Below are 70,432 nucleotides of genomic sequence, written 5' to 3'. Positions count from 1 at the left end.
GTTAAGGTTTTGAACCACAGTGGAAAATAATGTGAGGACGAGGAAGCAGAGGACTCCCAGGAGAGGCAAGGTGAGAGGACGAGAAGTAGCGTTTCTCGCAGGAGAGGGGTTTAGACAGCGCGGGGGGACGACCTTGAACCCAGCCTGCCGCTGCCTCCACAGCTCTCCAGCAAGGAACTTCAGGGTCAGCCTCCGGAGTGGGACTGGGACGGCCGCGGGCACTCTGGCTCCACTGTGTTTCTGAGACCGGAAGTCTGAAGGTGTCTCCGCTCGTGAAGGGATGGGGCAGGAAAAGGAAGAGTTTGCGAGCCCCAGGATAAGGGTGGAGCCAAAGGCATCCCGGAAATGAATTCCACCGCAGGGGAAGTGAAGGAGTAACCTCTGCTGAGTCAGCCCGTCTGGTGCTTCCTGCTGCAGTTGAGAAACGACCCACCATCCTGCCTGTCGTGAGCCGCTCCGACGCCTTTGAGAAAGATGGGAAAATACTCCTCATCTCCAGGGACTGGGGATTGATGCAGCAATGGATCGGTACAAATAAACCTACTAAAGCAATGTGTGTGTGTCGGGGACAGGAGGCAGAAGCTGGCCAAGATGCCTGGAGCCCTTGGTGGAGTGCCTGGGCGCCACCCCCTCCTCTGACTCCTGTGGCTCCAGCTTCCCATCAACGCAGAACTGGAAGGCAGCACAGAAGGCTCAAGTGGCGGTGTTCCTGCCACCCGTGTGAGAGGCCTGAATTGAATTCCTGGCTCCCAGCTTCAGCCCCAGACTAGCCGCAGCCATTGTCAGCATCTGAGAAGTGAATCAGCAGATGGGTGGTATCTGTCCATCTATCCATCATCTACCAATCTATCCATCTATCTACCTATCCATCTATCTACCTATCCATCCATCTATCTACCTATCATCTATCCAAGGCCCCTTTTGTCGGAGACCACACATTGCCTCCAGTTTTGAAGAGCGTTGTGCCGGTTGAGGGAGAAGCATCTTTGAAATCACTGCTTCCCAAATGCGTCCTGTGCCCATCTCCCTTGACCCCAAAGTGTGTCAGGAATGGGAACAAATCTGTCCCAAGCATGAGGACTTTCAGTGACCTGGGGAGCCGTGAGAGGCCAGGGAAGCTTGGGTGACTTCCCAGAGCCGTCAGAGAAAGCGCGGATGGGTGGGTGAGGGAAGCGGCTGGGGCTTCGCAGGTTAGTCCTTTGCCCGAGTGTTAATACCTAAACTGGAAATGAAATCCCCGCCCTGTAGACTGAAAGACAGGGAAGCATAACCAAGAAAAGCTATGTTGGGTATTGCGGGGTTTGAGATGCATGAAAAGGGTTTTGAAAGGATGAATTGTATGGTGAATGACCTAACCCCCCATGGTGATCGTTTGTGTACCCCGTAGAATATAGTGGGTAGCGGGAGGTGAATCCCGGAGTTGGGGAAGCAGGCACAGGTCCCTCAGGGGAAGTCATTGGTGCTCCTGTAGTTATTGTTTTTAATTCCTTCCAAGCCAGACACATGAGACCAGACATCATCCCACTCCCTGGGATGCCCACATGCCGTGTCATAATGCCTGGTTCAAGTGCTGGCTACTCCACTTCTGATTTAGCTCCCTACTGATGCACCTGGATGCAGCAGATCATGTGGGAGACCTGGCTGGAGTCCCAAGATCCTAGCTTCAGACTGGCCCAGACCCAGCTGTTGTGGGCCTTTAGGGAGGGAACCAGTGGATAGAAGATCTCTCTCTCCCTTTCAAATAAAATAAATCATTTTTTTTAAAGTGGACATTCTTTGGGGATGATGCTGTGGAAGATGGCTCAAGTCCTTGGGCCCCTGCACCCAGGTGGGAGACCAGGAAGAAGCTCCTGGCTCCTGGCTTTGGACTGGCCCAGCCCCAGCCTTCACGGCCATTTGAGGATTGAACCAGTAGATGAAGACCTCTCTCTCTCTGTTTCTCTGTCTCTCTCTCTCTCCCTATTTCTGTAACTCCGCCTTTCAAATAATTACGTAAATCTTAAACTAACTAAACAGATGTTGTCACCTTCAGAGCCGTCACTGTTAAAGCTGTCTGTTCCATTCTGGCTCATGCCTCAATTTTTGGTTTCAAGGTGAGGGGACACAGCTCAGTCCCAGTTGCCATCCATAGATCGGATTATTTTTGCACATCCATGGCACAGCTGGTCAGTCACTATCTAGCCGAAACCAGCTCAGGCCAGCTTGGTGGTGAAACCTCTGAAAACAACTTAAACAGTGGTTTACAGGTGGGCATTTTGCATAGCAATCAAGACACCCAGCTCCACTTCTGATTCCAGCCAATTCCAACTTCCTGCTAATGAACTCTGTGAGACAGCAGGGCCTGGTGAGCAGCTGGGTCTGCTCCACCCCCTTGAACGACCCAGGTCAGTTTCAGGCTCCTGGCTTGGCCCAGCCCTTGCTGTTGCCGGCATCTGGGGGGTAAGCCAGCCAACACATGGAAGATTTCGCTTTCTGTCTATCCCGGTCTCTCTGTCTTTCAAAATAAAATGAAAATAAATTAAAAAAAATTAATGTGAGATTTTATTTAAAAAGACAATTGCAGGGGCTGGTGCTGTGGCACAGCAGGTAAACCGCTGCCTGCAGTGCTGGCATTCCATATGGGTGCTGGTTCATGGCCCCGGCTGCTCCTCTTCCGATCTAGCTCTCTGCTGTGGCCTGAGAAAACGGTAGAAAATGACCCAAGTCCTTGGGCCCCTGCACCCACGTGGAGACCTGGAAGGAGCTCCTGGATCCTGGCTTTCAACCAGCCCAGCTCTGGCCATTGTGGCTAGTTAGGGAGTGAACCAGTGGATGGAAGACTTCTCTCTTTCTGCCTCTGCCTCTCTGTAACTCTGCCTTTCAAATAAATAAATAAATAATTTTTAAAAGATTTTATTTATTTATTTATTTGAGAGGTAGAGTTACAGACAGTGAGAGGGAGAGACAGAGAGAAAGGTCTTCCTTCTGTTGGTTCACTCCCCAAATGGCTGTTATGGCCAGCACTGGGCTGGTTGAAAGCCAGGAGCCAGGAGCTTCTTCCAGGTCTCCACGTGGGTGCAGGGGCCCAAGCACTTGGGCCATCTTCTACTGCTTTCCCAGGCCACAGCAGAGAGCTGGATTGGAAGAGGAGCGGCCGAGACTAGAACTGGTGCCCATATGGGATGCCGGTGCCATAGGCAGAGGATTAACCCACTGTGCCACGGTGCCGGCCCCTAAATAAATCTTAAAAAAAAAAAAGGCAATTTCAGTAGACAGGACATTCAAGTCATAAGATCTAGAAGCATCTGAAAAGGCTGGGGGTGGGGTGGAAGGCATTTCTCTTCCCGAGAGGAATAAATAAGGCCAGAAAGAACTGCTTTCGGGGTGGGGTGAGCAGGTGCGATCATCTGCACAGGAAGTGTTTTTCTTTGCAGTCCACTGCTCCTCAGAAGGGGACGTTGCCAAGGCTGTTCTGCATTCTGTATTGCTGAAGCTCAAGGATGCATTCAAGTTCAAGGGCCTGGAGGGAGGAGAGAAGCCTGAATAAACTTTGGTCAAATCATGTTAGCTCATTTTTTGGGTTATATTCTTTTCTGTTAATTTGTAGATTCATATCATTATTTGGATTTCATTTATGGGTGGTTTATTTTGTGAGACCTTTGATATATGGGGAAAATATTCATAATACTACTAAGCATTAATTTCTTAATTAATTGTAATTTCCCACCAAATGTTGAAACTGTTGATTGTTTTCCCCTCATTGTTGGGGATGAAAGGTTTGACGTTCGTTGTACCAACGTGCTTTTGTAACTGACACTCTCCCTTCTCTTACCCTGAAATCTCTCTCTCTCTCTTTTAAAGATTTGTTTTATTTATTTGAAAGACAGAGTTACAGAGAGAGGTAGAGAGAGAGAGAGAGAGAGGTCTTCCATCTGCTGGTTCACTCCCCAGATGGTCGCAATGGCCAGAGCTGTGCGGAACCGAAGCCAAGAGCCAGGAGCTTCCTCTGGGTCTCCCACGTGGGTACAGGGGTCCAAGGACCTGGCTCATCTTATACTGCTTTCCCAGACCACAGCAGAGAGCTGGATCGGAAGAGGAGCAGCCGGGAGTAGAACCGGTGCACATATGGGATGCCAGCGCCTCAGGCCAGGGCTTTAACCCGCTGTGCCGCAGCACTGGCCCCGAAATCTCCTAAGCACTGCCCTTTAGACTTGTCCAATCTACAATTTTACCGTCAGAGAGTTGAGTGGTTGACAGTTCAGTTATCATTATTATATTCAGCAGATTTTACAGTCTGAAACTTAGATCCTTGTTCACCATAGAATATATCTTCTGACAGTGTGGAAGACCTTTCTGTTTCTCTCTCTCACTGTCCACTCTGCCTGTCAAAAAAAAAAAGAGAAAATATCTTCTGAAAAATGTTCTCTTCTTTGGCTTTTCTTTCTTCTTGGATCTCTATAATTAGATAAATTCTCAGATCTTTTTTTACAAAAGTGACCCCTCTTTCCCACCAGAAAAGACAGGAATTGATGTTGTCCAGTTTATTCTTCTAATATGTGAAAAGTCTTATTTACTTTTGATTTTTAAAAATTTTTAAGGTTTATTTATTTATTTGAAAGACAGAGTTAGCGAGAGGCAGAGTTGGAGAGAGAAAGAGAGTGGTCTTCCATCCGCTGGTTCACTCTCCAAATGACCACAACGGCTGGAGCTGCACTGATCTGAAGCCAGGAGCCAGGAGCATCTTCCAGGTCTCCCACAGGGGTGCAGGGACCCAACGGCTTGGGCCATCGTCTGCTGTTTTCCCAGGCCATAGCAGAGAGCTGGATTGGAAGTGGAGCAGCCAGGACTAGAACTGGTGCCCATATGGGATGCCAGCACTGCAAGTGGTGGCTTTACACACCTACAGCGCCTGCCTCTTTTTAATTTTTTTAAGATTTATTTATTTATTTGAAACTTTGATTCTTAGCATGGCTCAGAATTTTACAAGGCCGGCGCCGCGGCTCACTAGGCTAATCCTCCGCCTGCGGCACCGGCACACCAGGTTCTAGTCCTGGTTGGGGTGCTGGATTCTGTCCCGGTTGCCCCTCTTCCAGGCCAGCTCTCTGCTGTGGCCAGGGAGTGCAGTGGAGCATGGCCCAAGTGCTTGGGCCCTGCACCCCATGGGAGACCAGATAAGTACCTGGCTCCTGGCTCCATGGCGGCCATTGGAGGGTGAACCAACGGCAAAAGGAAAACCTTTCTCTCTGTCTCTCTCTCTCTCTCTCACTGTCCACTCTGCCTGTCAAAAAAATAAAAAACAATAATAAAAAAAATTTTACAATATTTCTTAAATCCAATCTTTAAAAATGGGACACCATTTTTACCATGTTAAATTTCTATTATTTTATTATTCACCTATTAATATAAATGTCACTTTTTCATAATTCTTTCATTCCCATGGCTTTGTTTCTTTGAATTTCATATTCACATGCAACTCAATTTCACTTTTTCAATCATTATCACTTCATAATATATTATGCTAGGAAAGATAAGGGTTTTCTTCATGATTCATTCTTTTCAAAGTATTATGATCTCCATCTCAAATATTTAATTACTATTTCCATTAAATGTAGAAGTTCCCTTTCAAGTATCAAAACACAGCTCCCATGTGGATGTCTAGCCTAGGGTCAGCACACCCACGTCCCACATCGGAGTACCCGATTCCAGTCCCTGGCTCTGGATCCCGACGCTGGCTTCCTACCAACACAGATCCTGGAAGGTGCTTGTAATGGCTAAAGTAACTGGGCTCCTGACCCCACACCAGAGAGCTGGAACCAGCACCACTTTGGCCATGTTGAACATTTCTTTTGGGGCCGGCGCCGTGGCTCAATAGGCTAATCCTCCATCTGCGGCGCCGGCACACCGGGTTCTAGTCCCGGTCGGGTCGCTGGATTCTGTCCCGGTTGCCCCTCTTCCAGTCCAGCTCTTTGCTGTCGCCCAGGCTTTGGATCGTCATGGTGTGCTAGCCACAACGCGGTGGCCACTGTGGGATGAACCAACGGAAAAGGAAGACTTTCTCTCTGTGTCTCTCTCTCACTGCTCTCTCTTCATTTTCTTTCTCTTTTTGGTCTACCTCTATATTTTATAGAACCCAGACTAAAGTCCACGTGTGTTTGTGTCTTGTCTAGTTTTCAACACGTTTGCATGTCCCCTACGTTAACGCACCCAGGAGATGAAGACCTGTGTCTCCAGAGTCAGGCTCAAGTTCCACTTCTGGTTTAGCTGCCTACTCGCTTGTCTTGGACTCCAAACGCCTCATGACACACAGCCTTGCTGTGAGCTTTAATGAGAAAATAAGACAACCTAGTAACAAGTACCCAAGGTGTCTGTTTTATGGTGGGAGCTTTTCTTGTGCCGTTCCTTTTTTTACCACTGGACACAGGGCCATCCATGCCACGAAAGCTGGGCAGAGCAGAGAGCCAGTTCTAGACCTCTGGCTGTGAGGGTCTGGTTCCCTGAAACCACTCGTGGTACCAAGAACCGTCTCCCAGCTGCGGCTCAGTCAGGGACATGGAGCCACTGTGGTGTTCCAAGACAAGTGCTTTACTTAGGAGTTTGACTCCTAACTTTGGGAGTTTGACTGCAAAAAAAAAAAAAAAAATCTGAAGATTTGGGTTCTGCTTTCAGACTCATCATTCACTTGGCCCTCTAAGCTTTCGGCTCCTCCTACTCCAGACACAGATGGTTGCAGCTTCCCCCGGGGCTGCTGGGAGCATTCATTGGAATGTATATGCCAGAGAACAGCTTGTAAATTCTAAAGTGCTAGAGAAAGTTTACTATTACTGTTAGACCCTCGGAGTGAGGATGCTAACACATCGAGAGGCACACCCCAAAGACTCAGAGTCCAGATGCAAAAGCAAGAGGATTTATTCGGCGTCTGCGCTGACGGGCCTCCTGAACTCGGGAGTCCAGAGAGCGCACCCAGCACAGAGCCACACGGTTTATATACCCGCAGCGACCAATCCGTGAGCTGATCATGTGAAAGGCATGCGCCTTCTGTCCAATCAGTGAGCTGATCATGTGAAAGGCATGCGCCTTCTGTCCAATCAGTGAGCTGATCATGTGAAAGGCATGTGTCCTCTATCCAATCAGTGAGCTGATCATGTGAAAGGCATGAGTCCTCCATCCAATCAGTGAGCTGATCATGTGAAGGGCATGCGTCCTCTATCCAGTCAGCTACGGGATCACATGGGAGGCATGCCCCTCATCGCCATTTTGTTGTTTACTTCTTCAGCAGTTCCTTTCCCTGCCAGCGCCATCTTATTCACCCTGAGTGGGGACGACGTCTCGCTCCCTTTGTTCCCCTTGTGGGAGAGCAGGTCCCGCTTCCCACACCGTTATCTGAGTATTAGGAGGCATACAAAATAGGTTAGGTCTTAGCACAGCCAGGCGCAAGTGTCTCAGCTAGCTAAGCATAGGGTCCCTTATTTTTATAGCTGCACCTAATTTTAGCTTTGGGGAAAAAGTTTAGGGCTATAATTTTTAAACTTTAATTTTATTTGGGGCAAAGGTGACTTCTTATTTTTAATAGCGTTAGCTTAAGTCACTCCATCTTGGTTTGATTTTAAGGTTCTTCATTACCAGTTCCTATGAGACTCTCAGATTAAAAGGTCGATGTCCAGATATCCCCCAAACAAACAAGACGCTGCTTCAACTTCTGGGCAGACGCAGCAGGCTCATTAAAGATAACCAAGACCCAGAGGAAGTCGTGTCCTACTGGAGACGCAGCTGCGAGACAGCAGGCGGCTGGACAGTGCTAAGAGGAAAACAGACGGGTACCTGGGGACGAGGCAAGGGCTACTGGGCCAGGCGCGCGGCGCCGAGGCAAGACGCAGCTCGGGGTGCCTCCGTCTTCCATCAGAGGGCCCAGGTTTCAGTCCCAGCTCCACCTTCTAACGTGCACCCTGGGAGACAGGAGGGGACGGCTTGAGTGGATGGGATCCGGCACCCATGGGGGAGGCCCAGATCGGGTTCCTGGTCCCCAACTTCGCCGGTCCGGTCCTAGCTGGCCAGTGCAGGCATCTGGGGAGGATCAGCAATGGGAGTGTCTCCTCTCTCGTGCTCTGTCTTGACTTTTATTCCCTCCTGGTGAGCGAGCTCTTTCTCTGTGCACAGGGCTAATCAATCACCCTAAGCCAGGTTCCACCTGTCCCTCATTGTCAGGTTGGAGCCCACCCCACGCCCACGCCGGGAGGGGAATTGTTCCCCGTCAGACCTCAGTGTCAAACGCCTTTCAGCCACGTTTGAGGAGCGAAGAGGTTTTAGAACGCGCAGTCCTGGGGCTAATTTTGCCACTGTTAAACTTAGCCATCTCTGCTCCCTAGGCCGGAGTCACTATCCCAAAGAGTCAGACCGGCGTTGTCTTTTTGGGAATTGTACTTCTGTAGAATTCTGACAGGCAATGGGCACAAAGCTCAAAAAAGGGGGGGGAGAGATATATTTATATGTATATACACACACACACGCGTGTGTGTATGTGTGTATAATAAAAGTGATAAGAACATCCAAGGTAGCAAGCCGAAAAGCAATAAACAAAGTCATACTCTAAAGGCACGTGATGTGTAGTTTGTTGACTGATTATTTGTATTAAACATAATAATAAAATCTGCTTTTTTTAAGATTTATTTATTTGAAAGTCAGAGTTACACAGAGAGAGAAGGAGAGGCAGAGAGAGAGAGAGATCTTCCACCCACTGGTTCACTCCCCAATTGGCCACAATGCCCAGAGCTGGGCCGGTCCAAAGCCAGGAGCCAGGAGCTTCTTCCAGGTCTCCCACACAGGTGCAGGGGCTCGAGGCGTGGGCCATCTTCTACTGCTTTCACAGGCCATAGCAGAGAGTTGGATTGGAAGTGGAGCAGCCGGGACTTGAGCCAGCACCCATATGGGATGCCGGCACCGCAGGAGGTGGCTTTACCTGCTAGGCCACAGTACTGGCCCCAAGCTGCTTTACATATAATATCCTATTTAGAAAACTCTAACTTAAAAAGCCCATTGAAGGCAGAGGTAGATTTATTTTTAAAGATTTATGTCTTCATTTGAAAGGAAAAGTTACACAAACAGAGGGAGAGAGAGAGGTCTTCCATCCCCTGGTTCACTCCTCAAATGGCCACAGAAGCTGAGGCTGAGCCAGGCTGGAGCCAGGAGCCTGGGACTTCATCCAGATCTCCCACACGGGTGCAGGGGCCCAAGCACGTGGGCCAACTTCCGCTGCACACAAATGTATCGAGCCAATGTTCTGGAAGTTTCCTCTGTCTGGGACTCAGCAGCCCAGTCTTCCTTGCGCGATGTTTGGATTAAGTTGACACGGTTTGCAGTGAAAATGTCCTGGGTGGAGACAAAAAGAACAGAGGCGAATTGAAGACAGCCGTTGTGGGGGAGACCTGGATTGTCACAAAATGTGGAAGCAGCGGGAGTGGGGGCAGGGAAACCAGGCAGGGCGAGACACCTGGGCTCCTCCCGGCAAAGCTGGGCCAGACCTCTGCAGATTTCCAAAGTCAAGGAGCGTGACTGGCCCCCCGACAGGGGATGGGGCCGGAGCTGGCAGAAGCAGCGCAAACGAGAGAAAGTTCCTGGCCTGGAGGGAAACGGCTCTTCCTGCCCCGGGAAAAGCAGGTGCATCCTGAGGAAGTCACAGGTTTTTACAAAACCGGGGCTCAGCCTGGCGGGTGGGGGTGGGGGTGGGGGTGTGTGTGGCAGGGATCTGTGACACTGGGGGGTGGAGAGCGCGGTGCAGCTTTTCTGGATCCCGCTGGGACCTGTCTCGGGAGGTGGCAGGGTGGGTGCCCAGCCGGGTCCTGTCTGAATCTGGAAAAGCCGCGGGGAGCCCTTCTGTGTGGCTGCTTGTGTTTGCTCACAGCGTGTGGCCTGAGTTCCGGGATGAGCCTGGAGAGAGGGAGAGGGAGAGGGAGAGGGAGAGAGAGAGAGAGAGAGAGAGAGAATGAATGTCCTCCTTTTGGGGCCTGCGTTGTGGTGCAGCGGATTAAGCCTCCACCCGTGACGCCGGGCATCCTCTATGGGTGCTGGTTCAAGCCCCAGCTGATCCGCGTCCCATCCAGCTCCCTACCAGGAATCGTGGCATAGCAGGTGCCCTCCGTAGGAGTAGCTTTAAACACCGGTCCCTTGTGAGCTCAGGCTGCGGGTGAGGGGCCAGGCAGGCGGGCCTGGGCTCTGCTCAGGTCTGTACAAGGTGCCCACCAGCTGGGCTCCAGGGAGAAGACTGCAAACCTCTGGATATCACCCCAGGGTACTTTGGGAAGCTCATGGCAAATGGAATCCAAAGACATCCATGACAAAAGTTCATGTGAAATGCATGTCATGAAAAAACCAGGCCTGGATTTCAATTTTTTTTTTTTTTTTTTTTTTTTTTGCTGCTACAAAAACTCATTTCTTAATGCGGTGTTTTCCTCGAACTTTTTGAAGTCCTCGGGGTCTTGGTAGAGAGGGCTTCTGAGGTCAGCTCTTGTGCTCTGCTACGCACTGCTAGGAGGGTTCCGACCAGCAGAGGGCGCAAGGGCCACAGTCCGGGCGCAGAGCGGCCAAGGCCGTGTCCAGCCTTCCGTGCCCCAGCACCGCTGGGCGCCGGCCGCAGAGCAGCTCCCTCGCCGCCATCGACGGAGAGTCGGCCTTCGGCGCTGGGCTTGTAAAACGTAGACAAAGGAGAGGCAGACCTGCTGGAACGCAGGAGAGCTCTGGGGACTCCAGGCTTTGGGGGAGGCAGGGCAGCAGTTAAGCCGTCATCCCATACTGGAGCTCCAGTTCAAGCCCCAGCAGCTCTGCCTCTGACCAGCTCCCAGCGCACCCACCGGGGAAGGCGACGGAAGATGGCCCAAGTGCTTGGCCCCTGCCACCCACGTGGGAGACCCAGATGGAGTTCCTGGCTCCCGGCTTCTGCCTGACCCAACCGTTGTGGCCGTTTGGGGGAGTGAACCAGAGGAGGGAAGATCCCCTTTCTCTTTTCCTCGCTGACCCTCTGCCTTTCGAATAAATAAAATATAAACATTTGAAAACCAATAAAGAAACTGGATGGAAAGCAGAGGGGCTGAGATGTCGGGGGGACTTGCAGCGTCGGAACAAGAAGCCACTTCCCTGCACGGTGGCAATAGGCAGCGGGGACAGCTCTTCCCCCGGGTTGGGGTCTGTTTCTGCGGTCTCGTCTGTCTGCCGCCGGCTGTGGTCTCCAACCCACGCTGAGGTTTTGCATTGCAGGTCTGGGAGCCCGGTGCCTTCCCAGCAGAGGTCGGTTGCCTTACTTGATTTCTCATTTGTGAAAGCAGATTCGCTAGAAGTAAGCGCTCCGCCCGGGCCAGCAGCAGCAGTGCCCATCTCGGGCCTCGTGAGTTGCTGGAAGGCGCGGCAGCTCTGGCACTTCACGCAAACATCTGCGGAGTGAATGGAAGGATGACACGTGAAGAAAAGGGGTTTGCAAAGTTAGATCTGAGAGCGGAAGAACAGGCGGGCATGCGGGTGCTGTGATGGGCCGTGGCTCCCTCCTCTGACCCGAGAGCTGCACAGAAAGAGGCACCGTGAGCACCGGGAGAGAGCTGCTGTGGTCCTGTCAAACAACGGCCAGCCTGCCTGCACCCCAGCCCCCTTCCTGCTCCTCTCTAGGGTACAACCCTCCTCGGGTTGCTCCCAAGCAGATTCAACAAACTGAAGATGGAAAATATTTGCAAAAAAAAAAAAAAAAATTGTGTGAGTACTGAACATGTGCAGACTTTGTTCCTTGTCATCATTCCCTAAACAATCCAGTGTGACAACCGTTTAGACCCCATCGACATTAACTGAAAGTGATCTAGAGACAATTTAAAATACGCAGGAAGGGGGCCGGCACTGTGGTGTAGCGGGTAAAGCCGACGCCTGCAGTGCCAGCGTCCCAGATGGGCGCCGGCTCCAAATAGGATATTATATGTAAAGCAGCTTAGGGCCGGTGCTGTGGTGTGGCGGGTTAAAGCTGCCGCCTGCAGTGCCGGCGTCCCATATGGGTGCCGGTTCGCGTCCCGGCTGCTCCACTTCTGATCCAGCTCTCTGCTGTGGCCTGAGAAAGCACTGGAAGATGGCCCAAGTGCTTGGGCCCCTGCACCCACGTGGGAGACCCGGAAGAAGCTCCTGGCTCCTGGCTTCGGATCAGCACAGCTCCGGCCATTGCAGCCATCTGGGGAGTGAACCAGCAGATGGAAGACTCTCTCTCTCTCTCCCTCTCTCTCTCTCTCTCTCTCTCTCTCTGCCTCTGCCTCTCTGTAACTCTGTCTTTCAAACAAACAAATAAATCTTAACACTGGTTTCTCAAGCACCGTTTTTGTTTGTCTGCACCCTCCCCCGCCCCGCCTGTGAGTCATGTGGGACGATGCCATCTCCAGCGAGTCATGTGGAAGGATTCCGTCTCCAGACCCCTGCCCGGCTGCTCCCGTCGGCCTGGCTCTCTGAAGCCAGCAGGGCAGCTCCTAACGCAGGAGCTCCTTCAGCAGCCTGCGTGTGGGGTCCACTCCCTCCCTCCCCTTTTACCCCTGTGGGCGAAGAACTATCTTCCAGGGGCTTCCTGAGAGGCAGCGCTTGGGAGGCTTTTTTTTTTTTTTTTTTTTTTTTTGAGCCGTTGTTGGTCTGCAAATGTCTAATCCTGTTTCCACTTGATGATGGTTTGAGAGAATTCTGGGTTCCACAGTATTTTTGCCAGAGCATCCAATGCCCTTTCTTTCTTTCTTTTTTTTTTTTTTAAGATTTATTTATTTATTTGAGGCCGGCGCTGCGGCTCACTAGGCTAATCCTCCGCCTGCGGCGCCGGCACCCCGGGTTCTAGTCCTGGCTGGGGCGCTGGATTCTGTCCCGGTTGCCCCTCTTCCAGTCTAGCTCTCTGCTGCGGCCTGGGAGGGCAGTGGAGGATGGCCCAAGTGCTTGGACCCTGCACCCCATGGGAGACCAGGAGGAAGCACCTGGCTCCTGGCTTTGGATCAGCGCAGCACGCTGGCCGTAGCAGCCATTAGGGGAGTGAACCAACGGAAGGAAGACCTTTCTCTCTGTCTCTCTCTGTCTAATAAAAAATAAATAATAAAAAAGATTTATTTATTTGAAAGTCAGAGTTACCAGAGAGAGAAGAGGCAGAGGGAGAGAAAGAGAGAGAGGGAGAGAGAGAGAGAGATCTTCCATCTGATGGTTCACTCCCCAATTGGCCACAATGGCTGGAGCTGTGCCGATCTGAAGCCAGGAGCCAGGAGCTTCTTCCGGGTCTCCCACGCGGGTGTAGGGGCCTGAGGCGTGGGCCATCTGCTACTGCTTTCCCAAGCCACAGCAGAGAGCTCATCCAATGCCCTTTCACTCTGACCCTCTGACTGTGGCTTACGTCCTGATTTTTCTCTCAATCTGTTACAGACCTGGAATTCTGAAATCATCACTACCAGAGCCACCCTGGAGGCCTCTTCTAGCTTCCTTCCACTGTGGGGATTTTTCATGTAGTAGTTCCTTTTTCTTTAACATAGAGCTGTTTATGTATTTATATTATGTATTTATTTGAAAGACAGAAATCTTGTAGGTATGGTTTGATGGGGGTATGTGCAGGGGTAGAATTTTAATCAGGAACTCAAAATTACTCGATTCTCTTATTCTGTGACCTTTCTGCTTTATATTTCTTCTTGAGTCCATTTGGCAAATGGAAATGGTCCATTGCATCTAAGTCCTCAAATATATTCACAAAAACATCGCTGATAATATGTTCTGTCATCTTAATATTTGTAGCATAGTACCTTTGGCCTGTTCATTCATTTCTTTTTTTATTAATTTTTTAATAATTTTTTTGACAGGCAGAGTGGACAGTGAGAGAGAGAGACAGAGAGAAAGGTCTTCCCTTCGTTGGTTCACCCCCCAATGGCCACTATGGCCGGCGCACCGTGCTGATCCGAAGCCAGGAGCCAGGTGCTTCTCTTGGTCTCCCATGCAGGTGCAGGGCCCAAGGACTTGGGCCATCCTCCACTGCCTTCCCGGGCCACAGCAGAGAGCTGGCTTGGAAGAGGAGCAATCGGGACTAGAACCTGGGGTGCCGGTGCCGCAGGCGGAGGATTAGCCTACTGATCCATGGCGCTGGCCCCTGTTCATTCATTTCTTTAAATTTAAAAAAAAATTTTTGCTTTATTTGAAAGGCAGACAGAAAGAGAAGAGACAGAGACAGAGTGCCCATCCACCGGTTCACTCTTCAAATGCTCTGGACCAGGCCAAAGCCAGGAGACTGGAACTCAGCCCAAGATCCCCTGTGGGTGGCTGAGCCACCAGCTGCCATCTCCCAGGACGCGGATTAGCAGGAAGCTGGGATGGGAGCAGAGCTGGACCTCGAAGCCCGCACGCTGACATGGAGCGTCGTGTCCCAAGCACTGACCCCTCCACCTTCCCGTTGTCACGCCACCTGTTGGCCTTTTGATATGGGATAGGGCAGGGAGCTAAGCCAGGGCCACAGTGCCTCCCCTCGAGGTACTCCCCTAGCCTGGCTGTCAGTCAAACAACCCCTTTCCCACCCAGCGCATCGACCTGCCACTGTGAGGGGCTCGCTCTCGCCGCTCTGCCTGCAGGTGGCGCTGTCTCCTGGGCTTTCCCCTTCCTGGCCCACGGGCTGTGCACCATACACGTGCCTGTCCTTGGAATGCCTCTCTGGGTGACAGCTCACTCAGGGGGAAGGGAAATGGACAGGTAAAATCCTTAATCCAAGAGAAAGTGTGGTGGGCGAGGTGGGGCCCAATTCCTGTTCTGGGTCCTTTCCTGTCACCCAGAGAGTGACACGTGTAACGTCATGATTTCTTATATTTCTTATTCTTGAACAACGCAAAGATTTTTAGAGCCTTTAGGGTTCGAATCATTCTTCCTGACTTTCAGGGTTGTTATGATCCCGCATTGCAGCTCTTTTTAACCTGAAACCCAAAAACTGCTGCTTCGTACGATCGCTGTCCGTTTCGATTTTCCCATGCATTTCTCATTGTTACTGCTCGTTATTCTACTTGTACCTTTTAGTTTTTCCTCTCTTTGCTTTTCTTTCTGCTAAGGTCTCCAGGACTTCCTGTAGTCAAGGATAGTTTCAAAGCAAAACGTCTCCCTTTTTATTTAGCTGGAAGCGTGTTTAGTTCCCCTTCGTTCTAGCAAGAGGCTTGGGAAGGCAGCTCTGGGCAGGCACTTTCCGCTCGGCGCACCCAGCCACTTCCTTAGAGAGGCAGACACTAGCCACTCTGCCACCTTCTTCTACCCATGTGTGCTGTTGAGAAATCTGCGGAAAACCCAATTTTGCTTTCACGAAGGTACTCAGTCTTTTATTTCCAGTAGTTTTATTTTTTAAGTACTCACTTTATTTTTTTTCCATAGGAAAGACAGAGCAAACGAGAGAGAGAGAGAGAGAGAGAGAGAGAGTGTCTGAGAGAGGTCTTCCATCGGCTGGGTCACTCCCCAAATGCCCACAACATCCAGGGCTGGACCAGGTCTAAACCAGGAGCCCAGAACTCCACCTGGTCTCCCACAAGGCGGGCAGGGACCCAAACACTTGCACCATCACCACTGCCTCCCAGGGTGCGCGTGAGCAGGAAACTGGATGGGAACTGGAGTGGGAACTCAGGCCAGACGTTCTGATGTGGGATGCAGGAGCAAAGCACTCACCCCAGCCGTTTGGTTAAGCTTATCTCACTGTCGGGGCCAGTGCTGTGGCGCAGTGGGTTAAAGCCCCGGACTGCAGTGCCGGCATCCCATAAGGTCACTGGCTTGAGTCCCGGCTACTCCACTTCTGATCCAGCTCTCTGCTGATGCACCTGGGAAAGCAGCAGAAAACAACTGAAGTCCTTGGGTCCATGCACCTACATGGGAGACCCAGAAGAAGCTCCTGGCTCCTGGCTTCAGGTCGGCTCAGCTCCAGCCATTGCAGTCATTTGGGGAGTGAACCAGCGGAAGGAAGACTTCTCTCTCCCTCTCTCTACCTTTCTCTGTAACTCTGTCTTTCAAATAAATAAAAAATAAATCTTTAAAATTAAAAAAATAAAAGAGAGAGAGATCGCTTCATTGTCTTCAGTATTCCATGGTTCAGCTTCTGATCCAGTTTCCTGCTAATGTCCACCCTGGGAGGCAGCAAGTGCTTGGGCCCCTACCACTCCTGTGGGACACGGGGTTGTGTTCCGGGTTCCTGGCTTGGGCCAGAGAAACAGAAAGTGCGCGCTTTGCCCCCGCGGGCCGGGAGTGCAGCAGGGACCCCGCTGTCCCTGTGCCGGCTCAGCCTGGCCTCCTCCCAGCTGGTTCCGGGAAGGGTCCAGCCGCCAGACATGCCAGAACTGGACCGTGCTCTTCTGACGCTGCTCCTAAAACAAAATGTGGCCGGCGCCACGGCTCAATAGGCTAGTCCTCCGCCTGTGGCGCCGGCACACCAGGTTCTAGTCCCGGTCGGGGTGCCGGATTCTGTCCCAGTTGCCCCTCTTCCAGGCCAGCTCTCTGCTGTGGCCCGGGAAGGCAGTGGAGGATGGCCCAAGTGCTTGGGCCCTGCACCCCATGGGAGACCAGGAGAAGCACCTGGCTCCTGCCTTCGGATCAGCGCGGTGCGCCGGCCGTGGCGGCCATTGGAGGGTGAACCAACGGCAAAGGAAGACCTTTCTCTTTGTCTCTCTCTCTCACTGTCCACTCTGCCTGTCAGAAAAAATGTTAAAAAAAATGTGCAACTATTTCAGTGATAAAAACGTGCGACGTAAAACTTGAACGTCTGGGCGGACACCATGTGCAGCAGGTTAAGCCACCACGTGTGATGCCACATCCCATAGGAGTCCTGGCTGCCCCACTTCCACACAGCTCCCTGCTGATAATGATCCGTTGCAACTTGTCATTGAATTTGTATTTACCTTTATTTATTGAGATAACAGCATACATACAGAAAAGTGTGTGAACCTTAAGTGCACAGATTAAAATATAGAATGCTGGGGCCAGTGTTGGGGCTCACCGGGTTAAACTGCTGTTTGTAATGCCAGCATCTCATATCAGAGTTCTGGTTCGAGTCCCAGCTGCTCTGCTTCTGATCCAGCTCCCTTCTAATGTGTCTGGGAAGGCAGTGCATGATAGACCAGGTCTTTGGGCCTCTGCCACCCACATAGGACACCCAGAAAGTGTGGCTCCCAGCTTCTGTCTGGTCCAGTTCATCACAGAGTCAGTAGCAAGATCTTGTTCATTAGAAACACGGGAGGAGAGCACACGGAGAGACCTAAGTTGTGGCTGCACTTCTGGGACAGGCAGTGTCTCTGCCCAGGGAGAGAGAGAGAGAGAGAGAGAGAGAGAAGGGGGCCCAGCCCATCCTTCCCTCAGGGTCCCACTCCAGAGAGAACTAACCCCCTCCCATGATGCTGGCATCAATCCACCTGTCTAATCAGCTCTTGAAGGACCCCCATCTTGAAGTTCTCGGCCACGCGGGGCTGGTCCACGTGCGTCTGTGAACTATGTTGGTCCCCTGGGGGGGGGGCCCTCTGAGTATCACAGGTGCACCTAGACACTTGTCGCCCTCCTCCCGCCCTGTCTGCAGGCCTGCAAGGGATGTGAGCGGCTGCTTCCTGCTAAGACAGGCTCCATTTGACTTTTAAAACTTGTCTTAAAAAGTATAACCCTAGGGGCCGGTGCTGTGGCGCAGCAGGTTAACGTCCTGGCCTGAAGCGCTGGCATCCCATATGGGCACCGGTTTGAGACCCAGCTGCTCCACTTCCAATCCAGCTCTCTGCTGTGGTCTCGGAAAGTAGTAGAAGATGGCCCAAGTCCTTGGGCCTCTGCACCCACGTGGGAGACCTGGAAGGGGCTCTTGGCTCCTGGCTCCTGGCTTTGGATCGGCGCAGCTCCGGCCGCTGTGGCCAATTGGGGGTGAACCAGTGGATGGGAGACCTCTCTCTCTCTCTCTGCCTCTCCTCTCTCTGTGTAACTCTGACTTTCAACTAAATCTTTAAAAATATATATATAACCCTAATACATAAAAAAGGAAGAGGGACGAGCCACACTCGGCTAAGGGCTCCTCTCACAAAACCTGGCCGTGGAGCAAGGCGGGATCTTTCCCATTCCTACCTTCTTTGTTCTCTTTGCAAACAAGCGTGCATCATCTTCTCATTGGAAGTACTTTCCCAGTAAGAGCTGCGGCAAAATAACCCCGAGCCGAACAGAGCAGGGAAGCAGCCAGCGTTCCAGGATTCTCCCACTCGGTCTGGCTTTGTTTCCCCCGCATCCGGTTTCCAGTGTCTTCTATAACGCGGTTGTTGAAACCACAGACCATAGACACTGACTGAAACAGCCCCTGGGGAGCATAAACTAATAGGCGTGAGAGCCCTGGCCGCTCCGTGAGTGCTGGCTTCTGCGCTGAGCCTTGTCCTTATCTCGTTAGAGTCTCCGCAGGCCCCGGAGGTGTGTAACCACATCCCCCCTGCAGCGCAGACCAGCGCTGTGGGGCTCCTCCACTGTAGGCTCGCGCTGGCTACTGTAGGCTCGCGACGTGCCTACGGCTCAGTTACCACTGTCCAGAGGCGCTGCCGCGATGTGTCTGTCCTGGGCACAGGAGCCAGCCTGAAAACCTTTGCAGTGGATGGAAATTCCCCTCCGTCGAACCTGGGCCGCTGAGTGGCGCCTCTCGTGTAGCTGATCTCAGGGACTCATCGGCCAGTCTCCCTCTCTTGGCTTAGTTTCCCGGTGCTGCTTTGATGAGCGAAGATGAATTTGTTGCTAAAGACGAACTCCCTGCATTGAGGAAGTGGTGCGTTCGCTGCAGACAGTCCCGTGGGGTCCGGACCACAGCCTCCTGAGGTCGGCATCTCCTCTGTAGACAACACCTTTCTTCTTCTTAATTTTCAATTTCTTTCTTTTTTTTTTTTTTTTTTTTTGACAGGCAGAGTGGACAGTGAGAGAGAGAGACAGAGAGAGAGAAAGGTCTTCCTTTTGCCGTTGGTTCACCCTCCAATGGCCGCCGCGGCCGGCGCGCTGCGGCTGGCGCACCGCGCTGATCCGATGGCAGGAGCCAGGAGCCAGGAGCCAGGTGCTTCTCCTGGTCTCCCATGGGGTGCAGGGCCCAAGCACTTGGGCCATCCTCCACTGCACTCCCTGGCCACAGCAGAGAGCTGGCCTGGAAGAGGGGCAACCGGGACAGAATCCGGCGCCCCGACTGGGACTAGAACCCGGTGTGCCGGCGCCGCAAGGCGGAGGATTAGCCTATTGAGCCACGGCGCCGGCCCTCTTTTTCTTTTTTTTTTATTTGTGAAAGGCACAGTGACAGAGAGAGGAAGCAAGAGGCAGAGAAAGAGAGAAACTTCCATCCTCTGGTTTGCTCCCCAAATGCCTGCAACAGCCAGGGCTGGGTCAGGCCGAAGCCAGAATCCAAGAAGACTCCATTGGGTCTCCCATGTGGGTGGCAGCAACCCAACTCCCGTACCAAACACCCACATCTCTGTGGGGTTTGAGAAACAGGACAGTGTGGGGAGCAACTCGGACTAGACTAAGTTACTGGAATTAAGACTTATTCTATGCATCTGCTCTCCCACAATATGGCGCTGGGAAAGGAGGCAACAGCTTCTACCAGCTGCCTCTCACCAACTTGACAAGCTGCAGGAGCTGCTCCTGATTGGAGGAGAGCAGCGTACTCGGCGTGTGGGTAGCAGAGTTGGGATTGGTGGAGGAGGACTATAAAGGAGGAGAGAGACAACATGCACCAGGAACATCTAAGGGGAACACCTGTGCAGCCCCCGAGAGAGCCGGCCGGCGGTGTGCCGCTCCCCCGCGGAAGTGGGGAATGTGGCAGGGGGAACCGCCCTTCCACGGAGGTGGAAGGGACAGTAGCCAACCCGGGAAGAACCAGCAGCAAACCCGGGAAGGGCCGAGCAGACGAAAGAACAGCGCAGGGTCCTGTGTCGTTCCTCCATGAAGAGGGGGAGCGACATAATGGTGCCGTGACTCGGATATGAAGCCTAGGCAGGGTTTAGTGTCGTTCCTCCATGAAGAGGGGGAGCGACAGGACAGGCCTTCCTTTCCCAGAATATCAGTAGGAATAAAATACATAAATTGAGAAGGCGGAACAGGAAAGTCGGTGCAGAAAAAGAAACTAGGGAGAGGCAAGAAGCCCTTAGGAGGCCAACCTTTTAGTGCTTTGGTTCATAAAATGAAAACAAAAAAGTCACGCCCTGTTTCCCTGCCCCTGGCAAGGTGCTAACACCTGGCCAACTCTGAGCACATCAGCCAGGCAGCCCCAAGCTCAAGGGCAGGAGACGGCCTTGGACCGGGCATCTGCTGTGAGGGCTGTGGCCCTGTGGGTCCAAGATGCCAGAAAGACAAAGTACAAGTTCACGAGAAGCGGAAGCCGTAGGAGGCCGGCGGGGGGCGGAGGGGCTGTCCCGCTCGCCCTGGTACCGTTACTTGGCACAAACGGATGCATCTGCTCTGTGGAAATGGAACTTAAGGCTGTCACAAAGAATTGAGGCTGGGAAACCCAAGGATCTGGAATGTTCTGAAGGATTTGGGGCTCTCCAGAATGGAGCCTGTGGGAAGGAACTTGGTTCAATTAGACACAGCTGGGGAAGAAACCTTCCGCAGAGAGAGAATGTGGGCGGGATTTAGTAAAAGGTCAGAACTTACTAGACCCAAGTGGGCATACTCAGGGGAAAACCCAGAAGCCACAGTTCATTAGAAACACATACATTCGGTGCCAGCGCTGTGGTGTAGTGGGTTAAGCTGTCGCCTGCAGTGCTGGCATCCCATATGGATGCCAGTTCGAGACCCGGCTGCTCCACTTCTGATCCAGCTCTCTGCTATGGCCTGGGAAAGCAGTAGAAGATGGCCCAAGTCTTTGGGCCTCTGCACTCGCATGGAAGACCTGGAAGAAGCTCCTGGCTCCTGGCTTCGGATCGGCACAGCTCCGGCCGTTGTGGCCAATTGGGGAGTGAACCAGCAGATGGAAGACCTCTCTCTCTGTCTCTGTCTCTGCTTCTCTCTGTGTGTAACTCTGACTTCCAAATTAATTAATTAATTAAAAAGAAGCACATATGGTCAGGGGCATAGCGGGTTAAGCCACAGCTCGCAACACCGGCATCTCAGAGCAGGGTTCCAGTTCTAGTCCTGGCTGCTCTGCTTCCAACCCAGCTCCCTGCTGACCCACTGGGAAAACGACAGAAGATGGCCAAGTGCTTGGGCCCTGCCACCCATGTTGGAGTCCCAGGCTCCTGGCTTCAGCCCAGCCCAGCACCTGCCATTGCAGCCACTTGGGGAGGGAACCAGTGGATGGAAGATCTCTTCCTCTCTCTCTCACTCTGCCTTTCAAATAAATAAAACAAATCTTTAAAAAAAGGTGGTCAGCCAATCTTCCTGTATCTGGGGTGTGAAAATATATTGCTGTTATTTGCCAGAAGTACATAGGCCTACCTGCTGTGGAGGCCCTGCGTAAGAGGAGAAGAGGACCCTCTCCCGGTGCCCACTCCACGTGTGCAGTCTGTAGCAACGGCCTGGGATTTGGACCAGCCAACGAAGCGCCCCCTGCAGGCTGGGAGGGGACTGCAGAGGGCGATCTGGGGACCCTGGGAGCCCCTGCAGAGAAAACCGAGTAGAATGGATGGTTTTGAGGGAACTGATAAAGACAGGAAACACATGGGCATTCCTACCGGGCACTTGGCCATGTCTGCAAGGACATGACGTCCAAATGAGTTTTCTTCTCTCCGCAGCCCTAGTGGGAGGCAGGAACTTTACTCAGAAATCGGCCCTGTGTGCCAGGGCTGAGAGCGGAAAAGTAAAGAGGACGCGGACTACCAGCCCCGTTCTCCCAAGAGAGAGCCTTGGGCCCGCCTGGATAGCTCTTGCAGATGATAACCTTGGGCAAGGAGAGAGGGGCGGATCCCGGCCCGGCGAACGAACGCAGGCGCCGTGACACGAGGGGCAACTTGGCGGCTGGATACCTTCAGGGACGGGACACCCCCCCTTCCCCCCGCCGTGTGGACAGCTGCCCACCCAGCAGCGCCACTGGAGACCCACAGTCATCACAGATGAGCTTTCCTAGCAAGAATGGACCACGTCCTCGGGCTCCTGCCCCCACGTGGGAGGCCCAGAAGCAGCTCCAGGCTCCTGGCCACTGGAGGAGGGAATCCACGGGTGGAAGATCGCTGTCTCCCTGTCTGTCTCTAATTCTTTCAGATTAAAAACAAAACAAAACACACAATTAAAGAAAAGCAGAGGTGAGTGTTTGGCCTGGCACTAAGACACCAGATGGGATGCCGGTGTCCGATCCAGCGCTGGCCACTGCAGGCATAAGTGGAGGGAACCAGTGGATGGGCGTGCAGCCTCCCGAATAAATTTTAAGAAAGAATAAGAAGAAATAAAAGGAAGGGGTTACCCTAGGCTTCAGGGCCATGCTTGTCTCCAGAGGAAAAGGCACGGTGGCTTCGAGGGCACTGGTACCACGCCTGCTCTGGCCCCGGGTGGTGGGGCCCCAGGTCCTTTATAATTATCTATTAAGCTGTACATTTATGCTTCGTACCTTTTCTGTATTACCTGCAAACCAAAGAGTTTAAAAAGCCACGAATTACCAAAGTTAAAATACTACTGAATAGTACATTTAAAAGTGGCTAGGATGGTACATTTAACACTATGGGTGTATCTCACCGTTATCTAAAATATCTAAACACAGACGGTGAAATATCGCAAAAACATGCACAGAGAGCGCCCCCATGTGGACATCTTGGGAAACGCAGTTTGAGCCGAGGCTCCTTTAACGAAATGCCTGCAGCGAAAGTGTTAGAGATGTTGGGGTACTTGGGGACTTTGGAATACTTGTATATACACAATGAGATATCGTGGGGAGGGGACCCAGATGTAAACATGAAACTCATTCGTGTTTCACAGACACCTTAAACACAATGTTCTTGATCATCTTATGTACAAACTTGGTGACCACGGAGCCAGCAGACTTGTGGTGTCATGTTGGCATTCAAAAGGCTCCAGATCTTGGAGCATTCCAGAGTTTGGATTTTTGGGGTAGGAATGCTCAACCTGTATTGTAAAGATATCAGTTATCGGGGGCCGGCGCTGTGGTGCAGTATGTTAATCCTCCGCCTGTGGCGCCGGCATCCCATATGGGTGCCAGTTCAAGTCTCGGCTGCTCCTCTTTCAATCTCGCTCTCTGCTATGGCCTGGGAAAGCAGTGGGAGACGCCCCAAGTCCTTGGGCCCCTGAACCCACATGGGAGACCCAGAAGCAGCTCCTGGCTCCTGGCTGCGGAACGGTGCAGCCCTGGCTGTTGTGGCCATCTGGGGAGTGAACCAGCAGATGGAAGACCTCTCTCTCTCTCTCTCTCTCTCTCTTTCTGCCTCTCACTGTCTGCAACTCTACCTCTCAAATAATAAATAAAATCTTTAAAAAATATCAATTATTGGTTATAGATTCAGAATCAAATTCCCCCTCTAACTGGACAGACTCTGGCACAATCAGAGTGAGAGGAAGGCACCCTTTATCCGATACCAAGACTGACCACAGAGCTAAGATAATTGAGCCAATGGACAATAGCTCAGAGTTGGATCAAGGGAGCCCACGCAGGCACTCGGACGGAACCACGCAGGTGAGGCAGCTGTGGCTGGGCAACCCGTGGGACGTGGCTTCTCCATTCGTGATCGCGCTGTCCATTTTAGCAGAAAACCATAAATAACTCAGAGTCCATGGGCAGGAAGAATGGATAAATCAGTGATGATGCATGCCCACGCTGGAATACTATGCAGCAGAAAAAAAAAAACAGATCAAATCTGGGACCTGTGTGGTGGCACAGCAACCACAGGGTAAGCCAACGCATGCACCCCAGCGTCCCATACGAGCGCTGGTTCTAGTCCCGGCTGCTCCACTCCCACTCCAGTTCCCTGCTAACAGCCTGGGAAAGGCATCAAAAGGTGGCCCGGGTGTTGGGGCCCTGTCACCCTCGTGGGAGACCCAGATGGAGTCCCAGGCTCCTGGTTTCAGCCTGGTCCAACCTTGGCTGTTGCAGCCATCTGGGGAGTGAACCAGTGGATAGAAGACTGCTATCTCTCTCTCTATCTCCCCCTCCCTCCTCTAACTCTGCCTTTCAAAAACATAAATATTTTTTAAAAAGATAAAAAAAAGAATTATGAGTAAAAAAAAGCAAGTCTCAGAAGATAACACAGGGTGTATGATTTCATTTCATAAACCTCAAAAGCAAAAAAAAAATAATAATAATAATATTGAGGCCTGTGCCGCGGCTCACTAGGCTAATCCTCCACCTGCGGTGCCGGCACACCGGGTTCTAGTCCCAGTTAGGGCGCCGGATTCTGTCCCGGTTGCCCCTCTTCCAGTCCAGCTCTCTGCTATGGCCAGGGAGTGCAGTGGAGGATGGGCCAAGTGCTTGGGCCCTGCACCCCATGGGAGACCAGGAGAAGCACCTGGCTCCTTGCTTCGGATCAGCGCGGTGCGTCCACCGTGGCGGTCATTGGAGGGTGAACCAACAGCAAAGGAGGACCTTTCTCTGTCTCTCTCTCTCACTGTCCACTCTGCCTGTCAAAAATAAAATAAAATAAAACCTTTAAAAAAAATAATATTGTTTAGGGATGCACACCAATGCGATAAAAAGTATTAAAAGGGGAAAAAAGAAAAAAATTTAAAAAAGAAAAAGCAAACACAAACAAAAAATATATAAGGGAAAAGTTGTCAAGAGGAGGGTGACAGAGACTTTGGGGAGCGGAGGCAGTGGGGGCTGGCAGAGGCAGGCCCGGGGCTCACTCTGCTGTTAGACATCATAGCTGATCTAGGCACTCTTCAGTGTGTGTCAACCCTCACACGAGTGTGACAAACATGGAGGAGCAAGGGACAGTGCCCGCCCTCAGCCGAGGGCCACGCTGGCTTCCACAGACCAGACACTGCCTCCCTGGTCCGGGCTGCCGAGAACAAGGTGGGAAGATGAGGACCGGAACCGGGCCACCTGGGGGTGATCTCCGAACTTGGAGGAGCCATTCTGGGCAGACAGGGCCGCCTCGGGCAGGGCGCTGCGGGAGAAGCCCTCATCTCCACTGGGCAGTCCAGGGGGGCAGGAGGAGCGGCTCTGCAGCCTCCTGCTGGCCGCACACCTCATCCCCACCCTCGCTGTCCCTTCTCCCAGGAGCAGCTGGCCAGAGGGTAACACGACTCCAGCCACGCATGCGCCCCGGCCTGAAGGTCAGGATGCCACGGGGCAAGGCAGGGCCTGGTCTCCATGCTTACCGCAGTGGAAGCCGTTAAGGTAGGGCTGTCGGGGCCCCAGGGGGCCTGGCTCCCAAGCTCAGGGTCACCCCCACACCACAGGCACTCTCCCCAGGTCTCCCAGGCCCTGCTTCCTTAGCCTCCAGGCAGCTGGGTACCAAGAAGCCCTTGCTGTTCTAACAAAGGACAGACAGATGGGCTCTGGCTGGGCCTCCCCGGACCCAAGTGGCCGCCAACACCACTTCCACAGCCACCAGAGCCGGCCTGGCTTCCTTACAGACCGAGGAGGTGGCGATGGTGGCGGCAGCAGGCACCCTCCCTTTGTCTTGGGAGCAGCAGGTGCCCAGCACACAGGGAAGCCAATCCGGGACTCTGCCTGTCTGCGAGCCTGAGCAGCCTCCCGCAGGCCTGCATGTGGAGGGCACGCTGGGCTTGGGTGGGGGTATACAGAATGCCCAGGGCACCACGAGCCCAGGGATAGCAGCAGCCAGGGAGTGAGCGCTTACTGTGTGCAGGTCCCAGGCTGGGCCTGCCCAGCCATCCAAGGATGCTGTACCAGGATCTGCAGTTACCAGGAGGGTACTGGCGGAGGGGGGCCTCTGCTCGGACCTCACTCCCTCCCACACCGTGCTTATCACCAGCGAGCTGACGGGACTTGGACGAGGGCCTCTTACCTTCGCCTTTCTCCCCCAGCGTCCACACCACTATGGCCGAGACCCTCCCTAAGGCCGAGCTCCTGCCCCCACTGCCCTGGGAGCCCCCAGGGGACCAGAGCAGCATCCGGGACCCACCTGTCGTCCCTGCAGAGCGGCAGCCACAGGATGGCGCGACCGCCGGCCTGGACCCTGGGCCCTGGAGGTTCCTGGAGGTGCCCTCCATACACGTCACGCCATCCAGTGACGGGGAGTCGCCCCCCTGCATGCCGGCCCCGCGACGCTCGGGGCGGCTGAGCAGCTCGGACCTGGACAGCCTGTCCCAGGACAGGTGAGACCAGGGCAGGGGGGCGGGAGAGGCGGGGGTCTCTCTTTGGGAGCTCAAACTCCTGGATGGGCTCTCCGTGTCCAGACGAGCCAGCTGCAGGTTGGATATCGTGTGGCCTCACCCCACGGGGGCCTGAGTGGCAGCACAGCAAACCAGCAGCGAGGAGAGAGTGCGTGGGTAGCGGTGACCATGAGTCAGCCTTTGGCCCGCTCACTGTGGGTCAGGACCCCGCGCAAGGAGCCCTTGGTCTCCAAACTGAAACAGGACAGAGTTGAAAACAGCAGCCCGGGCAAGGCATGGCGGGGCCGTGCGGTTTCCTGCAAGCAACACGGCGTGACGTACATGTTGAAGTGTGGGCTGGGATAAAAAGCATTTCCTGCCGTAGCTCACAGGCAAGCAAAACACAACACGGCCTCTGGCCCAGGCAGACAGGAACTGGGTCGTTCGGGGCCACAGGCCCAACGAGGACAGAACGAGAAGCAGCCAGGGTAGTGGGCTCCAGCAGCAGTGGACGCCCTAGGACTAGAGTTTGAGCTCCAGAACCTCAGACCCCGTGGTGACCGAGAAAAGCGAGCCGCAGAATGATCCAGCAGGAGTCTGGTGGCAGATCTTTCTGAAAGACCTGTGAGGCGGGCTGCAGCAGGGCTGGCAGGTGCATCCTGGAGTGTTAGCACACGGACCCAAGAGCCCACGGTAAAGCTACACAGGGACAGCAAGGGGGTTGGAGCATGGAGAAAAGGGGCCGTGGGCTGTGGCTCTGATGGTTTCTGTCTTTACAAAAGAGATATATCTGCCTCTGCCCCTCCCCCCCCCCAACATCCTGGTCCTCGCGTGTGAAATTGATACGCCCTGCTCGGAAATGTCAAGGTATCTCAAAAGCAGACACAGGCAAGGGGAAATACAAAGGGAGCCGGGGACAGAGGAGGAGCTGGGGGAAGGCCGGCCGGAGCCTGAGGGTAGATGCAGGTGGGGAACAGGCTGTGGGGGCGGGGAGGGGAGCAGTAGACCGGGGAGAGGAAGGAGGCCCGGCCAGGCCAGGGGGAGTCCAGCGAGGCTGGGGGCCGGGAAGAGTTTAGATTCTGCAGGTGTGAGGGGAAGAGAAGGGTGGGGGACAGACACGTGGGCCCGCCACCCACCAGGGCGCGATGGGAATGGGGCAGCCTACCTAGGAGCTATGAGGTGGGCCTCACGACCCCAGGGGCCGGGCAAGGAGCCAGCGGCTCCCACAAGTGGCCACGACCCATGTGCCTGGGCTCGCACAAGTGGCCACGGGCCCCGGCCACCGAGCAGGGGGGCGGCACCCAACTGCGTAGCCACCAGGCCCCAGGCCACCCAGCAGGCCCCTTCCCACCCGCGAGCACGGCCCTGCGCGGTGGCCCGGGGAGACTGGCACAGACAACAGCCAAGGGGGTGCTGGATTCTGACGCCGTCTGGCTGCCAGGGCTGGACGTTCCAGGCCTCGGGATCCTCTCGGGCCCGGCACCCCCAAATCCCTTCCCGCCAGCTCCGGGCGCCCCAACGCCTGGGGTCAGTCCCGGCCGCCGCCAACCTCGCGGGGGTCTCCTGGAGGGCCCGGGAGCCTGGTGCGCGCCGGCTCCGCGTCTCCGGCGCCTGCTCGGCCCGCAGCCCAGCGGTCGGCGTCTAGGCCGTGGCCGCCCTGGGCGCGCTGCTGCGGGCGGGGGCGGCGCCGTGACGCGCGGGGCGGGGAGAGGAAGGGGAGTCGCTGACGCCGCGGCGGCCTCCGCGGCTCCGGCCTTTTGTGCGGCCGGCGGGGTCGGGTGGGGGCGGCGGCCGCGGAAGGCGAGGCCGGTGCCCTGCGGGGACGCCCAGCGCAGCCCAGCCCAGCCCCGCGCAGCCGGGCCCTGCCCTGCCCTGCCCTGCCCTGCCCTGCCCTGCCCTGCGGCCGGGGCGCCGCCGCGCCGCATCCATGTTCGAGTAAGAACCGGGGCCGCCGGCGTCGGGGGGCTGAGGGCCGGGCGCCGGGGAGGGGGCGCCTGCGCGGCTGCGGGGCGGCGCGGCCGAGCTGGGTCCAGCGCTGGCGCACGTGGGCCTAGGTCTGGGCTGCCGGCGCGGGGCACCTGGGGCGCAACCCCCGAGGGGCGACTCCGAGGGGGTCGCCTTTGCGGGCCCGCGAGGCGCTGGGTGGCGGTGGCGGGGGTCTGGCTGGCTGGGCCGGGCGGGGGGCTCCTCTTGCGGGCAGCGCCGCCTGCGGGGAGGGCGCGCAGGCACTGCTGGCCTCTGCCTGGGAGGCCGGCCCGGGATGCAGGGAAGTCGGCGAGCACCCCGCCGGCTGGGCCCTCTCCCGCCGGCCTGGTGGGTCTGGGCTGCGGGGGGCGGGGCTCCTGCGTGGCCCAAGGGCCGCGTGCCCGAGTGCGTTTCCAGCTGGACGTGTGTGTCCCTGTGTACAGTAGTGCGGGTCCGTGCGCGTGTGCAGGCCCCCTCTGCTGCCTTCCGCGGCTCTGCCACCCTCAGCGAGTGTCTGATCGTGCCCCCCACCCTCTGGGGTTGTGTGCCTGTGTCTCCAGTATCTCCCTGCGTGTGTGGCTGGTTCCATGTGGGGGTGTGTAGCGGCTGTGGCCCTCGGTGACTGTGTGTGTGTGTGTGTGCACGCACGCGGTCACCTCCAGTTCCGCCTGTGGCTCCGGGTGTAAGTTACCAGTCCGTGTCCAGCTGTGACTTTGCGGTGTGTCCGGGTGTGCGCCCGTAATTGGTTTTTGAAACTCTAGGTTAGCCTCGTGTGCAAACGTTGAGTTATCTGTGTGTGTCCCAGGCGCCGTGTGTGTGTGTGGCTCTGGCTCCCGGGGTTTCCATTTCTGTGTGTATCCCTTGTGAGGCTGCCGGGTGTGGGCCGCCGCGAGACCCTCTGCCACTTTCTTTGTGTGTGAGAGAGAGGCCCCTCGTGGCTGTGAGCCTGCCCCCCCCCCACAACCTGCCCGGTGCTTGGGTGCTTGACTGTGGAGGCCGCAGTAATTACTGACCTTTGGCCCCGGGGAGGGCTTGTAATGATGTCGGTGCTCGGTTCCGGTCCGTTACCTGGCCGCTGTGCCTTCCAGGTGTGTGCACAGCTCCCTGGTGCTCCGAGCCCTTCACGGCTGGGTGGCAGGGTTCCCACCGCCTCCCCGCGGCTGCAGCACTGGCTCCTGCTTTGTCTTCCGCACCAGATGGTGGACCCCAAGGGGGCAGAGGGACCCTGGGCATGTGTGGGCTGACCTGGTCGCTGGCGCCCTCCCCTGCCCCCACGGGGGGGGGGGGCTGTGTTTTCTGTGTGTGCCTCCCTTTGTGTCTGTGAGTTGCCTGCCATTGTCCGCTGAGACTGGGGTGGGCCCGTGTGTGCGTGTATTTTATCTGGGGTTCTCTGGGCTTCTGTGACCCTCAGGAGCTGTGTGTGTGTGTGTCTGTCTGTCTGTCTGTCCCGAGGCAGCTGTGGGTGAAGGGCCAGGAAGGGGGGGTCTGCAGTGCAAGAACCCCATCTCTTACTGAGTCCCCACCCCCCATAACGGTTCTGCAGCCACTTGGGCTCCTCCCCTCACTGGGCTGCAGCCGGCTGGTAGGTCCGGCAGCCCCAGGGCCTAGAGCACTTCCCCTTTGTCCTGCAAGAACCAGGGGTGCGAGCCCTGCCCTGTCCCTGGGCTTGACCCTGGCCTCAGGCTTCCTGCTGCAGACTGTGGCTTCAGACGAGCTGGGCAGGTGTGTGGGAGGCCAGGGAAGCTGCAGTGCACCCCTGCTTGGGCCCCGAGTGAAGCCCACACTCCTCTGCCCTGCGCTCCTCCTGCAGCCCCCACAGCCACCTTGCTCCTCTTCAGCCCTGCCAGGCCCGGCCCTGCCCTGAACTTGATGTTCCTGCCCCAGAACGGTCTTCTCCCACTCTGCCAGAGCTGTCCTTTGTCCCCAGAGCTCAGCCCACGCGAGCCTTGCCCAGCGAGGCCCTGGCTGACTCGGACTTCAGCAGCCACGTCCATCCTTTATCTCTGTGGTCCCCAAACTGGCACGGGCATCAGGTTCTGACCTGGGCCATGGGGGGCGGGGTGGGTCCCCGAACGTGCAGTAGGAGCAGCTTCCTCCTGCGGCTGCTGCTGGCCAAGTGGCGCTGCTTTGCTGCGCTGGCCGCTGTCTGCGGTCAGCACCCTCATTTCCGGGTTTCCTTCCCGGCTGTCTGTGTCTGCCACCCTGCAGGCGGGGGACTGCACCCATGGTGCTTGCTGCTGTGTCCCCAGGGCCAGGGCCTGGGCCTTTAGACAGTGCGTGACTGGAGTTAGGGGACAGGCAGTACACGGAGGCTGATCATGGCTGCTGACGTCGCTTGGGGCCCGGGAAGGCTCGGCATGGTAGCTGGCTCCGCATGGCTGGGAAGGTGGCCCGGCCACTTGCCCGGTCATCACTTCTGTCCACCCATCCCTGCAGGGCACCTGCTAGGCCCCGAGCTTCGGGTCTCTCACCTCCCTTTCCCCTCCGAGCAACCCCGCGAGCTGGGTACCGTTAGTAGTCCCATTGCACACACGAGGAAACTGAGGCACGAGCCCGTCCAAATACTGGGCCAAGGTCACACCGGGAGGAAGTGACAACATGGAGCCTGGAAGCCGGCCAGGCCCCCGGGGCCCAGGCCCCTTGCTGCTGCCCCCTCCAGAGCTGCTAGTGCCAGGCCGCAAGGTGCACACCTCGGGGAGCACAAGCTCTGGGCGGGGCCGGGAGGAAGTCTGTCATTCCTTCTCATCTCAGCAGCAGATGCCGGCCCCATGCTAGGTGCTGGGGCCACTCCCCGCAGGGAGAACCAAGGGGGTACAGAGGGGCCCAGGGGAGCCCGCAGAGAAGGAGGAAGGGGCGAGTGGGTGCTGGGGGAGTCCCCTCTGAGACCTGGAGGCCTAAGGGAGCCCCGTGGACATGTGGGAGGGAGAGCATTGGGGGCGGAGGGGACACTCAGGACAAGAGCCAGAGCAGAGGGTGTGCTGGAGAAGGAGTAGCCCTGCCTCGACTTTTTTATTTTATTGGAGGGAGGTGCGGCCATGGAGGGCAGAGCCTGGCTGCAGGTGGCGAGCAGGCAGTGGGGGCAGGGAGGAAGCTGAGCGGCTGTGGTGGCTCCTGGGAGTAGCAGCGGCTCCCGCCATCATTGGTTCAGTTTTTGCCTTCATTTATTTGGTTCTGCAAGTTGGTTTTCTAAGTAAGCAAGTACTTTGCAAAAGTTCTTGGGAAAATGGAATTGAAGGGATGCATTTATTTTTGCTCAAAAATGTTGCCATGTACACATCATCTGCATTTTTCATAAACTTTTTGAAGGCTCCCTCGCAATCATGGATTTCAAAGGTTTTTTTGCACCGAAATAAACTTATCTTTCAATTCCATTTTCCAAGAGCTTTTTTCTATTTTGAAGAACCCTCATGTTAGGCAAAGGAGCTGCACTGTGTCCAGAACAGGGCAGGGGACAGGGCGGTGACCACGACGACACCAAGGCTTGCCAGCTGGGAGCCCACAGACGTGTGCACGAAGCGGACCCGTTGTGAACCAGAGGCAGCCAGAGTCACCAGGGCTGGCATGTGTGTGCTGTCGGGGGGCCACGGAGAAGGGAGGGGCCGTGGGAGCAAGAGTCTTGAAGAACGTGGAAGAATCTGCAAGGCAAAGAAGAAGAGAAGATGGCGTGGGCCCAGGAACGGCCGATGCTGAGGCTTGGAGGCGAGAGAGACCAGCTCAGGGCGCCCTGAGTGGCTGGGGGAGTCCCACCCGCACCCCAGGGTGGATGTGGGGCCCGGCACTGGAATTCCGCCCTGCAGTAAGCCGGCCACGCGTCCTCTAGCGACTGGTTCCTGGTTCAGCTTCCTCCTCCATGGCGGCAGGGACGATAGCATCGAGTGCGCAGGGGTGTTTGCAGAACAATAAAATTAATCATACACAGTTCCTGATAAGGAGTCAACACTGGCTGGCCCTCCAAAGCTTCCGCCAGCCGGCCCGCGGCCCTGATTGCACTTGGTGTTTGTACACTCACCGGAGTGTTCTGTTTGTTCAGCTCGCCAGGGGCAGGAGCCTCTGCTCGGGCGCACTTGCGTCACTGACGTTTAATTGTGCACCTGCCACGTGCCGCCTGCAACCCGGGGTGCTGGGGACACGGTGGCCACCAAGACCTCCTGTAGCGCTCGGTCTGAGGCAGGAAATAAGCAGAGTGAATAAGCCGACAGGACGAGTTCACAGAGTGTGGGGTGTGACCAGGAGGGAGGAGCGTTGGAAGTGAATAAGAGCCGCTTATGCCGGGGCGTGGGTGGACATTCCGCAAATGCAGAGCCCTTGGCCTGGGATGGAAGCTGGGGAGGCTCCATGTCCAGCAGGGACGGCTGGAGTGGAGTGGAGGGGGCAGGGCATGGCGTTGGGGGTGGGGGGGGGTCCCAGTCCTAGGACATCCATTAGCTTTTAGCTGGAGCAAGGTGCAGTCCAGGACAGAGCTCTGGGCCTGGAGGACCTGACCCAACTCAGGCTCCCCTCGGGCTGCAGGTGGGAAGCAGCCGGGCGGGGGGGGGGGGGGGGACAGGAGCAGGGAGGAGGGGCCAGGTGGGAGGGGACGGAGCTGGGGCGGGAAGAAGTGGGCGTAATAAGAGTAATGGGAATAGATCTCAAAGTTGATGGGATTAGGTTGGAAACGAGAAGTGGGAAAAGAAACAACAGAGAAGCTGAGGTGTTTTGTTTTGTTTTTTTTTTTTTAATTTCTCGGACAACTAAGTGGGAAGCCGCTACTCAGTGCGTGTTCATGGTGTGAGTGATGGAATGAGCTCATAAACCGCGGCGGGTATCACGGAGCCTCGCTGCATGCCAGGCCCTACCAGAAGGACTCCCCAAGGGTTGATTCGTTTAACCCTGAAAACAACAGCTGAGGCCCCGTGTTCGCCATCCCTGGGTTACAGATGAGGTGACCAAGGCGCAGAGCCCTTTGGACACGTACTGTGGGTTCCACTGCTGGGCTGGGACGCAGAGTGGGTGGCTGGGCAGGTGGACGGGGTGTGTGGGTGGATGATGGGTAGAGATGGGTGAGCCGGTGTTGGCTGGGACGGGTGGGTAGGGTGGATGGGATGAGTGGCCAGAGGCATGTGTGAGTGGATGGACAGACGGACAGATGAGGATCGACGGGCCGATAGGTGGGCCTTGAGAAATGGTCCTGACCCAGACCTCAGCCTGTTTTCCCCTATAACAGCCCCCATCCTCTCCCTGCCCCCAGCACCACCCCCCACTCAGGCCGGAGCACCCCAAGCAGTTCTCCATCTCTGCGGAAGCGGCTGCAGCTCCTGCCCCCGAGTCGGCCGCCGCCCGAGCCTGAAGCAGGCACCATGGTGGAGAAGGGGTCGGACAGCTCCTCGGAGAAGGGCGGAGTGCCCGGGACCCCCAGCACCCAGAGCCTGGGCAGCCGGAACTTCATCCGCAACAGCAAGGTGGGGGCCGGCGCGCCCGGGGCTGGGAGGACTGGCGGCCCGGTCAGGCACTCATCCCGCCTCTCGTTCTGTCTCTTGTAGAAGATGCAGAGCTGGTACAGTGTAAGTGTTGGGCGAGGGGGCGCGCTGGGGGCTGGGGGAGAGACCGGGACAGGTGCGGGCCGAGCTGAGATGAGCAGACCTGGGGTCCCGTCCTGTCCTGTGCTGCTGTCGGGTGCTGCGTGAGCCCCTTCTTTGTCCCCACCTGGTGAGGCTGAAGGGGCAGCAATGCTGCGGGCTGGACGCTGAGCCGCCGGGGCGGGGCTTGTGGGGGCGGGGCTGCAGTGCGCCCCGCCCCCCATGCGTGCCCTCCCCGCAGATGCTGAGCCCCACCTACAAGCAGCGCAACGAGGACTTCCGGAAACTGTTCAGCAAGCTGCCGGAGGCCGAGCGGCTCATCGTGGGTGAGGCCAGCGCCCCAGGCCCACCCGCGGCCCCCTGCCCCCCAGCGCTGCTGCCCGCTGACTCGGGTGTCCCATGTCTGTCCCCTCGCTCTCAGATTACTCCTGCGCCCTGCAGCGCGAGATCCTCCTCCAGGGCCGCCTCTATCTCTCTGAGAACTGGATCTGCTTCTACAGCAACATCTTCCTCTGGGAGACCACGGTGCGGGGCGGCGCGGGTGTGGCGGGGCGGCGCCGGTGTGGCGGGGTGGACCGGGCTCCGGCCGCTCTGACCTCTCCCTGCGCCCATAGATTTCCATCCAGCTGAAGGAGGTGACGTGTCTGAAGAAGGAGAAGACGCCAAGCTGATCCCCAACGCCATCCAGATCTGTACGGAGAGCGAGAAGGTGGGCTGGAGGGGCCCGCACTGACCCCGCCTCCTCCCTCCCGGGGGCCCGCCCTGGGCTGCTCTTGGGGCTGTCACCTGCTCTGTGTCTCGGCTTTGCCAGACTCTGCTCGGGACGGACACCGATCAGATTCTCCTGGTGTCCGGGTCCTGATTCCCCGTCCCTCACGACCCCCCCCCCCCATCCCGGGATGCTGATTGGTGGTCACAGGATGGCCAAGTCACCCCTGAGGAAGGGGCAGGGCAGTGGGGAGCAGGACTTCTCAGCACACGTCTCTTTGTGTATCGCTGGCCAGGCGTGGATCAGCGGGTCACCTCCAGGACAGGGCCCAGGGCTCCCCGCATCGCAGCCCCACCCACCACAGGCTGACCCTGCCGGGACTGTCCACAGTGTCACCACGGCGACCCCAGCCGGCGTCCCTCTGCTCAGGGCTGGCACGGGATCTGCGTGGTGGGGAATGAATGCGGGGAGGAGTGAACAGAGGGGTCAGGTAGCTGGGGGCCGAGGACGGAGCTGCCCGCCCATGCCCCTCTCTCCCCTACAGCATTTCTTCACCTCCTTTGGGGCCCGGGACCGCTGCTTCCTCCTCATCTTCCGCCTCTGGCAGAACGCGCTTCTGGAAAAGGTAGCCTTGGGTGAGGCCTGGGCTGGGGCGAGGAATGGCCCCCCGGGGACCCCGGCTCTTTGTGGGCACCAGGTCCTGGGCACCTGCAGCTTCCTACATAGCCGCCACCAGGGGGCAGGCAAGGGTTCCCGCCCCGGACCCCTGAGCAGAGTCCATGGCAGAGAATTGGTGTGAACCACTCACGGTTCGTCCCCAGCGCTGGGGCAAGGGAACCCCCCAGGTGGAAACAGGGAGGGCGGACGTCATTGCACGGGTCTGCCACCGCCGGCCATGGCTCCGCTCCTCCAGCTGTGCCATGCTGCCCGGTGTCCTGCCATGTCGGGGCTCTTATCCCTAGGGGTAGCTCCAGCCATGGCTGTTCCCAGGAGCAAAAATGCCAGAGGACCCCATTCAGGAGCCTGAGAGAGGGACAGTGCAGGAGGTCAGGCCCCAGACACAAGGCCTGGAGGGGGCTTCCTAGCAGATGGGTAGCGAGGGGGCACTGGATCTGGCGCTAGAAGTCATGCTCAGGCTGCCCCCTGGTGGTAGCCAGAGGAACTGCTGCGGCTCAGGGATGGTGGGGCACCTGCTGGAGTGAGGCCAACCCTACCCCCTGCGTGCCCAGACGCTGAGTCCCCGCGAGCTCTGGCACCTGGTGCATCAGTGCTACGGCTCGGAGCTGGGCCTCACCAGCGAGGACGAGGACTACGTCTGCCCCTTGCAGCTGAACGGTCTCGGGTGAGTCAGAGGCTGGGGGTCGGAGGAGAGCCGGAGGGGCTGCCTGCAGTGCTGGGTGGACTGAGGTGGGTGTCCAAGGTCTGGGAGACCCTGGAAGGTTGGGGGGGGTCGCAAGCATCCAGCAGGGCTTCCACGTCCTTTCTACAGCAGCCCCAAGGAGGTGGGAGATGTGATTGCCTTGAGCGACATCGCCCCGACCACAGGGGCTGCTGACCGCAGCCAGGAACCAAGCCCTGTGGGTTCGCGCCGAGGCCGCGTCACCCCCAACCTTTCCCACGCCAGCAGCGATGCCGACCATGGGGTGAGCAGAGAGGATGCTGGGGCCAGAGTGGGAGACAGGGACAGACAGAAGGTTGTGAGCAGGAGGGGAGGTGGGCGGGGGGGCAGGGAGTGGGCTGGGGGGTGAGGAGGGTGGGGGTGGAGGAACAGGTCAGAGATGGGCCGAGTGAAGAAGCAAAAGGGGCAGGAGGTGGGGCGATGGATGCGGTACGCACAGGACAGACAGCCAGGGCAGGCAAGAAAGCCTCACGTGCAAGTATCTAAAATGAGAGGCGAGGTAGGGACCAAGGGGAGCCCTCACCCGGTGGGCTCAGCTGTGAGTCCCTGCCCGGGGAGGCACAGGGCCCTCGGCCGGGACGCAGGTGGGCAAGGCTGGACGAGGCCTCTCTCTGCAGGCAGAGGAGGACAAGGAAGAGCCGACGGACAGCCAGCCAGACGCCCCGTCCAGCCAGACTGCCACTCCGCTGGCGGAACCCCCGAGCACAGAGCCCACCCCGCCCAACGGGCCTGCCTCCCTGGGCCCCTTGGACCTGCTGCCCAGTGAGGAGCTCCTGACGGACACCAGTAACTCCTCCTCATCCACCGGGGAGGAAGGTGAGGCTGCTTCCATTACCGGCGACGTCGCTCACACCGGTGACGTCGCTCCCTCCGCCGGCTCAGGAGGCTGAAACCCCAAGGGCTGGGGCGCGGGAGTGGGGTGGAGGGGCGGACTTGTCCAACCCCAGCCACCCAGGTGGAAGTCTGTCAAACTGTCAGGCACACAGCTGCCAGGGTGAATAAGACGTAGACCTGGGAGGGCAGGGGCCTGGGTTCAAATCCCGGTCTCCTCTCTGGTCCTTGTCTTCCTCATTGAAAAATGATGTTAGCCGTGACAATGGGGTTGTCGCGTTGCCACGTGTAAATGGGTGCTGCACCTGTGTCAGGCTGAGAGGCCACAGCCTGGCCCCAGGCACACCTAGCACCGACCCAGCAAGCTTCTCCCAGTGCCTGCGGCAGCCGCCCCGGGCTTGGCTCCTATTGGTCCGACTTGGAGAATGAGCCAATCAGTGCCTGAGAGCCGCAAAGGCGCTCACGCCCACCCCGTCATCACCGCGACTCCCATTGGCTGGGCCTGGGGGTGTGTGCTGCTCCCAGAGCCGGGCCGTGGCGCCGGTGGCTGGGCCCTGGCGGGTGGCGGGGAGCCGGGTCTGCCCCTCCACCGCCAACGCCCGTCCCTTGCTGGCCCCCAGCCGACCTGGCCGCCCTGCTGCCCGACCTCTCGGGCCGGCTCCTCATCAACTCCGTCTTCCACGTGGGTGCTGAGCGGCTGCAGCAGATGCTGTTCTCAGACTCGCCCTTTCTCCAGGGCTTCCTGCAGCAGTGCAAGTTCACAGGTCAGGGGGCGGGGCCTGGCAGAGGGGCCCGGGGCACTGCTGAGGGGCGTGGGCACTGCTGCGCGGTGTGGCGCTGCCTCCTCCCTGCTGGGAGGGTGGGGTTCCGAGCTTGCTTCAGTGACGGGGCCCATGGTGACGGTCCTGCTGGGCAACAGGAGGGGGTGTGCAGAGGAGCAGCAGGCGTGCAAAGGCCCTGGGGCTGGAGGCAGACGCTGGAGAGGCCCCTTGGGGCCAGCCCTGTAGCGTGCTGTGGGTGAGGCTGCAGCCCTGGTGCGGAAGCAGCAGAGGGACCAATTGGAAAAGCAAGAGTGCTTGGTGTCCTGGAAGCCATAGAATATTCTAGAAAGAAAAGGCTTAGGGTCAGGCTTCACCAAGCTACTTCTGAACCAGATGTGGAGACCAAGGCCAGGCACCCCGGGGCGGGGGTGGGGGTGGGCGGCTGGGCAGGAGCAGCGCTCAGGAGAGCTGGGAGCAGCCGACAGCAGGGGAGGTAGGGCCAGGGCTCCAGTGGGGCCATCCCTGGGAGAGGGTCTCAGAGGGGCAGGTCTAGGGAGATAGCAATGCGCATGTGGGGCCGGGAAGTGAGGGGAAGCTGGGGGCTTCCAGGTAAAGTGTGTAGGGGGGTGGCAGGTCCCTGGGTCAGGTGCTCAGGAGCGGAGCCAGGACTGGTCCCAAGGGGGGAAACTGAGGCTGCATCTCAGGTTTCAGGCTCCTGGCAGGCAGGTGGTGCAGAGGGCAAGGCGGGACCAGAGGTGGGGTCTGGGACGCACGCCCCAGAGAGTGGAAACCGCAGCACGCGGGCACAGCACTGGGGAACGGCCACCTCACTCTGCTCCTCCCGTCCGCCCCCAGACGTGACCCTGAGCCCCTGGAGCGGGGACAACAAGTGCCACCAGCGCCGGGTGCTGACTTACACCATCCCCATCAGCAACCCGCTGGGCCCCAAGAGCGCCTCTGTGGTGGAGACACAGGTGGGCCGGGCGGGGCCGGGTCGGGGAGGGAGGGCAGGCAGGTAGGACTGCGGCGCCGGAGGTCCTGACCCCTCTGCCCTCGCCCCACAGACGCTGTTCCGGCGCGGCCCGCAGGCTGGCGGCTGCGTGGTGGACTCAGAGGTGCTAACTCACGGCATCCCCTACCAGGACTACTTCCACACCGCCCATCGCTACTGCATCCTGGGCCTGGCCCGGAACAAGGCCCGGCTCCGGTGAGCCGCGCCCGCCCCTCGCCCCACCCCCCACCCCAAGAGCGGAAGTGCTGGGCCCCGGGGCCCCTGGACTCTGGGACCCCTCCCCTCCTCATCCCCGCAGAGGGCGGTGTTGAACCGGGAGAGAGGGAGGGACCCCGGGTGAGAGTGAACACGCGTTCATCGGCTGCCAAGCATCTTGTGTGCGCCCAGCGCTGGGGGAGACCAGACAGACCCTGTCCCTGGGGAGCTCGTGTTCTGCTGGGGAACCAGTTAGCACTGGTGCCGGTGCAGGGCGTGCCGTGGCAATAAGGACTAGGGCACAGCGTGGGGCGGGGCTGGGGGCCCTCTGCAGCCCCGGCACAGCTGGGAAGCGGCACAGCTGGGAAGCGGGCGGGAGGGCTTTGATCTCGGGCTCTGTAAACACGGCCTCCCAGCAGGCAGTGCCTGTGCCCACTACAGGGATGCCTGGTGCACAGTATCGCGAAGACCATAGAAAGCATCAATTCACGACGCGTCCATGACACAGGGAGACACCGTGGCTCAAACGGTTATATTCGGGAGCTCTGGAGTCTGAGCGCCTGGGACAAGAAGTCCTTTTAGGGCCACTACCAGCTGTCAGGCCGGGGGGAAGGGTTCTAAGGCTCACACGCCTTTTTAAAAACCAAACTTGCAGCGAGCAGTGAAGAGAACCCGCCTGCCAGCCCGGGATGTGGTCAGCAGCCCCTCTCCCCTGCCCCACCCCCTTCCCGTAGTCCAGCTCGTATCCCGGGAGAATCAAGGTTGCTCCCGCCTCTCTGCCTTCGGGTAGGGTCTTCGTGACAAGGGCTGGCGGACTCACAGGCAGAGGTGACAGACGCTCCTGCCCCCCGGTGCCGGTGCTGGGCGAGCCCCTGCAGACCTGGTCGGTCGCCACCTACGGCGGGGGCCCGCTCGGTGCCAAACGCCCGCCACCAAGCGAGAGCAGGCGCGAAGCGCGCGAGGCCAGCAGGGGTTGGGCCGTTGGACCTCGCCCTTGGGCCTCCGTTGCGATGTCTTCGCGCCCTTGGCTCACGCACCCTTCCCTCACCCGCCTGGGGCTGAGCGCTGTGCCTCGCCTCCGAGTTGGCAGCCAGGACACCGCTCTGAGGTTCCGGACTCCGCGCCAAGGGACCCCACGGCGCACGCAGCTGCTGTCCGCGGGCAACGGCCTCGGCGAGCTTCATACCCGCCTCCCAGGGCCACCGCGCTCCAGGTCCCCCTGACTGGCCATGCCCACCCGGCAGCTGCTGCACCGCTCCCTGGCCTGTCTTCCACCGGGGTTTCTGTCTCGCTGCTTAGCTTATGCGATCCAGGAGGCTCCAAGCTCCTCAGTGTTGGGCAGGACTCTCAGATGGAGCCAGCACTGGGCACTGGGAACTCCAAGAGGCTTGGCCATTCCGGACAGCTAAGATCTCTCATCCAGGGTGCAACCTGACCCTCCTCCATCACCACCCCGGCGAGAAAGAAGTTCCCCCCATGAGCTCCGTTCCATCCAGAGTACCTAGATGCCAGCCCAAAGAAGACTGAGCGAGCCCTGGGGAGGAGGAAGGGACAGCCGAAGATGGAGGACGGCCAAATAGTGACCCAAGTGTAGAAGCGCCCATCACATGCAGGCAATGGAGTGTGCCATCAGCATCGTCCGGGGAAGCAACCCGATGCTTTTTCCTTGCTCTGGGGACCTGGGCCTCTGCAGGAAACCTGCATTCCTTCCCACCACCCGGGAGCCACTGGGAGTAAGAAGGCGAAGTTGTCCCCTGTGAGCTCAGGCGTCAGAAGTCGTGCCTTCCCCAGCTCATGGCGCCGGCCCTGCTGGGGGGCTCCTGCCTCTTGTTGTTGTTGTTGTTGTTGTTGTTTTTGACAGGCAGAGTTAGATAGTGAGAGAGAGAGAGAAAGGTCTTCCTTCCGTTGGTTCACCCCCAAAGTGGCCGCTATGGCAGGCGCGCTGCGCTGATCCGAAGCCAGGAGCCAGGTGCTTCTCCTGGTCTCCCATGGGGTGCAGGGCCCAAGCACTTGAGCCATCCTCCACTGCACTCCTGGGCCACAGCAGAGAACTGGACTGGAAGAGGAGCAACCAGGACAGAATCCAGTGCCCCAACTGGTACTAGAACCCAGGGTGCCGGTGCCACAGGCGGAGGATTAGCCTAGTGAGCCGCGGCACCAGCCGGCTCCTGCCTCTTTAGGAGAGTGGTGCAGGGACTTTGGGATCCAGCCACAATGGGTTCAGAAAGTTTAGCCAAGGAAAAGTTCCTGAAGGCCATTGGCCTGGTTCTCCAACCCCACTGAAGACAGAGGAGAGGAAGGGAGGAAGGCTACAGATGTGCTGTCAAACAAAATCTCCACCCACTCCTGCCAGATGCGGGCTCTGTTAACAAAATTCCTCTGCCCCTGTACCAACCCCACGCCATATGCTGATCCTGAAATGATGGGATGAGACACTCAATCCTTATTTTTTTTTTCTTTTTGCTGTTCTGGCCATTTCTTTCTTGAAGTTCAGTATTTTTTTTTTAAGAATTCCACTTTCAAGTGGAAATAGAGCCCATTTGAATTCTGGTCTTTTCGCTATAAGTCTTTACTCTGATCTTCAAAGTATCTTACTGTCAGGAGAAATTAAAACTCGGATGTGTTCTGATGGACAACCGAAGACCAGAGGAGAAAGCAGCTGTTTCCGTTTTCTCCAAGTCTACCACCCGCAGGACTGAGTCCTCCACCCCTATGGATATGGAGTCCCTCTCTTTTCCTTACAGATTCCTTGAGTTGCTGCCACAAATTCCCGTCTTCACCAGTGAGCTCAGCATGGCCTCTGCAGTCACTGTCACCAGTGCAGCCAGAATCTGTGGACTCGGCCAAGGGTGATTTGGTAAGCCACATGGAAGCCAATCCCCACTCACAGGCACCCACCTTCAGGTCTCCACGGTGACCCCCTGTGAGCTTCCCCCATTCGCCAGGGCCAGGCCAGCTGGAGCAGACACCCCCTACCAAGGCCACCAGTCCACCTGGTTTTATGCTCAGCAGCCCCAGCCAATTTTTAAAATATATTTTAAAAGATTTATTCATTTGAAAGTCGAAGTTACACTAAGAAAGGGAGAGACAGAGCGAATGAGTGAGCTTCCATCCCCTGGTTCATTCCCCAGATGGCTGCAATGGCCCTAAGGCTGGGCCATACTGAGGCCAGGAGCCAGGAGCTTCTTCTAGGTCTCCCACATGGGTGGCAGGGGCCGAAGCTCCTGGGCCCTCTTCTGTTGCTTTTCCCAAGTACATCAGCAGGGAGCTGGACGGGAAGTGGAGTAACGGGGACTCCGCCGTTGTCCATGTGGGATGCTGGCATCGTTGTCCCAGGAGGCAGCTTTATGCGCTACACCACAACAGCAGCCCCTTCGTATTCTTTAACTCCTTATCCTCTTTGGGCCTACACTAGTACGTTATTGTTTCAACAATAAGGAATGCAAGTGGCTTCTTGGTACCCCACTACCTTTCCCCAAACCTCTCCCGTCCACCCCAGAAAATCCTTGGAAGATGGCTTCTACTTCACCCTCAGGCATGACCTCTCTGAAGGCGTCTGCTCTGAGCCTGGAACTTCTGACCTGGAACACGTGCGGCCTCCTCTCAGCCGGTCCTCAGAATAAAGCACAGATCCCACGTCCATTAGATACAGCGAGGCGTAATTGGTGGTGGCCATATTGGTCCTGTGGTTGTTTGCGGAGAAGCTACTCTTCCCCTCCCTCGTCCTTCTGCGTCTGCCTGCAAGACGATGAGCCCCTCATGCCAGCACCTGAAAGGGTAGGCACGTGTCAGATGGAATGTCAGGGGCTGTGGCCAGGCCCCTTATTGTAGATAAGGGAAAACCAGGAAGCTTAGGCTAAATTAAAAACAAAAATTAAAGAAAGAAAACTCATCGTGGAAGAAAAGAGACAGAAAGTCAGGTCACTTGCCCCCAACCATTCAGCTTTTCCCACGAAAAGGTCATGCTGCTTAGGGCTCAGCCTGGTACTGCCGGATTTTAAAAGTGAACCAGGAGGTCGTGGGCTTTTCAAAGACGCGTGCATCCTAGCCACCGCACTGTTTTGTGACAAGAAGAAAGAAGGGGTTCCAGCCTCGGCCGCATCAGCCCCTAATGCATCTGCCCCAAGTCGCGGGCGACTTCCGCCCCAGCCAATTTTAAAACCTCCCTTTGAACCAGGAACCACCCCTCGGCTGAAATCCTGGGGTCCTGATGGACAGCAACAGAGAGCTACTCTGCCCGGTGTCCTGTTTTCTGGCGCACCTGCCACGGATTCCACAGTCGCCTTCACTCGAGTAGGCAGCCGCTCTTCAGACTGCGAAGTCAGGGTTGGCTTTGACTCTGATGAAACCATTGTGGATAAGCCACACCCATTTCCCAGTAGGCTGGCTTCGCACCTCCCCCTAAGAGCTTTTCCAGCTCGTTCCCTTTGGGTAACCTGGCAGGCTCCGCACAGTGCCCGACTTAACCCCACTGCAGTGCATGTACCCAGTGACAGCTTATGGTTCTGCGATGACTCAAAGGGGAAACCGTGAGCTGGAACAGAGGAACTGACAAAGGCGATGGCAAGAAGCTGACAGAAAACGGAAGTAGGTGACTGAAAAAGGACCAGAACCATCCTGGCCACTTGGTCTAAATAAACAGATTTGACTGGCTTTGCCAAAATACAGTAAATTTAGTTTTTTTTTAATTTGACAGAGTTAGACAGAGAGAGAGAGACAGAGAGAAAGGTCTTCCTTTTTCCATTGGTTCACCCCCAAAATGGCCGCTACGGCCGGTGCTGCGCTGATCCGAAGCTAGGAGCCAGGTGCTTCCTCCTGGTCTCCCATGCAGGGGAAGGTGCCAAGCACTTGGACCATCCTCCACTGCCTTCCTGGGCCACAGCAGAGAGCTGGACTGGAAGAGGAGCAACCAAGCCTAGAACCCAGGACCCACATGGGATGCCAGAGCCGCAGGCGGAGGATTAACCAAGTGAGCCATGGCGCCGGCCCCAGTAAATTCAGTTTCTAGTGAAACTCCAGATAACATGCAGAACACCGCTCAGGCACTCATTTATCCATTAGCAAACTTACTGAGTACCGAGGATGCGCTTGGGACAATTTTAAGTGCAGCATCGATTACAGAAAGGAAAACTTCCTGCCTTAATCGTGCCTACATCCTAGTTGTAGGGGAGAGCACAAGCAAGGAACGTAATCAAGAAGTAGATTATTTCTTAGATCAGCCAGTAACCAGTGCCGTAGAGAACAAAGCAACTCATGGGGAATTGAGTTTGGGGATGGGGAGAAGCATGGGTTTCAGGTTTCACACTGAATGGACAGGGCAAGCCTCACTAAGGTGAGATTTAAGCGAAGTCTAGAAGGCGGCAGTTGAGTGAGACACAGAGTTAGTCAGTGGAAGGGCAATCCAGGGAGCAGTCAGTCATGGCAAAGGCCCAAGGGGGGCCGCTTGGTGCCCTCAGGGAATGGTCCTTGAAGCCAACGGGGATGGAACGGAGTCGAGGAGAGGAGGGGGCTCAGAGAGAGGACAGAGCAGAGGCTGTGCAGGCTTTGAAGGAAGCCAGGAGAAAGCTGCCCCCTCCTGAGAGACGGGGATGTGCGATGGGTAGCTGGGGGCAAGCCCGGAAGCGAGGAGAGCCATCAGGAGGCTGAGGCTGTGGTCCAGAGGAGGGATCGTGGCGGACTTGGCGAGAGTGATGGGGACCCTCTCTGGCTGCTACAGTTTGACTGTGTCCTCCAGATTTCATGCATTGGACACACAGTCCCCTAAGTCATGTGTTCATGGTGTCTGACAGGTGCGTCATGGAGAGGTGCGTGGGCCATGAGATTCTGCTTCTTGAACGTCTTAATTCGCTCATGGACTGAGGGAGCCAGGGACTTTGCAATAACAGCAAACTCTCTCTCTAACTTGCTCTATCTCGCCACGTGATGCCTGCCACCATGACACAGGGAAAAGGTCAGGTGGTGAGCAGTCGCCAGTGCACACTCTGGGCCTGCCCAGCCTCCAGACCTGGGAGTCAGACCAACCTCTGTTCCTCATAAATGACCCAGTCTGTGGTGCCCAGCCAGAGCAACAGAATCCCTGAAGTGATCACAGTTACTAAGCACAGAATCGGGTGGATAAATAGTGTTCTTCATCCTCAGTGAGAAAAAATTCAGGTGCATTTCCTGCCTCTCAGAGGTAGCCTGTGTTCAAGCCCCAGTTTGCACGGGGTCTTTACTGGTGCTCCCACCACCCCTGTCTCCCATACCACAGATGACTCAAGTGCTTGGGCCCCAGCACTCACATTAGAGACCCATATGGAGTTCTAGGCTCCTGGCTTCAGCCAGACCCAGCCTTGGCCACTGGGCCATTTGGGGAGTGAATCAGTAGATGGAAGATTCTCTCTCTCTCTCTGTCTCTCTCTTTCTTTCTCTCTTTCTCTAACTCTGCCTTTCAAATAAATAAATATTTAAAAAACAAATAGAATTAGATCACTCATCAATCCATCAGAGGACAAGGGCCCACTTGCTGGCTGCAGTCCAGGGTTGATTTCCCCCAATATGCTGCAGGATCACAGTTACTGGAACTCTCGCCTGTGGTGAATGAGATGAGCTACATATGTATGGGGGTAATGCCGGCATCAACAAAGGCTCTTGAACTTGAAAAATACATGAGAAATGGCAACTTTAAGGACTGTATAATTGGTTAGTTTTCTGTAACCTCCATAGAATACCTAAAGAAAACAAATGGTCAGACTTTAAAATAAATGAACTCTGAGAATGTTAGCAAAGCCAGAAAGCTCCCTTGTTTAAGGCATTCTCACCCTGCAGCAAGAGAGCAGGCTTCGCTGAAAACTAATGACGAGGTGCAGTTATAATGCAGTAGAGCTTCTGCACTCCTATTCTGCATTCAATTCATGGCCCTGGCAGGTCTGTCACACTGAAGTCAGCGCCTGATACGGAACGAGTTGCACCTTGAGATCTGGGATGTATTTCAATGGATGCATTTGAAAATACTTGAGGGGCTGGCGCTGTGACGTAACGGGTAAAGCTGCCAACCTGCAGTGCCGGCATCCCATATGGCCGCTGGTTCGAGTCCCGGCTGCTCCACTTCTGATCCAGCTCTCTGCTATGGCCTGGGAAAGCAGTAGAAGATGGCCCAAGTCCTTGGGGCCCTGCACCCATGTGGGAGACCCGGAAGAAGATCCTGGCTCCTGCCTTCAGACCGTCACAGCTCCGGCCATTGTGGCCAACTGGGAAGTGAACCAGTGGATGGAAGACCTCCCTCTCTCTCTCTCTCTCCCTCTCCTTCTCTATGTAACTCTGACTTTCAAATAAATAAATAATTCTAAAAAAAGAAAAGAAAATATTTGCACTCCATGATACTGGGCTAACAGATGTGGTCACCACCTCCTTTTGGGAGGACAGGGGCCTCCCTTTATCTGGAGACCATCTAGAAGCCTCACCTAAGACAGAGGCTTCCCAAGATACTGAGGGTTCTTTCTGAGGACAGCTCATGCCTGCCTTACGAAGCAGAGTGGGAGAGTGTGGAAAACGGGAAGAATGTGTAGGTGAAAGAGGAGAGGAGGGAGGGAGAGAGAGGGAGAGAGAGAGAGAAGTGGGAGGGAGGCAGGAAGGGCAGGAGGGGGCGGGGAAGAGAGGGGAATGCTAGCTGCCAAGCACTGAGCAGTATAATTGGCACCACCACTGCCGGACATCCGGGTACAACAACGTGGGGACCCGGCTGCTTACCGTGGCCTGATCAGGCTGAGCATCTTCATTTCCCCTTAGAATTTCCCCGTCACTCTCTGCAAAGTGCTATAAAGGAGCACGGCCCAGGTGACCCAATCTTGCTGATGCCTTCATCTCTATTAGTTTGTGCAGAGATGTTTTCCCTGACAGGAAAAGGACCGAAGCTGCCTCTCCCTGCGTCACTTTATGTCACGGTGTCATTTATTCTCCAATTCAGTGAGGACAGATCCGTGCAGGAACCATCACCGGTGCCAAACTGAAGATACAGCCAACGCAGGAGGGACCTGAGGTTCACCAGGAAGTCAGCTGGGAGATCATGAGTCATGTTTACACGTTCCCCAGATGTCCTGGGTGCTGGCATTACGCAGGTCTGTGAAGTTCCGCGGGTGAGAGTAACAGCACAGAGGACATTCCCGTTCCCCTCAGCACCTGTGAGTTTACCTTCAGCTTCAGATGAACACAGTATCTTATACACAACAGGCTCCTCCCTCCAGTGGCTGGATCTCTGAAAAAAGACTAAAATCCATTCAAATGCAATAATAAAAAAAATGTAGTGTCATCATTCAAACAGAAAAGGACGCATATTAAAAATACAAGGCGGGGCCGGCACTGTGGTGCAGTGGGCTAAGCCGCAGCCTGCAGGGCCAGCATCCCATATGGGTGCCAGTTCTAGACCTAGCTGCTCCACTTCTGATCCAGCTCCCTACTGATGTGCCTGGGAAAACTCCAGAAGATGGCCCAAGTCCTTGGGCCCCGCACCCATGCAGGAGACGTGGAAGAAGATCCTGGCTCCTGGCTTCGGATCAGTTTAGCTCCAGTTGTTGTGGCCATTTGAGGAGTGAACCAGCGGATGGAAGATCTCTCTCTCTCTCTCTCTTTCTCTCTCTCTTTCTCTCTGCCTCTCTGTAACTCTTTCAAATAAGTAAATCTTTTTTTTTTTAAATATTCCTTCTTGCATGAAGAAGTCTATATTAAATCCTTCAACTGATTGGATATGGCCCACCCCAAATCATAAAGGCTAATGTGCTTTACTCAAAGACCATTGATTTCAACGTTAATCTTATCCGAAAAATGCCTTTGCAGAAGCAGCCAAAATATTATCTGGCCAATTACAAAATCAACATGAAGGGAGCAGGCAGCAAGCCCTCTCCCTGTAGTTTCCAGGTTAACGGAGTTCAGAGGGAGATGATCAGTCTACACGTGCACAGCCGCTGTACCTGGGAAAGCCTGCAGAACACAGTGGATGGACACGCGTGCAGAGCTGGGAATCAATTCCAAGGCCGAAGCCTGCTGCTACCATCAAGCAGAATCCTATTCCGTCCCCAAATGTTATTGAGCTGACAACAGGAGACAGTGTGATGTGGGCTTAATAAAAGCTGGGTTGGAAGGCAAAGTGAATCTTACATTTGCCTGAATTCGGCTTTACTGCTACATAAACAAAAAGAACTACGCCGTAAAAGCTCCAGGCAATTCAGAGAAATGTTACTGGAAAAGTAATCAAGAAGAGTAAAAATCCTGTAATGCATGGTAGGACAGAAAGATACATGTCTTTTAAATTTAGGTAATAGTTGTTTAATTAGCCTGATTGTATTTATTTTCTTTTTCAAAGAAAATCTTTTTTTTAATATTTTTCATTTATTCATTTGAGAGGTAGAGTTACAGAGAGAGGGAGAGACAGAGAAAGGGCTTCCATCTGCTGGTTCACTCCCCAGATGGCCGCAATGACTGGAGCTGAACTGATCCAAAGCCAGGAGCCAGGAGCTTCTTCCGGGTCTCCCACATGGGTGCAGGGGCCCAAGGAGTTGGGCCATCTTCTACTGCTTTCCCAGGCCATAGCAGAGAGCTGGATCAGAAGTGGAGCAGCCAGGATTCAAACAGGTGTCCATATGAGATGCCAGCGCCAGCCCCTCAAGAAAAATCTTAAGACTACACAACACTATAGCCTATAATTGTATTTTTATTTTTTAAAGATTTATTTATTTACTTGAAAGTCAGAATTATACAGAGAGCAAAGGAGAGGCAGAGAGAGAGAGAGAGAGAGAGAAAGGTCTTCCATCCGCTGGTTCACTCCCCAGTTGGCCACAATGGCCGGAGCCACGCTGATCTGAAGCCAGGAGCCAGGAGCTTCTTCCAGGTCTCCCACGTGGGTGCAGGGGCCCAAGGACTTGGGCCATCTTCCTCTGCTTTCCCTAGCAGTGAGCTGGATTGGAAGTGGAGCAGCCGGGACTAGAACCGGCGTCCATATGGGATGCCGGCACTTCAGGCTAGGGCGTTAACCCGCTACGCCACAGCGTCGGCCCCTAGCCTATAATTTTAATATCTAATAAAAATTAAATCGCTTTATCAGAGGGCGGCTACATTTCCCTCACATGTTTAGTCTATTATTAGCAATACCAGGTTACTTTACGCCTATTAATATTTTATTGAATAATATAAGTTATTTTGAATAGCTACCATATTTTCACGTTAACGTCAGGACACATTTTAGTACCTATTACAGGATTTTTCGTTATCTCCCAGCTCCGGGTTCCACGGCCAGCGCTACCGGCGCTCCTGCGCCTGCGCACTCCCAGTCCCCGGGGCGCCGGGTGGGCAGTCCTTGCGCGGCCGTTTTACGCCTCTGGACTACATTTCCCAAAGGCCACTGAGGCCAGGCCAATTTAGCTTGGACTACATTTCCCAGAGGCCACCGGGGACAACTAGGACCCCGGATCCCACTGCCGGTTTTTCGTTACTGTAGCCGGGCAGCGAACTTAGGCTAAGGCAGTGCTTGTTCTCTGGGGAAGGGCTTTGCGGACTCCGACCAACCCCACGGGGTAACCAGGACTGGAGTGAAGAAGACAACAATAATGGGAGGAACTGGGGGACCTCTGCGGACGTGGGCCGGCGCGGGACCCGGACCCCAACAGGCGGCGAGCGCGAGGGCAGGGAGGCTCCGTGGGCTCTGGCGGGGTCTCAGGCGCGGGGGTCGTTGCGTGCGCTCGTGCGCGTGCCCGCGAGGACTGGGTGCCCCTGCGTCCGTTAGCTGTGGAGGTGCCGCCGTGACCTAGGCCTCGGGCTCGGCTTCCAGCCGCCGCGCGGGTCCGCACCGGGCAGTGGGCCCGCGCCAGGGCGGTTACCAAGCCTTCCGGTGATGTTCTCCCGCAGGAGACGCAGAACTACGATTGCACGAGTTCTCTGTCGTGTGTGTGTGTGTTTATCCAGTCACTCCTGTATTTGAGAGAGCGAGGGAGACAGACAGGTCCCCCTTCCGCGGGCGCGCTCCCCAGATGCCCTCAACGGCCAGGTGTGGGCCAGGCCGGAGCCTGGAGCCCGCGCTGCCTCCCAGGGGTGCGCCAGCAGGGAGCCGGTCTGGGTGGCCTCGGGCTGCGGGATGCGGTGTCCCGGCACCGTGCTGACCGCAGCTGACCTTTCTGAGCCAGAGGGGTCTTCAAGGGACCTCCCCCGCGGAGACTGCGCCTCCTGCCAGGCTGGGAGCTTGGGGAAGCAGCGCCCGGCTCCCTTTCTCTCCCGTTGGTTCTGGATGTGAGGCTGTGCTGGGAATGGCCGTGCGCACGATCAGAGCTCAAGACCGTGCAGCTGGCTAGGTCAGGGACGCTCACGTGATGGACTGGTGGGCGGGGAATAGGGTTAGTCCTGAGAAGGGGTACCCGTGTGAGCCCGAGATGTGCACAGTTACGGGCAGTGGTAGTCAAGAAGTGTTTAAGTTCTTTAGGAATCCCATCTAAATATGAGATTTTCTAAGATATTTTGCAAGGTTCTTGTGGGCAATATTTTGGTTATTTAGTGAAGGAGAACAGGGGTTTGGCAAGTTTGTGAGCATCTTTTCTGTAGGCAAGATTCCGTCCACTTTGCATTCATTCTCTTAGTCTTATAACCACCACTTAGCCAGAGTTATGTCTTCCAGAGAAGACTCTTGTTAGTGAATGAGCCTAATTATATTGATAAAGTACAATTAATGGATGTGCATATGAAATTTCTGAAGGCAGAGTTCATACAGACTTGTGAAAAAAATGAGTAACCTGAAGATAGAATAGTTATTTAGGGATGCATTCTCTCCCTCTTTCTTGCTAGCTTGTGACTAGGGTTCTGTTTTGTGTCTAGAATAGATTCACACTAACCACTTATGTTAGGAAGCAAAAGACTCTTAATTCTTAGTTTAAAAAGGAGGCTGTGGACTTCATACCATGCGCATGTGTGCTCCAGGAAGAGAAGAGCACGCCCTGAGCCTCCTGTAGTCTGAAAAAGACCCTCGAGGCTGGCGTGGCTCAGCAGGCTAGGCCACCACTTGCGATGCTGACGTCCTGTGTTGGAGTACCTGCTGCACCTGCAAAAGTAGCAGAAGATGGTCCGAGTGCTTGGGCCCCTGCCATCTGTATGGGAGACCCGGATGGATGGAATTCCTGGTTCCTGGCTTTGGTCTGGCTCAGACCTGGCTGTTGCCACCATTTGAAGAGTGAACCAATAGGTGGAAGATCTCTTTCTCTCTCTGCTTCTCCCTCTCCCTCTCTCTCTCCTTCTGACATTCTGCCTTTCAAATAAATAAATCATTGAAAAATTTTATTATCTCTTAAGGATTATAGCAGTGTTATGTAAAAGCTGTTAGTGCAGGTAAAAGGACTTCTAAAGACCTGTTGTACAAATTACTTTCCCAGTGACAAACTTTGATATTTCCAGCCATCATATCAGAGTGGGGCCTCTTTAGTGTGGGAGAAATTCAAGTGTCAATTCAAGTGTCAGTCTTTTCTGCTTTTTTTTAAGAATGATTTTTTTAAAAATTATTTATTTGAAAGGCAGAGTTAGAGAGAGGCAGAGAGAGAGAAAAAAAAAGGTCTTCCATCCACTGGTTCACTCCCCAAATGGCTGCAATGGCTGGAGCGGAGCCGATCCAAAGCCAGGAGCTTCTTTGGGGTCTCTGTGGGTGCAGGGGCCCAAGCACAGGGCCATCTTCCACTGCTTTCCCAGGCCATCGCAGAGAGCTGGATCGGAAGTGGAGCAGCTGGACTCAAACTGGCACCTTATACAAGATGCTGGCACTGCAGGAGGCGACTTTACCCACTACACCACAGTGTCAGCCCTGTAGAACGATATTCTTAAGGCTGCTTTCTAAATTTTGTGCTTAAAATTATAATAAAGCATGCCAGAGAGATGTGTCCACAAAGAATAGAAGCAACGTTCTTCTTTTGTAAAAATGAAATAAAGGGCATGTAATGTTCTTCATATAATAACTTCAATAATAACAGCTAGCTCATGTTATACAATTCTTCTATTAAGTGTTTTCTGTGGGTTTTCTTACTCTTCAAGAGAACCATATGTAGTGACTGGTGTTCTTAACCCTGTATTAGTGATGAGAAAATTGAGCCTGAGCGAGTTCTTCTATTTTCTCCACTTGTCCTGTCTTGGCTGACCTCACCCTCTCCTGGCACCATGAAAAAAGTTCTGGCTTGGGTGATATGAACTGTTTTTCAACATCCAGAGTGTGAGGGTGGAACGAGGAGAATCTGTCAAGGAGAGCCATGGAGCCCAGTGTCAGACGTAGATCAGCCTCCTCCAGGGGGACCTGGCCGGAACCCTGCAGGCGTCAGCCTCCTCCAGAGGGGCCTGGCAGGAACACTGCAGGCGTCAGCCTCCTCCAGAGGGGCCTGGCCGGAACACTGCAGGCGTTTGCAATTCTGCCTCCAGGAAGAGGTCTGCCCTGCGTGCAGCTGTGAGCAGCTGGGTTCCGTGGGCTTCGACCCCCCCACTCTTCCCAGATTTTGTCTGCAGGTGGTCGTAGCCTGTAAGGAGGCTGACAGGGAGGGACAAGGAGGTTTATTGGCTTTCGTCATCTGTGGACATCGAAGCCTCCTTTTCTTCTCCCAGCTTGGGTTTCCCAGAGTCTGATAGAACTCCAACAGAGACGGATTGGTTCTCACGTTCCTAAAGGCATGGCTCACGTAAGTCGGTGTTTCTCCTTGAAATGCTGGGATTTGTAGGTTACATAAGTATTTTTCATGAATTAGCCTGAAGTGTTCTGCCTAAGACGGCACCATCTAATCACCTACCTCTTGAATTCCTCCTGTTTGGAGGAATGATGCCAAGTACCTGTTTCCTCCTTATGAGACTGTTTTTTTCTAACTGGCGTTCATGCATTCATTGAGTAAATTACAGAGCAGGTACGATGCGGGATGTCTTGCCGGGGGGCTACCATAGGGCAGTGAAGGAGTGAAATGTCCTAGAAAATTGTTTAAGCTCCCCGGGCAGTCTGTGGCTGGGGAGTTAAGAGCCATGGGCTTCATCTGATGGCTTCATTGGACCACACGTCAGACGATTTGGAATTCCCCAGGGACCTGATAAGATGACTGATCACCTTGTTAATAAGATGAGATCTCATGTCAAAGTGCCAGTTTGCGTTCCAGCTGTTCTGCTTCTGATCTAGCTCCCTGCTGATGTGCCTGGGAAAGCAGTGGATCATAGTCCAAGTTTTTGGGCCCTGCCCCCTACATGGGAGACCCTGGATGGAGTTCCAAGTTCCAGGCTTTGGCCATTGTAGCCATCTGGGGAGTGAATCAGGGAATGAATGCTTTCTCTCTTTCCTCTCTCTATTACTGTGCCTTTCAAATAAATAAATAATCTTAAAAAAAAAAAAAAGCAGGGGCACCAGTTTGAGTCCCCACTAATCCATGTCCGATCCAGCTCTCTGCTATGGCCTGGGAAAGCAGTAGAAGATGGCCCAAGTCCTTGGGCCCCTGCACCCATGTGAAAGACCTGGCTCCTGGCTTCGGATTGGCGCAGCTCCAGCTGTTTCAGCCAACTGGGGAGTGAACCAGCGGATGGAAGACCTCTCTCTCTCTGCCTCTCCTCTCTCTGTGTAACTCTGACTTTCATATAAATAAATAAATAAATCTTTTTTAAAAAAAGCAGGAAGAAGTGTTGAGAAAGGGATACCAAATAACAATGTGAAAGTATTTTCTTAGATTGACAGAATTAGACCAAGCTGAGACATTTGGTTCAGTGTATATTTACAAAGATGAAATAATTCGCCAACTCGTACTCCCATTCTTAAGATGACTTTTAGGCCAGTTATGGAACTCCATCAGATTCCCAGCTCGGTGGCAGAGACCCAATGACTTGGGCCATCACCTGCTGCCTCCCACAGTGTACGTTAGCAAGAAGCTAGAATTGGAAGTGGAGCTGGTACTAGAACTCAGGTGTTCTGATACAGGGTGTAGACATTGCAAAGTGGTGTCTTACCGCTTCGCCAAATATCCATCCCAATTTTTTTACCCACTTTGTTGAGCTATGACTGACATACAAAAAGCTGTACATATTTAATTAATATAATTTGAAGAGTTTAGGAACCCATGAATCTGATATTTTCCTTCCTTTTTGGCACAAGATATCTGAACTTTACCTGTACCTTCTCTGTCTCACTCTAGACATTGTTTCAAGGATTCCCTCATTCATATTAGTGGATTGACAATGATTGCCCTTTAGTATCCTGATTTAACTTATTTTTGTCCAATGATTTTGTTTGTTGCTTGTTATCAGCCAATTCCTTCTGTATATCAATGGGTTATAGTTTTGTGCTGATTGACATGGGTTGGGCCCACTCTTGAAGAATGTATTAATGTGTACTGCTTGTAACAAACTGTGCTTGTAATAAACTATCATAGACTTAGTAGCTTAAAACCACCCTCAATTGTAGTTCTATAGAGTAGAAGTCCAGTGCAGCATAGCCAAGTCAAGATATCAACTACAGCTGGCATTGTGGCGTACATGTTGAGCTGCTGCTTGTTATACAAGCATCCCATATTGGAGCTTAAAGTCCCAGCTGCTCACTTCTGATTCAATTCCATTAATGTGCATAGGAAGGCAGCAGAGAGTGGCCCAATTGCTTGGGACCCTGCTACCCATGTGGGAAACCCAGCTGGAGTCACTAGCTCCTGTCTTTGGCCTGGCCCAGACCTGGCTGTAGCAGCCATTTAGGGAGTGAACCAGTGGATAGAAGATCTGTGTTCCTCCCCTTCTGCCTGTCACTCTGCCTTTCAAATAAGTTAATTAAGTAAATATGTGGAGAAAAAACTGATATCAACCATAGCTGCTGTTCTTTGGGGCTCAGGGTCCTCTTCCGAGCTCACCGGTTACTGGCAGAATTTATCTCTGTCTGGCAGGAGCCATCCTTCTCATGCTGTGACTATCCTGACTTCCCTTCTGCTAAATCTCTCTGACTTCTTGCACCCCCAGCAAGGAAAAAGCTCTGCTTTGAGGGCCCATCTGGAGTGATCTAGTCCCTATCATAAATCAACTGATAAGTATTTCTTTGCCATGTGATACAACATATTCACTGGCTTAGCAAGTGGGCAAAGGGCATGAGAGCCAAAATAATGTCTAGTACAGGGAGTTTGGGAGAAATAAATGAAGAATATATTGCTATTTATATACTGAAAGCCAGTGGGAAAGCAAAGAAATGAAGTAATAGGAACAGAAAATAAATGAATGTTCTTAGACAAAGCCAGCAGCTTACAACATTCTTGGTGCAATGACATTTTACCTTAAACATGTATAGGGTGAGAAAGATCTGGTCTGCAAAGAACCCATGCCAAAGGCTTTCTGGGAAATGACACCACCTACACAAAAGATGAGAAAGCTTGTGATACATTCTAGGTGTTGAAAGGGGAAGTGATGTGAATAGGAACCAAGATAAATGTGGCTTGGCATGAGGCCTTATAGGTAAGCAAGGACCACATTATTTATGAAAAGTTAGATGGATTTTAATTTAAGTACAAAGAGAAATGTGGAGGAGGGGATGAAGGGATGAAATACAGGTTACACAAGTGAGAATTTCATCTGTGTCAGAAGCATTTGTTACAGATGTTAAAAATTTGATGCACAGGTAGACCTGTAGACTAATGGAACAGAATAGAAACCCCAGACATGAATCCACGTATCTGTATCTACAACAAACTCATCTTTGGCAAACTAGCTAAAATCATTCCCTGTATAAAGGATAGTCTCTTCAATAAGTGGTGTTGGGAAAACTGGATTTCCACACGCAGAAGTTTGAAACAAGATCCCTACCTTAAACCACATACAAAATTCAACTCAATGGATCCAGGATCTAAACTTAAGACCTGAAACCATTAAATTACTAGAGGAAGACGTAGGTGAACTGCTCTAAGACATTGGCCTAGGCAAAGACTTCTTGGATAAGACTCCAGAAACACAGGCTGTGAAAACAGAAATTGACAAATGGGATTGCATCAAGCTAAAAAGCTTCTGCACAGCAAAGGAAACAAATAACAAAGTGAAGAGGCAACTGACAGAATGGGAGAAAATATTTGCAAACTATGCATTCAATAAAGGATTAAAAACATACAGATGACATAAGGAGCTCAAGAAGCTCAACAACAAAACAACCTGCTAAGAAATGGGCAAAGGATATGAGCAGGCATTTTTCAAAGGATAAAATGCAGATAGCAACAGACAAGTGACAAAATGCTCAGGATCTCTAGCCATCTAGGAAATGCAAATCAAAACCACAATGAAGTTTCACCTCACCCCAGTTAGAATGTCTTACATAGAGAAATTAACAAACAATAAGTGATGGTGAGGATGTAGAGAAAAAGGTACCCTAATACATTGATGGGAATGCCAGTTGAACAGTATGGAGATTCCTCAGAAAATAAAAATAAATCTTCCATATGACCCAGCTATTTCATTCTTTGGAATATATCCAAAAGAAATGAAATCAGCATATGAAAGAATTGCCTGCACTCTTGTGTTAATAGCAGTTCAACTCACAATAGCTAACATTTGGAATCAACCTAGATGTCCATCAGCTGATGGGCAGACATATCCACCCATACACACACACACGCACACACACACACATATACCTATATACCAAATGTATATATCCATGATGAAATATTACTTAGTATTAAAAAAATGAAATATATCTACAACAGAATGAATACAACTGGAAATCAGTGTGCTCAGTGAAATAAGCCAAACCCAAAAGATAAATATCACAGATTTTTTTCTTGTTTGTGATAGTTAATATAATAGTATAAAAATTATGTGGATGTCATATAATTTGGCAATAAGTTATAAATATTGTTTCACTTAATCATACCATGTGAATGACAATATACTCTTCTTTCCCACATTAAAAGAAAGATAGGACTCTTTGGGGTGCTAGTAATGTTTTGTTCTTGGGTGTTGGCTAGGAGTGTGAGCAGAGAACAAAGAACTCATCTGTAAACAGTTCACACAATCATAAAGCCAAAGAATCAACACTCAAACTATTGTAAGTCAGGGCCTGTCTGAATTAGAGAATTTATAATGTAATTCAGAAAAAAAGGCTTCATTTGTCATTCTTGTGTTTAAAGTATTAGAATAATCATACCAGTGAACTTTTTGGGAAAGATAATAAACATTATTTAATGTTCACAAGGTTGAAAGCATGAAATTTTATACTTAGATATCAACAGGGGACCAGCATAGTTAACAAACAGGAGAGCCAGTGTGCTTACCACTATGGGGTATTGTTTTCTTTCTTTTTTTTTTTGATAGGCAGAGTGGACAGTGAGAGAGAGAGAGACAGAGAGAAAGGTCTTCCTTTGCCGTTGGTTCACCCTCCAATGGCCGCCGGGGCCGGCGCACTGCGCTGATCCGATGGCAGGAGCCAGGTACTTATCCTGGTCTCCCATGGGGTGCAGGGCCCAAGCACTTGGGCCATCCTCCACTGCACTTCCTGGCCACAGCAGAGAGCTGGCCTGGAAGAGGGGCAACCGGGACAGAATCCAGCGCCCTGACCGGGACTAGAACCCAGTGTGCCGGCCCCGCAAGGCGGAGAATTAGCCTAGTGAGCTGCAGCGCCAGCCAGGATATTGTTTTCAAAATGATGATTAATAGAACTTGCATTCTTTGCTCAGTAATCTTAGTTTCATTATTTTTTCCTACCTGTTAGCGAAACTTTGATCGTAAAACCCTACAGACGTAGTTAGTCTAGCAATGCCTCCATTCGTCCAGTTTAGAATTGTAGGTGAATCTTTCTGATAAAATTTTGTAGAAGGAAAGGAACAGGAGAGGATATTCGTGTGGAAATTACCTCTTAAACTGAATCAAGTTTTTGAAAGATACTCACTTTTAAAGTGTGTGAAAATGTCAACAGCCTGTGATCTACACTGTCCGAAGTTAAAAAGAAATTGGAAGTCAGTAATACAGTAGCAAAGCCAACTACTCCTTTAAACATTCCTTTCTTGACTTTTTTGCTATAAACATTTCAACAGAGGAAAGTGGAAAGGAGAGCAAAATTGCCACCGTCTTTGATAACATTTTACCTGATTCATTTTTATCTGCGTAGCTTTATGAAGAGAGATGTCGCCCTCTGCTCTTGAAAGGACACCAGTCTCCTTGTGGGGATTCTACCCTCACGACTTCATCTAAACCTAATTATCCCCCAAATGTCTCTCCTTCAAATGGCATCACGTTGAGGATTGGGGCTTCAGCGTATGCATCTGGAGGAGACATACTCAGTCTGTAACGTTCTTCCTTCAATAGCATTCTTCCCAAAATTAGCCAAGACTTTCTGGAGAAATTACTACTTCCAGGAATGGACAGAGGTGATTACAGGTGATTGTGGAACAGCTTGGGACAGAGAGCAATGATTCTTTTAAAAAATTAGGATCTTTTCAAAGACACAAAATAGCCAGAGATTCCCATGGGCATGGGTTGTGATGGTCTGAGTATGAAATGCAGGGTCTTAGTCCACCCGTACAGGATGGACTGGGTCGGAGGAAAGGTAAGTGCGCCGCTCGCCTGTTCCCCAGCCTCCTGATCCCAGAGACAATCAGACCCAGCGGGGAGCCAAGTCAAGCAGGGATTCGTTTGTTTCATGCATAACAGAGCCTTTTATAGCACAAAACTGCAGCGTCATTGGGGCAGGGCTACGGACCAACCAATCACTTAAACGGTCATTTTATGGGGCGATTTCTATAGAACCAGCCATATGTCTATACACTTGTTACTAGTTTTGTTACCTCCCCTGATGTTGCATGGCCAATTAGCTTTAGTGGTAAACAACTTTGGATTTCATCCACCTTACTTCCTCTGGGCACCATCTTTGAATTGCTTCATGTAACTAATTTCCCCACATGAAAATTGTGAGTTTTAGTACAGGGCTCAGAAAACTACAATATAGATTTTAAAAAAAGACAAGAGCAGACCAGTCAAGAGAAAATCATAGCAATATTTTGTTTGGGATATTCAAGGAATTTTACTTGTTGTCTTTCCAAAGAACCAAAGATAACATGTGCTTGCAAGAGTGATGAGAAAGCCAAAACTTTAGCCAAAAAAAAAAAAAAAAAAAGGCGAATAGCTAAAAAAACACCTGGTGAAGTCTTACCTTCACCACAACTGTGCTTCTGCTCATCCCAAGAATGAATAGACATTAAAAATCAGTTTAATACACGGTCTCTTAGCTGACCTCAACAGGATAAAGCTAGAAAAAAAAAAAAAAAGAACAGGCCGGCGCTGCGGCTTACTAGGCTAATCCTCTGCTTGCAGCGCCAGCACCCTAGGCTCTAGTCCTGGTTGAGGTGCCAGGTTCTAGTCCCGGTTGCTCCTCTTCCAGTCCAGCTCTCTGCTGTGGCCCAGGAAGGCAGTGGAGGGTGGCCCAAGTTCTTGGACCCCTGCACCTGCATGGGAGACCAGGAGGAAGCACCTGGCTCCTGGTTTCGGATCAGCGTAGCACTGGCTGTAGCGGCCATTTGGGGAGTGAAGCAACAGAAGGAAGACCTTTCTCTCTGTCTCTCTCTAACTCTGCCTGTCAAAAAAAAAAAAAGAGCAAAGGGAAAACTCATAACTTTGTAAAAATTAAATAACATAATCAATATATCAAAGAAAAACATCACTAAAGAAGCCATAAAATAGAGGTAAAATGAAAATACAACCTACCAAAATGTATGGGATGTGGTCAAAGCAGTCCTAAAAGGCAATTTTACAGCTATCAAGCTTGTATTAAGCAAGAAGACCTCAGATCAGAAATCTCACTCTGGGGCTGTTTGACATGGCAGTTAGGATCATGCTTGGGGCACCCACATCCCATTTTTGTGCACCTGGGTTGGGTTCCAGCCCCTCTCCTGATTCAACAGTCTGCTAATGCATAGCCCAGGACTTGGGGACCTGCCCTCCACGTGGGAGGCCTGGAAGGAGCTCCCAGCTCCCAGCTCTGACCTGACTCAGCTCTGCTTGTTGCGGGTATTTGGGGAATAAATCAGCAGACGGGCACTCTTGCTCTTTTTCTCTTTTTCAAATAATTTTTTAAAAAGTTGTATCTAACTTTACAACTTAAAGAACTAGTAAAAGAAAAACAAACTGAAACCCAAAACTAGGGCAGGCATTTAGCTTGGCAGCTAAGATACCATTTGGGCTGCCTGCATCCCATACTGGAGTACCTGATCTGCGTCTCAGTTCCACTTCTGATCCGGCTTCCTGCTAATGCACACCCTGGGAGGCAGCCAGGGATAGTTCAAGTAGTTGAGTCCCTGATATTCACGAGAGAGACATGGATTGAGCTCCCAAATGTTGGTGTTAGCCTGACCCAGGCCTGGCTGTTGCAGTCATTTGAGGAGTGAACAAGTAGATTGAAAATCTCTATCTCTTTTTCAAATAAAATTTTAAAAAAGCCAAAGCTAGTAGGAGGAAGGGAGGAATAAAGACATTAGAGATACCTAGAGAACAGAAAAACAACATAGAGTCAGCAAAACCAAAGTCAGTGGTTCAAAAAGATGAACAACGCCTGTGCCGCGGCTCACTAGGCTAATCCTCCACCTTGCAGCGCCTGCACAGCGGGTTCTAGTCCCGGTCGGGGCGCCGGATTCTGTCCCGGTTGCCCCTCTGCCAGGCCAGCTCTCTGCTGTGGCCAGGGAGTGCAGTGGAGGATGGCCCAAGTGCTTGGGCCCTGCACCCCATGGGAGACCAGGAGAAGTACCTGGCTCCTGCCATCGGATCAGCGCGGTGCGCCAGCCGCAGCGTGCCGGCCCCGGCGGCCATTGGAGGGTGAACCAACGGCAAAAGGAAAACCTTTCTCTCTGTCTTTCTCTCTCACTGTCCACTCTGCCTTTCAAAAAAAAAAAAAAAAAAGATGAACAACTATAACTAAACTTTAGCTATTTTTACCAAGGAAAAAGAGAGAAAAACAAATTACTAAAACAATTAGAAACAAGAGCAGGGACTATTACTGATTTTACAGAAATAAAAACCATTACAAGAGGGGCCAGCATTGTGTTGTAGCAGGTAAAGTCACTGCACCTAGGAAAAGCAGCAGAAGTCGGAGCAACGGCTGAAGGCCTTCCCACATTCACTGCCCCCAAAAGGGCTGTTCGGGGAGAGTTTCCCACAATCATTGCCCTGGGAAGGCCTTTCTCCAGCGTGAACTCTCCGGTGTTTAATCAGGCTGGGGTTGCCGGCAAAGGGTTTCCCAGGAGACTCACACTCACAGCATCCATCGGGTTTTACTCTGTTATGAACACTCTGGTGTTGAATGAGATGAGTGGCATGGCTAAAACTATTCCACATCTCTGCGCGCGCGTAAGATCTTTCGTCTGATTCTCTGATGCCCAGCAGGTGTGAATCTGCGCCCAGAATCACGGCGCTCGTTTTGCCCTGTGCAGTGTGCAAATCTCCCCCGGCTTCAGTGCTCTTGTCCACACCGGGCGTGAAAGTCTCCCGTGGCCCCCAAGGCCTTCCCACCCTCCCCACCCTCCCTAGGTGTGCAAAGCTTCTCTGATGTGTTCTCTCTGTAGGTTCCCACCGGCCAGGCCTCGTCTCCTCCCTTCCAAGGGCTTGCTCACCTGCTGCTGCACCTGCTGCTGTGGCAGTTTTACACTGAACTCAGATCTGCTCCCAGATGCTTCAACACACACACGGTTTGTGCCCGGGATATGAGGCCTGATGTGCAGCCAAGTGTGAAATGTCTTTCACACACACGTCACAGGGGTAGGTTTCCTGGGTGGACACAGCTGCCTTGGGATTCCTGTCCTGTGACACTCCTTCTACAGAGACACTTGGCTGAGAAGGTAACTCCTCACCCTCTGATCCACAGTGACGACCTGAAAGCAGAGAAATGCCGGCCAAGTTCACGTAAACTCTGATAACAGCAAACGGCCCCATCGCATGTGCCCACCTGACCCAGGGATGACTTCACGGGATTGTTGGAAACATACGAAACCTTGGGTAATGGTAAGGAATGGTCCACATGGCAGTGCTGGCCTGGCTGGATCACAAACTGGGAAAGCCCAAGAACACAAGGATGGGGTTCAGTGCTGGGTGGTGAGACAGGATCTCCAGCTCATGTCCCTACCGAGACCTTTAAGCGGGGACTTGCCTACAGCAGGAGTGTCCAGACCCATGAAAATCTTGTTGCAGCCGAGCTCTATACCAGAACTTCTAGGCAACGTGTGCGTCTGATGACACCTGCAGCGTAGGCCGCCGTGGGCAAGTGCCACAGCAGAAGCTGTGGAGTCGGCCTGAGGCCACGAGGGTGGAGCACGGGCAGAGATGACCATGGGCAAGGCGTCACGGTGAGAGGGGCACACTTGGCGTTCTCTGGGTGGTCCTGAGCAGGAAGCTGGCGGTAATGAATCACAAGACTCCCACCTTTGTCGGGACAGAAAATGCAGCGACTATCTCAGGTGACGACTACAACTTTCACACGGTCACACACCCTTGCACCATTGGGCTCTTTTGTTTTATTTTATTTCATCTTCTTCAAAAATCAATGCAATTTATTTTTAATTTCTAATTGACAACATCACGTGAAGGGATCATGTACAACATGGTTTTGCAATACGTGCGGGTTGTGGAATGGCTAAAGCGATCTAGTTCATATATGTCTTATCTCACATAGTTACGGTCTTTGTGGTCAGAACACCTACAATCTACTTTCTTGACATGCTCCAAGAACACAGTGTGCTGTTGTTATCTATGGAAAACAGAGTTCTTCAAGTCCTTCACCTGCCTAACTGAAATTCTGGAGCCTTTGATCAGCACTTCCTCTCTCCGCCCGCTTCCCACCGCGGCCCCTGCACCTGCCCGGCCACCGTTCTGCACCCTGCCCCTGCCCGGCCAGCGTTTGCAGATTCCACCTGTTGTGGACGACAGCCCTTTATCAAATGTATTTTGCAAATATTTCTTTACGCTCTGAGGCTTGACTTCTTATCCTGTTGACGGTGTCTTTGGCAAAGTGGAAGTTTTTCATTTTAATGGAGTCCAATTTAGTAATCGTTTCTTTCTTGGATCATGCCTTTGTGTTAACTGGTAAAAAGTCCTAGCCAAACCCAAGGCCATCTAGATTTTTTTCTGTGCTATCTTCTGGGAGTTTTATAGATTTGCATTTTACATTTAGGTTTATAATGCACTGAGATAGTATTTTTTAAAAGATTTACTTATTTATTTGAGAGGCAGAGTTACAGACAGAGAGAGGGAGAAAGAGAAAGAGTGCGCATGAGCGATCTTCCATCCACTGGTTCACTCCCCAAATGGCTGAAATAGCTGAAGATGGGCTGACCTGAAGCCAGGAGCCAGGCGCTTCTTCTGGCTCTCCCACGTGGGTGCAGGGGCCCAAGCACTCGGGCCATCCTGTGCTGCTTTCCCAAGTCATTAACAGGGAGCTGGATGGGAAGAGGAGCAGCCAGGACACAAACCCGTGCCTATACGGTATGCTGGTGCTGCAGGCGGGTGGAGGCTTAACCTACTAAGCCACAGCGCCAGGCCCTCAGCTAATTTTTGTGAAGAGTGTAAGGTCTGTGTCCAGAGTATTTTGGTATTTTTTGTCCAGTAACTCCATCATTTCTTGAAAAGATGCTGCTTTTTCCATCAACCTGCCTTTGCTCATTTGTCAAAAATTAGTTGACTGCGGACGCATCCATGAAGGATCAGAGTGTTCTTGTCACTGGGTACAGGGCCGTCTAAGGATGGCAGATTCTCACCATGCACAGCTTCACTCTCCCTGATTCTAGCCACTCTTAGAAAACACTCTGCTATGTTCTGTTTCAAGGCTAAGTCCTTGGCTTCCCCTCTCCCCCATGCAAGCAGCTGGGGCCGAGCAAGCCAGTCAGAGAGAGGCTCATCTCTGCACCTGCAGCCTCTCCCGAGGGCCCAGCTGCAACGCCGTGGCAAGCTCGGCGCCTGGCTGAGCAGTCTGGGACTGTATCAGAGCCACCCGCAGATGCGCTGTCCTGCCACATCTTCCGGGAAACCAGCCCCCTTCTCTGCACCGCTAACCCAGACGTCCTCAGCAAGCAGGCGGTCGGTCCTGCTTCAGGCTGCTGATCTGCTGTGGTCCTCGTCTATTAACAGATTAAACTGCCTCGCTCCTTCACCCCCAGACCTTGCCCTCGTTATTTTTTTTTCAGATTTATTTATTTTTATTTGAAAATCAGTTACAGAGAGGCAGAGGGGGAGGGGTGATTTTCCATTCACTGGTTCACTCCCCAAATGGCCAGGTCACCACCATGCACTCTTGAGTTTGTCCTTGAGTTAGGGGAGGAAGAGGAGTGGCAGAGTTAAGGTTTTGAACCACAGTGGAAAATAATGTGAGGACGAGGAAGCAGAGGACTCCCAGGAGAGGCAAGGTGAGAGGACAAGAAGTAGCGTTTCTCCTAGGAGAGAGGTTTAGACAGCGCGGGGGACGACCTTGAACCCAGCCTGCCGCTGCCTCCACAGCTCTCCAGCAAGGAACTTCAGGGTCAGCCCCTGGAGTGGGACTGGGACGGCTGTGGGCACTCTGGCCCCGCTGCATTTCTGAGACCGGAAGTCTGAAGGTGTCTCCGCTCGTGAAGGGATGGGGCAGGAAAAGGAAGAGTTTGCGAGCCCCAGGATAAGGGTGGAGCCAAAGGCATCCCGGAAATGAATTCCACCGCAGGGGAAGTGAAGGAGTAACCTCTGCTGAGTCAGCCTGTCCGGTGCTTCCTGCTGCAGTTGAGAAACGACCCACCATCCTGCCTGTAGTGAGCCGCTCCGACGCCTTTGAGAAAGATGGGAAAATACTCCTCATCTCCAGGGACTGGGGATTGATGCAGCAATGGATCGGTACAAATAAACCTACTAAAGCAATGTGTGTGTGTCGGGGACAGGAGGCAGAAGCTGGCCAAGATGCCTGGAGCCCTTGGTGGAGTGCCTGGGCGCCACGCCCTCCTCTGACTCCTGTGGCTCCAGCTTCCCATCAACGCAGAACTGGAAGGCAGCAGTGACGACTCAAGTGGCGGTGTTCCTGCCACCCGTGTGAGAGGCCTGAATTGAATTCCTGGCTCCCAGCTTCAGCCCCAGACTAGCCGCAGCCATTGTCGGCATCTGAGAAGTGAATCAGCAGATGGGTGGTATCTGTCCATCTATCCATCATCTACCAATCTATCCATCTATCTACCTATCTATCCATCTACCTATCTATCCATCTATCTACCTATCATCTATCCAAGGCCCCTTTTGTCGGAGACCACACATTGCCTCCAGTTTTGAAGAGCGTTGTGCCGGTTGAGGGAGAAGCATCTTCGAAATCACTGCTTCCCAAATGCGTCCCGTGCCCATCTCCCTTGACCCCAAAGTGTGTCAGGAATGGGAACAAATCTGTCCCAAGCATGAGGACTTTCAGTGACCTGGGGGGCCGTGAGAGGCCAGGGAAGCTTGGGTGACTTCCCAGAGCCGTCAGAGAGAGCACGGATGGGTGGGTGAGGGAAGCGGCTGGGGCTTCACAGGTTAGTCCTTTGCCCGAGTGTTAATACCTAAACTGGAAATGAAATCCCCGCCCTGTAGACTGAAAGACAGGGAAGCATAACCAAGAAAAGCTATGTTGGGTATTGCGGGGTTTGAGACGCATGAAAAGGGTTTTGAAAGGATGAATTGTATGGTGAATTATCTAACCCCCCATGGTGATCGTTTGTGTACCCCGTAGAATATAGTGGGTAGCAGGAGGTGAATCCCGGAGTTGGGAAAGCAGGCACAGGAAGTCATTGGTGCTCCTGTAGTTATTGTTTTTAATTCCTTCCAAGCCAGACACATGAGACCAGACCTCATCCCACTCCCTGGGATGCCCACATGCCGTGTCATAATGCCTGGTTCAAGTGCTGGCTACTCCACTTCTGATTTAGCTCCCTACTGATGCACCTGGATGCAGCAGATCATGTGGGAGACCTGGCTGGAGTCCCAAGACCCTAGCTTCAGACTGGCCCAGACCCAGCTGTTGTGGGCCTTTAGGGAGTGAACCAGTGGATAGAAGATCTCTCTCTCCCTTTCAAATAAAATAAATCGTTTTTTTTAAAGTGGACATTCTTTGGGGATGATGCTGTGGAAGATGGCTCAAGTCCTTGGGCCCCTGCACCCAGGTGGGAGACCAGGAAGAAGCTCCTGGCTCCTGGCTTTGGACTGGCCCAGCCCCAGCCTTCACGGCCATTTGAGGATTGAACCAGTAGATGAAGACCTCTCTCTCTCTGTTTCTCTGTCTCTCTCTCTCTCCCTATTTCTATAACTCCGCCTTTCAAATAATTACGTAAATCTTAAACTAACTAAACAGATGTTGTCACCTTCAGAGCCGTCACTGTTAAAGCTGTCTGTTCCATTCTGGCTCATGCCTCAATTTTTGGTTTCAAGGTGAGGGGACACAGCTCAGTCCCAGTTGCCATCCATAGATCGGATTATTTTTGCACATCCATGGCACAGCTGGTCAGTCACTATCTAGCCGAAACCAGCTCAGGCCAGCTTGGTGGTGAAACCTCTGAAAACAACTTAAACAGTGGTTTACAGGTGGGCATTTTGCATAGCAATCAAGACACCCAGCTCCACTTCTGATTCCAGCCAATTCCAACTTCCCGCTAATGAACTCTGTGAGACAGCAGGGCCTGGTGAGCAGCTGGGTCTGCTCCACCCCCTTGAACGACCCAGGTCAGTTTCAGGCTCCTGGCTTGGCCCAGCCCTTGCATCTGGGGGGTAAGCCAGCCAACACATGGAAGATTTCGCTTTCTGTCTATCCCGGTCTCTCTGTCTTTCAAAATAAAATGAAAATAAATTAAAAAAAATTAATGTGAGATTTTATTTAAAAAGACAATTGCAGGGGCTGGCGCTGTGGCATAGCAGGTAAAGCCGCTGCCTGCAGTGCTGGCATCCCATACGGGTGCCAGTTCAAGTCCTGGCTGCTCCTCTTTCGATCTAGCTCTCTGCTGTGGCCTGAGAAAACGGTAGAAAATGACCCAAGTCCTTGGGCCCCTGCACCCACGTGGAGACCTGGAAGGAGCTCCTGGATCCTGGCTTTCAACCAGCCCAGCTCTGGCCGTTGTGGCTAGTTAGGGAGTGAACCAGTGGATGGAAGACTTCTCTCTTTCTGCCTCTGCCTCTCTGTAACTCTGCCTTTCAAATAAATAAATAAATAATTTTTAAAAGATTTTATTTATTTATTTGAGAGGTAGAGTTACAGACAGTGAGAGGGAGAGACAGAGAGAAAGGTCTTCCTTCTGTTGGTTCACTCCCCAAATGGCTGTTATGGCCAGCTGGGCTGGTTGAAAGCCAGGAGCCAGGAGCTTCTTCCAGGTCTCCACGTGGGTGCAGGGGCCCAAGCACTTGGGCCATCTTCTACTGCTTTCCCAGGCCACAGCAGAGAGCTGGATTGGAAGAGGAGCGGCCGAGACTAGAACTGGTGCCCATATGGGATGCCGGTGCCATAGGCAGAGGATTAACCCACTGTGCCACGGTGCCGGCCCCTAAATAAATCTTAAAAAAAAAAAAAGGCAATTTCAGTAGACAGGACATTCAAGTCATAAGATCTAGAAGCATCTGAAAAGGCTGGGGGTGGGGTGGAAGGCATTTCTCTTCCCGAGAGGAATAAATAAGGCCAGAAAGAACTGCTTTCGGGGTGGGGTGAGCAGGTGCGATCATCTGCACAGGAAGTGTTTCTCTTTGCAGTCCACTGCTCCTCAGAAGGGGACGTTGCCAAGGCTGTTCTGCATTCTGTATTGCTGAAGCTCAAGGATGCATTCAAGTTCAAGGGCCTGGAGGGAGGACAGAAGCCTGAATAAACTTTGGTCAAATCATGTTAGCTCATTTTTTGGGGTTATATTCTTTTCTGTTAATTTGTAGATTCATATCATTATTTGTATTTCATTTATGGGTGGTTTATTTTGTGAGACCTTTGATATATGGGGAAAATATTCATAATACTACTAAGCATTAATTTCTTAATTAATTGTAATTTCCCACCAAATGTTGAAACTGTTGATTGTTTTCCCCTCATTGTTGGGGATGAAAGGTTTGACTGTAGGACTCCAAAAGCGGTGTCCTCTTGTGACGACCCCAGAAACACAGACTCCAGACCAGACGATGCAATAGAACAGGATGTAATTTTATTTCATTTGCGCAAATGGGCTCCCTACTGCTGCAAGCAGCAAGCAAGTGAGAGGAGCCCCGAGCAGCTATCTCACACAGCTTTTAAAGGGCAAAACCACAAAATTAACATATTATAGGCTGGCGTAAGTTCATTGGATAATTTTCAGTAGCGGGCCTTGCAGCTTTCTTTGTTAACCTTGAGCAAGCGTAGGGAAGGGGCTTATCTACAAGGCAGGTGTTCTGTGTATCTCTGGTTAGTAGCTGACTGCTTTCTCTGTGAACTGGTTTACTCCCCATTTCCCAAGGCCATCTCTGGAACAGTTTGTCTCAGGAGCCCCATTTTTTTTATGGTGGCTCTTGGCTCCTTTCATTCCCCCATTTTCTCTTTGAACTAATTTTAATCCTAAAATTGTGTGCCGTTAATGAGGGGTTTTAATACGGTCACTGGTGGCCAGGGCTTGATACTGTTGTGTGAGGACTAATGCCAATGATCAGCAAGCCAGGCCTTAGCATGTGGGCCCATGGCCAGCCATGGGTCTCCACATTTTTTTCTTTTTTTTTTATTAAATTGAGAATGGCCTCTGTCTTGGGTTGCCCTCAGTCATCTCTGTCCTTACCCGTCATTGGTAACTCTGGCAGCTTGGCCTAGAGCCCTGTCTTAGGTTGGTACAGGATGCTGAGCGTCTTACCCGTCTTTGAGTACCATTCCAGCCCAACATTAGGTGAGAGATGAAACATACAGCCAAATATTAATTATTTTGATTACAAAGGAGGCTTGGTACAAAGTTTTAAATGATGAATCTCAGTCCATTTATACTATAGGGAAGTCAGCATAAAATGCAGAACACACGGAAGACATCCCATACAAAGTGGGAAAAGCGGTAGCAGTCCAGCCAACATTAATAACCAATGAATTCATTGAAACCCTTCAAATGAATAGTGGGTTAGTAATAAACATATGTTGTATTTTACTCTTAAGTTTATCAATAACAGACTCTATATATGGCACATTGTTAGTAATGTTAAAGCAATATCCCCCAGGTACAGGTTTACAACTTATATGATTTTTTTAACAGCGAGTAATTGTTAGCTGCATGGCTTAAAAGCACTCCTGAGTGAACTTGATTTAATTCTTTGGCTATATTGGATAGCACAGTAGCAGTAAGATTGATTGCTTTGGTCACCAAACATGTAAGCCTTTATAGTCCACGATTATTTCCAAAAGCCAGTCCAGGAACACTTACTACTGATGCAGCCATGGCAAGGGCAGTGTCCTCTCCTATTAGGATGACGTTGTTATTGTAGTCTTTAAGTAAAGCACGCCACTGACGTGCTCTATCCGCTGCTGTAAATACAGATGTTAGCATCAGGGCCACACGGCCCAGGGAGCAATTGCAGAAAGGCATGTTGGTTACATGGAAAAACCCATCCCTTAGGAGCCCTTGTCCCATACCAGTACTGGATCAGGTCCATTCCATTGATTGGTGATAGGATCCCTTTATTTCACCACTGCTCTTTTTACAGCTGTTTTTAAGCAGTTAGAATTTAACAGAGACATCAAGAGAACATAATAGATTACTTTAACTCATTGCTTTAACAGAGGATCAGATTTTGATTTTATGTTAAAGAAAATAACCAAAGATTTTTTTTTGTAACATTTTGTGACTTTTTCACACCTTCTGTAACTTGCTCAAACTTTTCTCTTCTCCCCCCCCTTTTTTATTCCAGTATAAACCAGCCATTAAGATAAACAATTTTTATAAATTATATTTTTTTTATTTAAAAGTATTTTTTTTAACTTTTTTTATTAAGAACACGCTTTTATGTTTGTGACCTTTTACATCAAAATGATGGTATCTGGGACTGTAGCAGTCAATGGGAGAGTAATTTTGTTTAATTTCCTGTAATCCACAGTCATTTTTCAGGTTTCATCTGACTTTTTAACATGTCAAATTAGATAATTCCTTTTAGTGATTATGGGAATTATCACTCCAGCACTAAGATAATTTTTTTATTGTTTTAAATTTTTTTTTTATGTCCACCTGGAATTTTGTATTGTTTACACTGAATAACCTTAGTTGGCCCTGGCAGCAGTACAGGAGCTTGATATAATTTTTTTACCACTACCTAGCAGTTTGACTCTAAAGGGCAGTATTTTTTTTTTAATTTATATTTATTCTGTACTTATTTTTTTTAATTGCTTACACATGTATCAGTATGCAGATAACAAAATCCATTTTCACCTCCCCAAAGCCTATAGTTCATCCCCCTTTTCCACCGGCACTGATAGCAAAACCTCAATAACTTGTGGAGGCTGTGCACTCCGTAACTTGCCATCCCAATTTTCACTCGATTCTGAGCAGAGAGCCCATTCCTTTACCAAAGAGGCGAACTGAAGGTCTTTTCAGCCAGGAACATCACAGGTTACGCATGCAACTTCAGTTTTTTTTTTAAAGAAAGGCATTGCTTTGCATACTTGCAGATCCTGCCAACTACGCCAATTTGTGACAGTAAATTACTTTTTAGCTGTCTGCTGTGCACAGACTTAGTTACTTTTAATCTGCAAGAAATACGCTGCAAGCCTTGTAGTGCACACTAAAATTATTTAGAGGAAAGATGGTAAAGGAGCATAGATGAACAGAATGTTGCAATAAACATGGCTCCATTGCTTTAATGGTACTATGGCAAGATGGTCCACTGATCCCTGTAGGGAGGGCCTGAGGCTGGCCCCGCTTCCAGTTTCCTGAACTC

At 53.0% G+C, this 70,432-nt stretch overlaps 1 protein-coding gene across 1 annotated transcript; it reads left to right on the top strand.

Annotated features, from left to right (window-relative positions):
* Nucleotides 1-24,962: 24,962 nt before the first annotated feature.
* On the top strand, nt 24,963-43,259 carry LOC103347224 (protein Aster-A). The gene is given in 16 exon segments (XM_089319563.1): nt 24,963-25,228; nt 25,882-26,172; nt 33,362-33,572; nt 33,654-33,674; nt 33,931-34,015; nt 34,111-34,214; nt 34,304-34,349; nt 34,352-34,398; nt 34,943-35,023; nt 35,628-35,740; nt 35,888-36,041; nt 36,415-36,613; nt 37,249-37,392; nt 38,245-38,363; nt 38,454-38,596; nt 41,341-43,259. Coding segments are annotated over 15 exon segments (1,854 nt in total). The 5' UTR covers nt 24,963-25,228; nt 25,882-25,894; the 3' UTR covers nt 41,450-43,259.
* The last annotated feature ends 27,173 nt before the right edge of the window (nt 43,260-70,432 follow it).

This window comes from Oryctolagus cuniculus, chromosome 18 (genome assembly GCF_051225735.1).
Source record: "Oryctolagus cuniculus isolate XC-2025 breed Fujian yellow rabbit chromosome 18, ASM5122573v1, whole genome shotgun sequence".
NCBI classification, from domain to species: domain Eukaryota; kingdom Metazoa; phylum Chordata; class Mammalia; order Lagomorpha; family Leporidae; genus Oryctolagus; species Oryctolagus cuniculus.
Note: the sequence above shows the minus strand (reverse complement) of the source record. Positions and strands in the feature narration are given on the sequence as shown.